The sequence below is a fragment of the Heterocephalus glaber genome, unplaced genomic scaffold, assembly GCF_053883595.1.
Source record: "Heterocephalus glaber isolate CG9 unplaced genomic scaffold, H.glaber_assembly_v1.0 deba00001554, whole genome shotgun sequence".
Taxonomy (NCBI): domain Eukaryota; kingdom Metazoa; phylum Chordata; class Mammalia; order Rodentia; family Bathyergidae; genus Heterocephalus; species Heterocephalus glaber.
Genome location: NW_028258345.1, coordinates 38077 through 110165, shown reverse-complemented (window position 1 = coordinate 110165; position 72089 = coordinate 38077). Strand labels below are relative to the sequence as shown.

The 72089-nt window shown below is 41.1% G+C and overlaps 1 long non-coding RNA gene and 1 pseudogene across 1 annotated transcript; one reads left to right on the top strand and one right to left on the bottom strand.

Annotated features, from left to right (window-relative positions):
* Positions 1-22419: 22419 nt before the first annotated feature.
* On the top strand, positions 22420-28103 carry LOC147824107 (uncharacterized). Its single transcript, XR_015442793.1, has 3 exons — positions 22420-22681; positions 23226-23333; positions 25332-28103. It is a non-coding gene; the product is annotated as an uncharacterized LOC147824107 (long non-coding RNA).
* Positions 28104-31863: 3760 nt separating this feature from the next.
* LOC147824106 (uncharacterized) lies at positions 31864-33964 on the bottom strand (annotated as a pseudogene).
* Between the last annotated feature and the right edge of the window lie 38125 nt (positions 33965-72089).

Sequence of the window (72089 nt, the reverse complement as noted above, 5' to 3'; positions counted from 1 at the left end):
TTTCAAGCCCACCTGGACTACTTAGCAACTTAGTGAGAACTTGCCTCAGAATTACACAAACACACACACACACACACACACTCACAAAGGCAAAGGCTGGGGATGTAGCTCAGTGCAAAGGCCCCAGTTCAATTCCCAATACCCCCCAAAAAGAAAAAAAATCCCATATACATCAACTAGAACCTCTCTGACCAAATCACTATTCGAAACCCAGTCTTGGTTTTACTCTCTATACACAAGCTTTATTCTTATTAAAGTTCTCTTGATCCCTCATAATTTTTTGCACTAGTTTAGCACACACTAGACATTTGTTGAATGAATGAAAGATCCCCCCACAGAATATGTTTTTTAAAGGTAGTGTAAATCCAGTAGGAAAAAGTATGTATTTAGGTTGACAGTGATTTTTAGTTTTTGTTCTTTCAAAATCAAAATATACCTGGTAGGAAAATAAGAAAATAGTATTTGAAAAAGATTAATTGAGGATGTGCCCTAATCATCTTCCAGAACATTAAGCTGACCTAAACAGAAAGGTAGTTTCAGCTTTAAAGAGTTGTTCTTGTGCATGCAGAATTATAAATGGCCTAATTTTCCTATATCTCCATAATTAACAGAATAATTATTGATCAGCACAAAGCACACAGTCTCTGGAGACATGATTTGTGTGAGTGCTTAGCTTTTTGAATGCTTAAATAACTGAAGTCAGTATTAAAAACTGAATTGATAGTAAATGTGGTATAATTAATCCACCTATTCTATTTGCACTGAATATCTTTTCATGCTAAATATCTCACTCATTTAAGAGAGAATACAAATTTATTACAATGACAGAATAAAAAATAAAGCGGAACTTTATTTTCCCTGAAATGCTCTTTGTTTTTAATTTATCCAGACTTTACTTTTTTTTTTTTTTTTTTGAGACTGGATCTCATTATGTAGTTCAGGCTGGCCTTGAGCTCACTTGGTCCTCCTGCCTCAGCCTCCTGAGTGCTGGGATTACAGGTGTGCACCACTACACTGGGATCCCAGACTTATTACAGATAGTGCAAGTTTAAAATACTTCTCAACTTTTATCTGCAAATAACAGGTGAAAAAAAATACACTGGGAAGAGAATTTGGGAGTTGCTTTGAATCCCTTAGGATGAACAGGTGCCGTTGCTGGATGGTGCACCCCCTTGTTTCTTCACCCCGTGCCAGAGTAGACCCTCACCTGCAGGCTACATGTTCCAGACCCCATGCCAGGGTTTCATCCTGGGCATAGCCAGTGGGAGGTACTGATGGGAGGGAGAAGAAGGAAGCCAGGATATGCCCCTATCCCTCTGTGCCCGGCTGGCTCCAAGATTTCCAAAGCTCTTGCCCCTCTTGTACCTCCAGCCACCTACAGGTAGTCTTACTTGGGCATGGTGGTGCGTGCCTGTAATCCCAGAACTAAGGAAGCAGCAGCAAAAAGATCACTGCAAACTTGAGGCCAGCTTGGGCTACATAAAGAGTTCAAGGCCACTCTGAACTACATAATGAGATCCTGTCCCCAAGCAAACAAACAGACAGAAAATACAGGAAGTCTTGCCAGGTGACTTTGGTCCTTGCACGCTGCTAACACCATCTCCCTTTGCCCTTAAACCCAGGAATAAGAGTGACTTTTTGCTATGCGCTCCTCACTGTCTTCTATTGTCTTCACCTTACTATGTCGTATGTAATCAATTCCTGTATTAATTTCCCGTTATGGATTTTTTTTCAACTAGGGCTTGGACACAGGCCCTTCATACTCAGCTACATCCCCAGCCCTTTTTCACTTTTTTATTTTGAGACTGGATCTCTCTCAGTCACTAAGTTCCCCAGGCTGAAATCAAACCTCAGATCCTTCTGCCTCCCTCAGCCTCCCAGGGGACCAGGATCACAGGCATGCACCACCCCACCCAGCCTGTTCTGGATATTTAAATCAGTCTGTGTTTCCCTGATTATAGCCAAGGGATATTATACATTTACTCCTTGAAGAGAGGGACCTAGCTTGCCTTGCATACTGCTGTATCCTTGTGCTTAAAAGAGTGCCAAGCACATATTAAGTAATCAATGAAAATGTGCTGCGTGAATGAGCGGAATATACATCCTTCAGTCCAGTGGTTCTCAAACTTTACCAACCATCAGAATAACCTAGACTTGTCATGCCACAGGTTGCTACTCCTTTCTATCTCCTTTTCCAAGTTTCTACTTAGTAAATCTGAGATAAACCTCCACATTTTACATTTCTAACAAGTTGCCAGACAATACTGATGCTACTAGTATAGCAAACAATGCCTTGGCCACGAATGGGTCTGCATATAATCCAATCCAGGTGTCCACATAGAAATAAACATCTGCATCAACGAGCTCCCACATTTATATTCAAACTATGTAAAGTGACCTGGAATCCACCTTCAGTTATTGTAACCACACTAAATATTTTCCGTGGAAGCAGTGTTACTGCGTTTTGGGATGCTGGAGTCTCCTTCTAGAGGTGGTTTCCAGGCTCTTTCTGTTCTGAGCAAAGAACTGGTCAAGACAAGCACAAATGGTAGCAAAGTTTTACTAATGGTAGGAAGAGAAACAGGATCTGCAGAGTAAGTTTGGGCCATGTAAAAGTAGAAAAATAAGTATGCTGTACAGGAGGGAGCAGGCTACCATAAGAGAATACAGTAGTGGAGATTTCAATGTGTACCGTCCTTTTTGTATCACCCACTCCTCAGGCCAACCTACCCCAAACTGCTGAAGTTTCATGGGAAGCCCACGTGCAGGGCTTTAGGAACTGTTCTGCTCATGTGTCCTGAGATCTTGTAATTAACAGTCACACCTACTTCCCCAGCCAGTTTTGCTGTGCCTCTGCAGGGTTAATTCTGATGTCTTTCAGAGTTTACCAGGAATGATTATAACTAATCAACAAAGTCATTTTTAATATATATATATATTATTGCTTTAATTTGGGTTTTCTTGGCCAAATTTTGAAGAAGGAATGGAAATAAAACATACTATGCAGTGGGGAACTTGTATTCTTTTATTCTCTACAAAGACACCAAAAAAAAGGGAGGTTATACAAAATAATACCTACTTAGTAATTCATAAGTTCTCATCTAAAGTAAATATCACCAACAAAAAAGGGTTGTCTCTCACACATTAGTATAAAATAATTGATTTTTTTTACTATGATACCTGATTTTTTGCCATGAGAAAAATAATCTCAAATTAATAAAGATGGCACATGGTGTCTGTCTACCTTTGGGCATATCCTCCATCAGGCTGGTTTGATTTGGTGAATATTGGTCTTCACACTGAACTGTAAGTTCTGTAGGAACAGAACTCACATCTGTGTTCTACAGGATATCTGCTCACACTCAGCACAGTGCCTGATAGATATAAAGATGCAAACCAGACTCATTGGCTGGATGGAAAAAAGGAAGAGTTCATTTGGTTTTCATCATAGCTCATTTTCAAGAAAATTTTGTTCTCATCCATTTCTCTTACTTCACATATTTCTCTCTGCCCACAATACTCCCACTTGTTTTCATGAAAATCATTATATCTAGCAAGGATAAAGTAATTTGGCAAGGCTCTAATTAAAAGGATGGTGATGACATAAAGCTATTAAACTGGGCTGTATCTTGGAGGACTTGTAAAAGAGCGCAATTGTATCATTCCCCAGACTAAAATAAGATACAATCTAGGAGTTATTTTTGATTTCTCTCCACTATCCTCCATTAGCAAGTCCTATGATCTTGTTTTTTTACAGATGTGTCTTAAATTAGCTTCACCGTGCCCTCCCACGAGGGCTCAGCTACCATCTTCTGTGACGTAAACTTCAGCCTGTAATCCCTGCTTCCATTATTGCCACCTTGAAGGGTTTTTTCCTCCCATATAATATAGGCAAGATGATCTTTTTTTAAAAGAAATAAAGGGGGCTGGGGATGTAGCTCAGTGGTTCCACCACCTGCCTCATAAGTGCAAGGTTCTGAGTTCAATCCCTGGTACCACACACACACAAAAAAAGGAGTAAAGGAAGGAAGGAATTTTTACAATACGAAAAACATCAGGTCATGTTATTTAGAATCTGACCAATAATTTTAGAAAAAGCTCCAAATTCCTCACCCTCCTCCACCACATTCACCATCTCCTGCCCTCAGTCCCCTCCTCTTTCACTGGGTTCAAGTTCCCAGAATGCACACAAAGCATTCCCAGCCCAGTTCCTTCGCTCTCATATTCTTTTCCTGGAATAATACTTCTCAAAATCCATTTATTTATTTCTCTTTTTTTAGCTTACATATTTTTTACATCATTCAGGTCTTTGATCAAAATTTAATTCTGCAAAACATTATCTAAAATAATGCTCCCAGTCTGGGGATGTAGCTTGGTGGCAGAGCACTTGCTTAGCATGCACTAGGCCCTGGGTTCAATCCCCAATACCACAAACACGACAGAAAGCAAAGAACAACAACAAAAAAGAATATATTCGCCATGCAGGATACTGCTGACTTCTTCAAACAATATGTATGTTTAAATAAAATATTTTTAAATAAATAAAATAATGTTCCCTTGCCAGGGATTTAGCTCAGTGGTTTTACCACCTGCTGCACAAGCGCAAGGACCTGAGTTCGATCCTCTGTACCAAAAAAAAAAAAAATGTTCCCTTCACTGTGCTATGCCTTTTTCTATAAATATACTTACTCTATCTGAAATTACATATTTATTTATTGGTACTTTTTGTGATTTCTTTCCCACAGTAGCGTGCAAACTCCTCAGGGGCAGGACATGACGTGGGGTGTTGAGGTTGATATCGAAAATGTCCCCACAAAGCCTCATGTGCTTGGAAGGGGATTGGATCAAGGTGGTGCTGTACTCATCAGTGATTACACCACCCTGAGTTCACAGCTAAATGTGCAGTCAGGAGGTGGGGCCTGGTCAGAAGGGCCACTTCCCTTGGGCTTCACCTGGAGGTGTCTATCTCCATCCTGGGTTCGTCCCTTCTCTTTCTGCTTCCTAACTGCCCAGGATTGAGCATATCCCTCCAGCAGGCCCTTCCACCACACTGTGCCTTTTTGCCTTGGAGCCAACAAGCTATGGACTAAACTGTGACTAAAATAAACCTCTTCTCCTTCAAGTTGTGGGTGTCTACTATTTTTTCTCAGAGACCAGGACAGACGAGAATACAAAGTCCTTGAGGACAGGCCTTTGTGTGTCTGGCTCGCTCCCAAGTCCCAGAGTCTGCCTGGCAGAAGGCAAGTGTTGTGTAAGCATCTGTTGAATGAATGAAATACTGTATCCAGCAGAAAATATGCTTTAATCTAATTGAAAATAAAAGAAATTTACTTTTCCAGCTTCCCTTTTCTTGCCTCCTGAGTAGACAGCTGCCCATACCCACATATATACCATTTTATTGACTCAATAAATTAGCGTGCTGCTGTCTCTTGTGCCTCCATGAATAAAAAGACTATTGTTCTAGAATTCATTCCCAGTGTATGATATAAACGACTGGAAATCACATCGAAGTGTTATAGTTTCTAGCCAAGAGGGGTGGCGAACGATTGTACCCAGCACATGGGATGTTACCAGGTTTTCGGGTGCTGGAGTCTCCTTCTAGAGTTGGTTTTTAGGTTCTTTGTGTCCTGAGCAAAGAATTGGTCAAGACAAGCACAAAAGATAGCAATGTTTTATATTTACTAAAGGTAGGAAAAGAAACATGTTTTGGGCCAACTAAAAGTAAGAAAATAAGTACATTCTACAGGGTGAGATGGAACCACTGTGCAAGAGAACACATTGTTGGGGAGCTCAATAGACACTGTCTTTTTGTAGCTCCTGCTCCTTGGGCTGATATCAGGTCTAGGCCATCAAAAACCTGCTGGAGTTCTTGCGAGAGAAATTGAAGACTGCGCTCTCCGATTGGGTCCACGAGCAGGATTTTGGAACTGTTCCTGGGATTAACAAGCCTGGCCTACTTCCCCAGACAGTCCGCCATGACTTTATCTCCTGCCTCAGGGAGACTGAGGTAGGAGGATCCTAAATTCAAGTCTGATCTGGCCTACATAGTGAGTTCCAGGCCAACCTGAGCTTCCTAGGAGATCCTGTCTCAAAACAAAACAAAACACAGAGTAATAGTTTCCGGGCTTATTCACATGTTAATAAGGATTGTAAACTAAAACAATTAAACTCTTAAAATTTAGCATTTAGTACCACTTTAATCCCAAAATATTGAAAACAATTTAAACGTTCATAGATAGTAGATTAGCTGAATAAATTATGGTTCATATACTCATACCATGGAGTACTATGCAGTTATTAAAGAAATCTATGTAAGTTAAAGTGATTCTAGAGTATATTTTTAAAAAGCCAAAAAAATGCTGTTTTGTGTATAGAAGCAAGAATAATTTTATAAATGCTCATACATCTGGGTTTTTTTGTGCAAACAAACAGAAAAAAGATGGGTAAATCATAAACTAATGAAACTTTGTTTTTGTTTTTCAGTTTTCTTTTTGAGACATGGTCTTACTGTGTAGTTTAGGTCATTCTTACCCTCGCTATGTAGCCCAGGGTGTCTAGAACTCACAGCAGTCCTCCTGCCTCAGCCTTCTGAGTGCTGGGATTATAGGCGTGCACCACCACACCTGGCAGAGATTAATGAAATTTATTCCTGACAAAGGAAATCCTTTGAGAACTTTACTTCTGGATAGTTTTTTAGTTTTAGAATTATGTTAATATTTTTCATTGTAAAATTTAAATTAAACCAACAAGAATGGGGGAACAATGTCAGGCATATATAAGCAGACACAAAGGATCATAACTATAATTCCAAGAAATAACAAATCCAAAGAGAGAGAAAAAAAGAAATAACAAATCCACTTTGAAGAAGTGAAAAAAGATCATTAAACCAAGTAACATTTGAATACGGAACTTTAATTATAAGTCCTCATTTTAAAAGCAAAAGAAACTTCAAAATTTGAACACTAGACAGTTTTGTTTTATTGACAAGATTAACCATCACAGCCAGTCATAGTGGTGTATGCCTGTAATCCTAGTGTTCAGGAGGCTGACGAAGTTGCCATGAGTTTGAGGCTAGCCTGGGCTAAATAGTGACTTCAAGTCCAGACTAAATCACATAGTGAGACCCAGTCTCAAAAAACAAAAAAAAACCCAAAAGATTAACCATCACAGAAGCCATGAGAGGAGTTTGATCAGGAAAGTGACATAATCTGACTTGTACTTTGACAAGATCCCTGGGCTGCTGTCTCAGAAACCACAGGCCAGGAGGAGTGGAAATCAGGATCAGAAGAACTGTGTCAATAACAGAGGAAGATAATTGCACCTAGGACTACTGTCCTAGTGGTACAGGTAGCATGGAGCCAGGTAAATTAGGACACACTGTACTTTGGAGCTCACAGGATCTTCTGGAGGATGGAATAGGAGTAGGAGATTAAAAAAGAAGTCAAACACAACTGCAATGTTTTTATACTGATTTACCAAAAGGATGGAGTAGGAATAAACATCAACAGAGAAAAGGAACACTGTGGGAGGAATGAGTCTGAGGGAGTTTGCTTATGAATTTGAGATGCAAGCGGAGAGGTCAGCGTGAGAACAGACAGAGGTGCAGTGAGCACGGAATCCAGGGACAGTTCCTCAGCCATGCTCCCCCAGAGCAGAGGCTGGTTCTCTGCTCTCTACCTCTGTGTCCCACGTGGTTCTCTACATTTCAGTACACAGCATTTAAAAATGGAAACTAATGCAACGTGCTCTAAGCACATACAAAAATGGAAAGTTTAAAATGGATGTTCTCCCTGCACAATCTAATTTCCTGAGGAAATCAGAGAGAAAATATTTAAGCTATTTACATTTTCTGCTATCTAAAATTGAGTATAAATGTCAAATAGAAATCAACTACCACCACAACAAAACAATTACTTGGAATAATAGTACTCTAAACATTATCTGGAAAATGTTTATTGTAAACAGCATTGCATTCTCTCTCCCTCTCTCTCTCTCTCTCTCTCTCTCTCATCTCTGAAGTTCTGGTGACCATACAGGTGGCAAAATATCTGCATGTTGGGGTCAAGTGTGCAAACACTTCATAATGAAATTGATACATACATGTTCTAAAGCAGGATATGTTCTTTTTTCACTGTGAGATTTTTTTTCCTAAAAAGGCTCCTGCCTTCCCAGCTCAGTGGCTTGAGAGATGATCAGCCGTGATGAGGGAGCAAAGAGTGCCAGGTTTCTGGTGTGCGCGTGCACGTTGCTTTTGCACATAATTAATAGCCCCCGTGCTTGCGAAGGTTTTGGAAAGCAGCTAGAAGCCTACCCAGGTAATGCCTTCTGACAACGTTTTAAAGATCAGTTATGTCATATGGCTGCCTTTTAGAAAAAAAAAGTCATAATGCATAGCTGTGCCATATGGCATCTCTGAAGAATTTGCCGGATTGGACAGACATTCATTGGATAGGGTCCCACAGCACTTGGAAAAGAATGTAGTCCTGTTGCCAAAATGTGGCCTTTGTTAATCTCCTAACTATTATTGTGCAGAAACCAATTCATCTGTATTAATTATAAACAAATTTTAATTACTTCAGTAAAAGCCCATTATACCGATAACTGATGCCAAACAAGCTGTATTAACTCTTTGTAAGTCTCCAAAGCAAACACGAGGTGTTGGAACGTAGGTGTCTCATACGAGGCAGGAATTTCTCTGGCTGTGTGTGGAAAGGCAGTTCTGACATTTAGTTTTCCAGTTCTTTTAAGAGATCCCATGATGCTTTTGCTTTCTGCAGATGATCTCAAAAGGCAACTGATGCATGTAAATTGTTAAAAGCAGATTATTCCTAACGTCTGAGAGTGTTTAACTGCACTCTGTATTCTGTCGCTAAGATTTCAAAGTTATTTTGTCAAAAAAAAGCATCTGAATTGTAAAGTAATGATTTGTAGTAACACAAAACAACTTGACAAAATGTGACCTGATTTTGCTAAAACGTGTATCCACCAGCCATTTCTGAGGGTGCTCTGGGCCGAGTGGGACAAATGTATCTTGTACATCAAAGTAGAATATCCTTAAAAAACATGAAAATCAAAATCAGTTGTGTACTTTTTGGCAGCAGCTTGGCCAGGAAAGCAGGCCGGGCCTTCCTGCGCAGGGACTCTCTGGTTTGCAGATGACACATGGTGGCTACAGTGTGCCCAGCCGTTGGATTGGACGGAATCCAGCGGGAAGGCTCATCTGTGAGCAGCCACGTTGGAATCATCTTCGAGCTCGGTTTCACTAACGTGTAGTTTTATTTTATTAGGCCAACCATCAAAAGTTTCTGTTCCTCCTGGAAGTCATTCCTTTTGGTATTCATATCACTCCTTGGACCTAGAAAGTTAAACAATTTTAAACAAATAGAACCACATCCTGCCTTCTTCCATGAGTCTTTGAAGTTTCTCGTGTAAACCTCGTTATTTTTTTTCTTGTTTTATACAACAAAATAATTTATTTTTATATTCATAATGGGTGAATTCTAGAAGGCACTGTTCTTTGTACATTTTCATTGATGGACACATAGAAAATAGCTTTAAACTAAGTCATAAACATAATATGGGTCCAGAGCTGGCTGAGGATGTGGAAATGGATGAACATTTAAGTGAAACTGATTATCTCAAAGTCTGGATATTTTATGTGTACCAATTAAATGCATTATGTAATTGAGGATTTGCTAAGTTTTCTCTCCTACTCAAAAGCCATTATTATAAGTATCTGTCATATCCCTATGAAGTTTTTATTTCAAGTACAGTCATAATATTTTTCGCAGGGTGTGATGGTGCAATCCCAGAACTCAGGAGGCTGAGGCAGGAATATCATGGGTTCAAGGCCAGCCTGGGCTGTGTGCTGAGATACTCCTCAAGACAAACAAATAAAGTCACAACATTCTTTTTTTTTGGATACCATACCAGGGATCGAACTTGGGTTCTTCAGCTTGAGAGGCAGGCAGCGGAACCACTGAGCTAAATCACCAGCCCAGTCACAACATTCTTAATTTTGGGGTCTGAAAATCTCCATAGAAATGTTTTAGGATATCTCCCTCACCGCTCACTTTATGGATGAGAAAATTCAGGTACAAAGTAAAATGGCTTATTCACAGACATAGAGTTAGGATTGGAAGCACGGGAACATATTTCTTAACTCCACTGCTAATATTATCTCCATTGTAGTCCATTGTCTCAATTTAGTTATTATTGATCAGCAGAGAATGGATTTACCTTGCATACTAAAAACGTGAAATGATGGCCATAAACTGCAGAGCTTCTGTACCTATAAATTGTTTTTAGCAAAATGTACCTGTAAATTAATTTCATGTTTTGTTCGGGTTTTTTTGTTTAGCTACTGTAGAGGTTTATTTCCTTCATTTGTGTTAGGCGTTAACACAGCAGATCCATGGGTTGGAGAGGATCTTGTGGATGGGATGGATGGAGTTTGGGATGGACGGAGGGCAAGATACTATGTGTCCTCGGGCACAGGACTCACCAGAAACTTACCATTCAGAGGAGCTACTTGGCTTCTCCCTAAATTAGAATTAAAAAGGATAGCTTCAATCTAAATTCACACCTGTAAATTATCAGCCCCATACCATCATTATCATAATTATTAAAATAGGAAACCCTCAGACACAGATGAATAAATAAAGGGCAACTAAGCTCCAGAGAATACATGCAGAGCTTGTCCCTGTCGCAGAGCCCAAGTGTGTCCTGGCTGGAGCAGACCCTGCCGTGTGACTGATCATCACCCGTCATTAACTGTGGTACCTTACAAGTGGGTAAATCTCCTACTCCCCTAACTTCTTAGCTGATATCATCAAAAAGTAAGGCTATCTGTAGAAACAATAAAAAATAATCGTGAAGAAGCTTGTTTCCAAATAGCACCTTTTTATTTGTCCCAGAGGGATTCAAAAACACCATTTCTCCTCATCTTTAGCATTTTTAAGAACTCGGGATGATAACAGAAAAATACTGACAAAGGTATTCTAAATACTAAAGCAATGATATAACTGTAATACTTACCAACACGTAGCCAGTGACCTGTCTGTAGTTGAGATGGCTCTGCCTTAGTCAGAACAGCACAGGGCTGTCTCCTTGAAAGGTTGTCTTCCTTTGCTCCAACCTCTGTCCACTCTGCAGGACACACAATTGAGGAATAGTGGGCAGAGGTGAGGGATGGGGTTAACCAGATGGAGACAGAATGAGGAGACGGAGTACAGGATGGAGCACCAAAGGAATTATAAAATTATGAACCACATATACATTTCTCTTTTCCTTTCTTCACTTTTTGTCTTAGACCATTTTGTGTCACAATAACAAAATATCTAAGACAAGACATTTTACAAAGAAAATAGGTAGCCAGGCATGGTGGCACAAACCTGCAATCCCAGCACTCTGGGAGTCTGGGGGAGGAGGATCACAAATTTGAGACCAGCCTGGGCAATTTAGGGAATTAGTGAAATCCTATCTCAAAATAAAAAATAAAAAAGGGCTGGGGATGTAACTGAATACAAGGCCCTTGGTTCAATCCCAGTACATGCACGCATGCCTGCACAAACACATACACACTTACACACACACAGATTTATTTTGTGCCTGACTCTGGTGGCTGGAAAATCTAAACAGCGCAGAACCAGCACCTAGCAAGATCCCCTTCCCTCTCTTGCTGCAGCACCACATGGTAGAGAAGTGGAAAAGAATGGTCCTGAGAGAACTATATGAATCCTTCTCCAGGGTTGTAAGCCCATGACGATATCACTTTCCAATAGGCCAGTGTTAGTCGGCTCTGCCCGTATAACAAACACCTGAGTTCATCATCTCATAAACACCAACATTTTCTCTTGGCTCAAGGTGGTAGAAGATTCAGTCCATGATTGTTGGCCCCGTTGCCTCACATCTGTGGAGGAAGACGAGGCAGGAGCACGTGGTGAGAAAAGCTCTCACCTCATAGTTCAGACATGAACAGGAATAGACAAGGGCTCCACAGTCCCTTTGATGGCACAAGCCCAGTACCCAAAGACCTCCCCACCTCTTAAAGGCTCTGCCATCTCCAGTAGCATCAGCTGGGGAGGCAAGCTCTCACCACGAGGACCTTCAGGGACACAGAAGATCCAAACTACAGCAAGGCTCCACCTCTCAGAGACCTGCCACTGGTGGTTCTATTGCCCTGGGATCAGGTTTCCAAAACAGGAACTCAAATCACATCCAGACCTCAGTACTTCCCACGTTGGATCTGAGTTAGAGTGCAAGTTGGCTCTGGAAAGCTAAGCGGAGTCATTGCAGGCTCCAGGAAGTAACAGAGAAGAAAGTTGGGAATGTACAGTAATGCCAAGGCACTGCAGGACTCAGGTTTTCCTTTTTAGAATTGATTTGGGTTTGGTGTTCACAGGATGAATGATGAGTGATTTAATTCATGAGATTTACGGAGGGAAAGTCTTCCAAGGAGTTAGCAGGACTGTCTCCTGGTCAAAATCTCTCAAGACCTAACTGTGTCTACCAACAACCAGAGGTAGAGAGATGTCAGTCAACATTGCTATTAATGATGCTTGAGGTTGGATAATTCTGTGTGTTTTTGTTGCTGTTTTGTCTTGATTAGTATATAGTTGCAGTACATAATTATTAACATTAATCATGGGGAGTTGGTACGTGTACATAAAGCATCCTGACAGATAATCTGTTTCAGAGCTCTGCTCTATATACTGAAGGGTGTTGGGGCATTCCTGACCTCTATGCAGTGACATCTCCCTTCCTCGTTGTAGCAAATAGAAACATCTCCAGACATTGCAAGTGACTGTTGAGAGGCAAGATTGTCTCTACTCACAAGTCAGTAGTATGGAGGTGTAATCCAGAAAAGGTGTCTATTGAACAGCATGACATGTAACTGTCATTCTCTGTCTTGCCTGCCCCCATGGCATCCATGATGACCTCCTGTTCTCTGGCTCCACTTTGCTGCCATAAAGATGGGGCAGGTGGTCTCCATCATTTCTCCGAGTTGGCATGGGCAGTTGCCGTGCACTTTTTAAAAATTGCAGACCCTCCTACTGGGCCACACTGCCTTTCATGGAAGAGACAGTTGCCTGGCTGGGTAGGGTATAGAGGAGAGAACATGGATGAGAGCTTATTAAAAGGTGTTACCTGTGCTGTGGTAAGAGTAAAAGGTTCCATATTCTAAGTAGAATCTAGGGGGACGATATAGGAACTACTGGGCACAGCTAGAGGTGATGAGCATGGAGATGGCAGACCAATTCCCAGCTGGAAGGTAAGCTGAGCACATGCAGGAGCAGAGATTTAAGACAGAACTTTGGCCAAGAGCAAGCCCTTCAGATTTCATTCCTTAAAAGGGCAGTCTCCACCGCCGAACATCCTTCCCATCCCACCTAAGATGCGCTCCCTGTAAGCAATGACACTGAAGTGTATGAAAACCAAGTTGATAGGAAAATGTTGCTTGTGCCTTTACAATCAATTCAGTCTCATTTTGCATCCTCTACGCAATTTCCCCTTCCCCCACCTGCTGCACCCCTCCCCTCAGGTCTGTCCCACATGGTGTCTTACAATTGGGCCTTGGAAAGTGGAGAGTTACAGCCAAAAGCAGCAAGAAAATGCCACAAACCTGGCGATGTTTGCTGTAGAAGCAGCCAGGGCATCTGCTTTCAAGCAGAGCTATGAAGTAGAGCCACAGGGGGAAGAAAGGCTATTAGGCCACCAGCAGCCAAGGGAGGAAAGCCACAGGAAGGCAGATTAAAAGTCTGAGGAGACTTGGAAATGGGTGTAATGGATCAGCAGAAAGAGGAGGAAAGCCAGGGCCAGCATATGGAACTACTTGAAGGACACTGGTTGGCAATCCAGCCAAATCTTTCACAGAGCCTGGGGTAAGGACAGCTGGAAATGGGTGACACGAGGGTCCTGAAGCACCTGCCCAGGGCCCATGGCAAGAGTCCTCAGAGGGGTCAGAGGCAGCAAAGGAGGCAGCACAAACTGCCATCGATGTCGGTTCATGGAGCTTGCTTTCCTGCCAAGCCACTTCCTAAAATACTCTCTGGGTCATTCAGCAGGTCGTTTTCAGAGGTATGCTCTGCCTCTCTTTCTTCTGGATTACTTGGGGATTGAAGCCAAGGGTGCTCTTAGCCCTTTTCATAATTTCTGATTTTGAGATAGGTTCTTGTTAAGTTGTCCAGGCAACACTCATGCTCACAATCCAGTCCTCCTGCCTCAGCCTCCCAGAGTGCTGGAAGGCATGTAAAGGCATGCACCACTACACCCAGCTTCTGTCTTATTTTTAAGAGGTCTCATTCACATTTCTCTGCCCTTACACACACTGAATGGAGAGCTTCCCAGACCCAGTAAATGCTAAACAAACAAAGCAATTATTGGTCCACTTGCCTTCTATTGGGAGTTGGTCAAGTCCCCTTTATTGATCCTTAGTTAGTGTACAGACTGGCTAATGTTCTCTAAATCCTGGTTTCTAGCGTCTCTTTTTTTCTTCTGTCCCCATTGGTGGAGTCTCTGATGCTATAAATTGACTAAAAGACAATCAGTAATTTCTAATTTGTAGAGCTTCAAGTATTCTTTCTGAGCCTTCCCCCACTTACAACACCTTGTTTATGGGAACTAATTTTCCAGTGCAACAAAATGAAGCAAATTTTCCAGAAGCTTCTTTGAAGGACTTCTTCCTTCTAAACGAACACAGTAACATAGGGGTGGGAATCAGTGCTGTGTGTAAGCTTCTCAGAGACAGAGCTAATGCAGAAGAGAGACCAAGGTCTTGCCTTCTCCAAACCCGGATCTTTGGGTGTGGGGCAAATACTGGGCATGATCAGCCATGCCTGTTTAGCTGCGCTGAGGTGGTTTCTGATTCATGCAACAAAATTTAGCTATGCTTTGAGTTCAAGCAAAATGAAATCTTTTTCCCCCTCTCTGGGTAGTGTGTTTTCATTTATTTCTACAGGTTGGAAGAGAACTAATTGGGGCTCCTATCTAGCTACTATTTTAAACTGAACATCTTTGTAATATATATATATTTTTTTCTTACTTTTGGTTTTTTGAGACAGGGTCTTGGTATGTAACTCAAGCTGGCCTTGAACTTGCAATAAAGCCCAGGGTGAACTCAAACTCAAGAAGATCCTCCTGTCTCAGCCACCCAGGTGCTAGGATTACAGTTGTGTATGTGTACCACCATACCCCCCAGCTCATGTAAAATGTATTTTAGACATGTTGTTTCCTTTATCCTTAACAACCCGAGAACACAGTTATGGATATCTTTGTAAACGTCTGGGGCCTCCTGAGCTCATATCCTCTTCTTTTGTCAAAAGAATTGTGATTTCCTTTAACTGTAGTCTCAGAGGTGGGCATATGCCTCAATCAAAGTGCTCTGTTTTACCACTGAGTCCAGAGATGGTACATGCAGCCTGTGCTAGCCCAGCCATTCCTCTTTGGATCCCTAAGTGGAGGATAGGAAAGTCCCTGGAGTTTGTTTGTTGCTCGGCCATGCCCAGCTGAGACTCAAAGCTGTTTCATACTCTGCATCTTTAGTGCTGACCTATTTTTGTCATTTTTTTGAGAGAGAATTTTTCATGCCTTCCCTTTCATTCTTTGAGACCTATGGCTACTTTTCTCTAAACCCATTTCTCAAGATGGAGCCAGGATCCAGACCCAGCGTGTCTTTTTGTAATGTACCATATTGGTACTCCCACTCCAGTAAAATAGAAATCGGTGGGCAAAACTGTTTAGTAGATTTACAGGTCACAGGGATCCTCTTGCCACAGCCTCCCCAGGGCTGGGTGTACAGGCGCGCACCACCATGAGAGGTTTAGGAGGAGCGTCAGGATGCAGCGCTGAGAATGGCACCCTCGTTCAGCACAGTGGCGCTCCGGGTTTCCGAGAGAACTGCCATTGTGCCTGGGCTGGAATGAAAGTCTTCTGCATAAACCAGTGGCTCTTAAACATTTTGGGGCGCAGAGTCCTGAGAGAATCTAGTGACAATCACAGCCAGCCACTCTCCCAAGACACATTTGCTGAAACTTACATGCCCTCTACACTCCACACAAATTCCAGAGCTCATGAACTGCAGCATATTCAAACATAGACTCTAGGTCATGAGACCATGGTATGAGTTTGGAGTTAAACACTGAAGTGTTTGCTATTGTTTTGTGTTGTTGCTGTGAAGTTGTGATCACACACCAATAACTAGTTCTCATGAAAAAAAATTCAATACAAATCTATTTGGATCAACTATTCCCAGCATACAAGGAATGGGTGGTAGTTGCAGTTAATTTCTGATTTTAAATGTGCAGACTTGGGCCGGGGATTTAGCTCAGCGGTTTTGCCGTCTGATGCGCAAGCGCGAGGACCCAAGTTCGATCCCCAGTACCAAAAAAAAAAAGAAAATGGAGTAAAATGTGCAGACTAGCCAGGGGCAGTGGCACACACCTGTAATCCCAGCACTCAGGAGGCTGAGGCAGGAGGGATTGCCAAGAGTTCAAGGCCAGCCTGAGCTACATAGCAAGGCCCTGTCTCACAAAAAGAAAATTTTAAAAACAAACAAAACAGGGCCAGAGATTTAGCTCAGTAGTGCCGCAACCTGCCTCACAAGCTCAAGGTCCCAAGTTAGATCCCCGGTACAAAAAACAAAAAACAAGCGCAAGCTATAGATCTTGATAACTTTTTATCTAAAGTTACTCGTACTAATAGTGATTTTTTTCCTTTTTTTAATTGTGACTAAAATATTTATTCTTTGTGTCCCTCTGCATACATCCCACATTCTATATCTGCCAAGGATTTCCTTTGGCTTGTTGCTGAGACGATGGATAATAACGAGACTGACAGTGATGAAGTTGTTAACTGCAAGGACTCTAGAGTCAAGCTAAGTTCAAATCTTATTTTCCATTTACCATCTGTGTGAATCTGAGCAAGTCAGGGAAATATTTTGTGCTTTAGTTTGTTCATCTAAGTGAGGACAATAGTTGTCATCTTGTATTTATTGCTGGTACCAGGCACCAGATTCTGTTTCAGTACTTTCGTTTTCTCTGGTGTAATCATCACAACCCGGTAGGACTATTCCAATTGTCAGATGAGGAAACTAAGGCAGACAGCAAGCATTTTGTTACCACCGACAGTCACGTAACTACCACTGGGTACAGTCAGGCTTTGGATCGTGTGGCCCAGATACAGTCCCTGCCTTTAATCACTCTGCTCCCATAACTCTCAAAGTATGCTTTATTGTAAAGACTGACCAGCTAATCCATATAAAAAGATGCATCACAGGACTGGATACGGATGACCCCTAGAAATACATGTAACTAGGCTGCATGATCTGAAGACTAAAATAGTCAGTGACAGTTTTAGCACAAAAGCACAATTTCAAAGGATCAAAAATAACAACAAGGAGCACACATGACAACTGCAGGAGATTCCAAGGGAGAATCCCTGTTCTGCTCACTGGAGTGGTGCCTTGTGTTGGGTAGAAGAGTGTACTTTCTGCAGTACGCTCATTTCCAGAAAGCATCCATTCCTGTCATGAGAAGAGGGCAGAAGAGGCATTATAACAGTCCTAGGTTAACTGGGAAGCCCATTCATTACCTTCCCAGCCAGTAATTCTGTTCCAGTATTAAGGTGGTCAGAAATTACCTTGATGTGATGATGCATACTTGTGACCCCAAAACTCAAGAGGCTGAGGCAGGAGGATTGCCATGAGTTTGAGGCTAGGCTGGGCTACATGATGAGTTCAAAGTCAGCCTGGTCTATATAGCAAGACCCTGTCTCTGAAAGAAAAAAAAAGCAGTAGAAGAAGAAGGAATCCCATAGAATAACATTGACACAATAGGGATTGAGATAAATGAACCTATTTCCCACTGATTATTGCCAGTTTTACTACTTTGGTCTGTCTTACCATTGTGACTCATATCTAGATGTCCTCAAGAGCCTCGTGCACTCATATGCAGGGCTTTTGGGAAATGATTGGATTATGGGGCTTATAGATGATGCCCTGATAGAAGGTACGGTCTGGCTCACAGAGCCAGGTCACTGGGTATGACCTGGAAGAGTTTATCTCCTTCCTTGATCTCTCTCCCTGCTTCCTGCCTACCTTGCCATGGACTGTTTCTCTTCTGTGGTGCTCCTCTGCCATGCCACCCTGCCTGTGAGCCAGCTATGGACTGAAACCTCTACGAACCGTGAGCCAAAATATACTTCTCCTTTTGAAAATTATGCATGTTACGTGTCGTGTCTCCACAATGAGAAAGTGACTAAGACACAGCAATTTTCGATTTCAAATGTTAGCTATTGTTCATACCTACTAAATGACACCCCCCGCCAAAAAAAAACCAAGAATTGTGGGTTGTGGTAATGTATTGCTGTAATCTCAGCAAGCACTCTGGAAGGCTGAAGCAGGAAGACTGCAAGCTCAAACCCAGCCTGGGCAATTTAGCAAGACCCTGTCTCTAAATAAATAAATAAATAAATAAAATAGAAAAGGGTTGTGGATGTAGCTCAGAGTGAAGGTCTTGGGTTTAATCCCTGGTGCTGAACCAGAAAAAGCAAAGAAAAATAAGGTTTAAAATATTAATAAAGCCAAAAAAACAAGCTAGTGCTCCAAATGTAGGAGGAAATGTTCAGATTGATCTTTTTTAATATTTCACTAGGGTATAAATACCCATCCAGCCTCATTATTTGTAGCCATCAAACTGCAATGCAAATCTGAAGCACTGTGATAACTGCCCTTGCTGAAGTCCTAACTCTGATTGGACTTCTCACACAGGGATGATGTTTTCTAGCAATGAAAACAACATGAAAAAAGAGGCAAATTCTGTGAAGCAGAGACAAGGGCCAAGAGTTAGAGTGGATTGTAGTGGATCAGAAAATCAGAAAAATTTAGATTGTCGAAGAGTTTATTTGAGGGTGCTTCCAAGGCACTGAGAGCTGAAAAAGAGAAAATAATTTCCACTAATCGTTCAGGTCTCAGTTTAGATGCCAGTTTAATCTCTCCTCCTTCCCAATCCAGATGAGGACCTTGATGTACAAGGACGTCACTACCCTTTACTTATTCTTTACTGTGATTATCAGTTCACCACCAGGTAAAGTTTATTGGAATGAATCTTTGTTAATATCTGTCTTTTCTTTTAGATCAGAAGTTGGTAAAATAGGGCCCATGGGTAAAACCAGGCCCTACACCTGTTTTTGTGTGGTCTGCAAATTAAGAACATCTTTACATAAAGAAGTGGTAAGAACTAGGTGTGGTGGCACATGCCTGCAATCCCAGCACTCTGAGATTGCTCCAGTATCAGTGGTTCCCAACAAATGCTATGCTTGTGCCACAAAATGTTCCCTGCCCTGATCTTGTCCTTCTTATTTGATTGATTGATGATTGACTGATTGATTTTTTAAATAGCAAAACATTTTTGGTCCATTTTAGGCATACATAATGCCAACACGCACCATAGGGAATTTGCGCTTGTACGTGCTCTTACTTGATTCAGCCGCCTTTCTACCCAACCCTGATCTTGGTTATCTTTAAGGACTCCAGCCTTAGACCAGTGCCCCTCTTCCAGTGGGCTAGCAAAGCCAGCTGGGTCTACAACCTGGGGTCATCTCCTTATACCCCATTATGGCTGGACGGGAAAGAACCCTGATGCTAGTGAAAATAAGTGGCCCCAGCACACAAGCCTGTGCGCACACACACACGTATGGAGCTGGTTTGTAAGTGGAGTGCGTGCTTCTCCTATTCTTGGCCAAGAACAAGTCTCCTTCATTGCTCACCAGTGCTCACTCTTGCTACTCGCTCTGCAGTTCTGAGAGAAAAAGGGGCACAGTTTGGGGTCAGAAAGTGGTAGCAGAGTCACTGGGAATGGTGTTAAAAGTTCAAAACGTCAGGATCCAATTCTTGAATTCTTGAAGATTTTAATTGAATAAATCTGAAAGGAAGTCAATAAATCTGGGGGTTCTGTTGTGTGTGTGAGTTGTTTGTTTATTTTGAGACAGGGTCTTGCATTCTTGCTTTGGCTGCACAGGTACTAAAAATGAGGCAGGGTCTTGCTGTAGCCCAGGCTGACCTTGAACTCTTGACCCACCTGCCTTATCAGGTGCCAGAGTCACAGGTATGCGTCACCACACCTGGCTCAAAATCTGTTTTGTTTTTATGCAGTCTTGCAGATTGAATCAGCCTCTTTGTAGTGAGCCAGATCACCAATCCTTTTTTATTTTTTATTTTGAGACGAGGCATCACTAAATCACTAAGTTGACCAGGGTAGGTTCTCCTGCCTCAGCCTCTCAGAATGCCAGGAGTACAAGTGTGTGGTACCACACCTTAAATCTATATTTTTAAGTACATCAATTGCCAACATAACTTACTTTAGTGTCTAAAAAGGAAGTTGAGTTGCAGGTTATTTTAGCTGCTCTGAAAAGTGAGACTATGGACATTACTCTTAATTTTCTTCCCTTCTGAAGACAGTGCCTTGTACTTCTGGGAGAAGCAGCAGGCCAAGCCTTCTACCCATCTTTCACTGAACAGCTTAATGACAGTCAGTACATATTTAGCCAATTGACAGATTATGTGTGAAATCTGTAATTAGACAGTTAATTTTTTTTTAAAAAACGCTATATTTTGAAGTACTAATATGTACATTTTCAAGAGACTAAATGGTAGGTAATATCTCTGAACACATTTTTGTCTCTTATCTTTTTCCCTAGAAAAGGCCCTTTAGCTAGAATAGTATTATAGAAGAAAATGAAAATGACTGTTTTTTTTTTATTTTTAAAACAGTCTCACTATGTGGTCCAGTCTGGCCTTGAACTCTTGGCAACCCTCCTGCCTCAGTCTCCCAAGTGCTAATATTTGATACTTTAGGGAAAATAAATAACACTGTAGAGATGAGGAATTATAAAAATACAAAAAGAAAATTGTGTTTAAAAATGTGTGTATAGCCAAGCATGGTGGCTAATGCCTGTAATCCTAGCACTTGGGAGGCTGAGGCAGGAGGATTGCCTCAATCAAGTTCTAGGCCAGCCTGGGCTACATAGTAAATTCAGAGTCAGCCTGAACTACAAAGGGAGACCCTGTCTCCAAAAAAAAAAAAAAAAGCAGCAAAACAAAAAATAATAAATAAAATATATGTATATAGCCTGGTGTGGTGAAACATGCTTGTGACCATAGAACTCTGAGAGGCTGGGGCAGGAGGATCCCAACTTCAAGTCCAACTTGAGCAGTTTAGCAAAACTTGATCTCAAAAGCCTGTAATGTAGCTCAGTGCAAAGACCTTGGGTGCCATCCTCACTTCCACCAATAATAATAATAATGACGATGATAATAAATACAAAAACAAAATAAAATGCCTGTAAATGTGGTACACATCCCATGTGCTTCTCGCTCTGCCTAACTCCCACACTGAGTAACTGCGTCACTTCCAAGGCGCCAGCCCTGACTTACCCTCAGCCCTGGGGAATGAGTGAGGCTGCCCTAGGGGAAGATCCTGAGGTCCCCACCCTGAAGCCCCACCCTGAAGCCCAGCTCAGGGTCTTGAACGAGAACAAAAGGAGCCGATGACAGAAGTCATCAGACTTCCTAGGGGAAGTGTTGTGCAGGGCAGGTCAGCTTCTGTCCAGAAACAAGCTCCAGAGTGGAAGCATCTTCGCCTCTGGCAAAGTGAGACTTGGTCACCTCGGAGCGCTGTTGTGACCAGGTAGATACAATGCCTGCATCTGCATTAAACTCAGCCCAGTTCTTCCTGAAAACCTAAGCAGAGACAATTGCACTTTTTTTTTTTAAAGTGAAAGTAACTTTTTTGTTGTTTTTTTGAGCCAGGGTCTTGCTATATAGTTGAGGCTGGTCATGATGGTCTTTTTTTTTTTTTTTTTTTTTTTTTTTTTGAGGCAGGGTCTCCCTTTGTAGTTCAGCCTGGCCCTGAACTTACTATGTAGCCCAAGCTGGCCTCGAACTTGAAGCGATCCTCCTGCCTCAGCCTCCTGAGTGCTGGGATTACAGGCATGCACCACCACTCCTGGCAAAAGTAACTGAAAACTCCTAAAGCAGGGATCCTTTTCCTTACAAATCCCTGAGAAAGGGGAGACACTGCCTCTGCTATTGGAAGACCCCAAGTGTTTCTCTCTTCTGGTGAGCAGCCATCAGTGAACAGTTGTTTCCAAGCATTCTGCCAACGCCTTTTTAAGGAACTGAGACAGTTTCTAGCTGGGCACGGTGGCACATTCCCATAACTCCAGGGCCCTGGGAGGCTGGGGCAGGAGGATGGAAAGTTCGAGCCCATCTTGGGCAATTTAGGGACTCAGCAAGACCCTGTTTTAAAACATTAAAAAAGCCTGGGGATGTAGGTCAGTTTAAAGGCCCTGGGCTCATTTCCTGGTACCAAAAGGAAACAAACAAAGAGGAGGAAGAAGGGGGGCGGGGTGAGAAGGGCTTTAAAAGTCCATTGTTCAGTTTCTTGCCTTCACCGAGAGAGCTCCGACACACTGCCACGATCCTTTGCCATTTGATTCAAGAATGGCTTGCTCTTAGAATTAGATCTCAGGGGAACAGAGCTTGGAGACCTTCAAGTCTTCCGTTTTGCACTCACCCTACGGAATTGAGGGAGAGACAAGATTTCCAGGGGTGTTTACCTGCAACTCCGACCCCAGAGAGGAGCTCCAAATCGGGGCAGAGCGGCCAAGAGGGCCCCAGACTCAGGTGCGCTTTGACTTCCAGCTGGCAGGCCCTGCTTGTGGCATTTATAACCTCAGCCTTAGGCGATCACTCCAGCCAGGCTGGGGCCCTGGCACACGACAGTCCCCTCTCTCCAACTGGGGTTTAGACAGGCGACACTCGGGAAGCGCTGCTTAGAACAGGGCCTGGCACCAGGCAGCAGTCCCGATGAGGGAGCATTCCCCCGGGTCCACAAGTACTGGAATCTCACGGCCAGCGGGGACAGGTGCGGTTTCCTGAGGCCAGTAAGATTCCCGTAAGAGGCGCTTCAGTGTGAATGAAAGCATGAACTGCCTTCTTCACCCCTTTTCTCAGTAAGTCTCGCAGGAGTCCTTTGAGTGAGACTGCAGAACCCGTAAGTGAGAAGGAAGACTGTCCTCTCCTTTGAGTTTCCGGACAAACCGGATGGGATAGACACTAGCATCAGTATAATGTGTTTTCCAGCACTGTGGATTTAACCTAGAGCCTTCACACTGAGCTGCATCCCCAGCCCTTTTAAGGTTTGTTTGTTTGTTTGTTTTTGAGACAGGGTCTCAATATGTCGATGAAGCTGGTCTTAAACTCACTGTGTGGCCCAGGCTGGTCTTGAACTTCAAGGGATCCTGCTACCTCAATCTCCTGAGTGCTGGAATTACAGGTGGGTACCACCATGCTAGGTTCATTTAAATTTTTATTTTGTGCCAGGTGTGATGGTGTACGCCTGTAATCCCAGCATGCAGGAGGCTGAGGTAGGAGGATCACTGAGTGCCAGTCCATCCTGCGTTACTTAGTGAGTTCAAGGCCAGCCTGAGCCAGGTAGTGAGACCCTGTCTCAAAAAACAAACAAACAACAACAACAAAACAGGTAAAAAATATTTTTGAGACAGGGTCTTGCTAAGTCACTAAACTGTCCAGGCTGGGATTAAACTTGTGATCCTTCTACCTCAGCCTCCCAGAGTGCTGAGGTTGTAGGCATGTGCCACCAGGCCCAGCTCAAATATAATTTTATTTAAAAACTATGAACACATGAAAGAAAATTTATATATAATGTACAAATATAAGCATGCATTAGGTGAACCACGTGAAATCGCCTGGGGGTATTTCTGTTCTTTGCACTTTGACCAAGCTTAATACATTGGCTTGCGATTTTATACAAAATGCTTAAATGATACAATCGACAATTTATTGTCACTCATGGGGTCCGTCTAAAGACACTGTTCAAGCTGCTTCTATCTTCAAATAATTCTCTGACAAAACTAGGTTTCCAAATCTAAAAATATAAAACTACATTAATATAGACAAAAAGGGGTTTAATTGGGTAACTATCAGATTGCATTATCTAAATGAATTTTCCACTCTATTAAAATAACAATGATTTAAACTTCAAAGTAAACTCTGCCTTGTTGTTTACCCTACCACTCTAAGTATGCCTGTAAAATAGCTAGATCTTTTGTTAGACGTATGTTACTGGGCTTAATTTGCCTTTGTTCCTCTTAAAAGTCTTGATTCACAAAAAGGACAGAATCATTTTGAATCTGCTTTCCAACAGAATCTTCATTTATACCTGTGTGCAGAAATGTCTAATTCTGACTGGGTACAAATAGATGGAACATACAGTGAATGTGGAGATGTTAAGAAGAGGTTGGAGGGGATTGGAATACCAAAAAGCTCTAAGGGAATTACAGAATATTTATGAAAATATGTGGCACATTTTGAAATGCAGATGTCTCTGGAACTGGAAATGTAATCATAGGAATGAAAACTGTCTTTAATAAATCTTCTTAATTAAAATCTATTGTTCGGGAAAAAAATATAAATCCTCCTCCAGTATTAGAAACAGTAGCAAGAGGTGGGAAAGGTGTGGATTCGATCAGATTGCAGCAGCAAAGAATTGCTATTAATATTAAGATTCCCTGGTTATGGCCCTTTTTTTGTTTTAAGGCAAAGAAATGGCATTTTGGTAGACTGAACATAAATTGTTTGCCATTATGGTACTCAATGAGGTGAAAACAATGGAGATTTGTAGCACAAAAATATAGCCAATTATTAATGGAAATAGAGAGTGTGTTAGAGTCACTGTCAAATCACATGAACTTCTTTCCCAGTCACAAGGGCTTTGAATGGGTGTTGCTTCTGTTCAAAAGACTGAAAATCAATTACAAGAAGTAAACTTGGTCTGGCCTTCTTCTCAATATTCAAATACCCTCAATCTGTTCAATCAAACAGATTACTTAAAAATAAATATTTTTGAGACAAGGTCTCATTGTACAGTCCAGGTTGGCCTTGAACTCACTATGTAGCCCAGGCTGGTCTTCAACTCATGGTGATCCTCCTGGCTCAGCCTCGAGTACTAAGATTGCAGGCATGTGCCATCAAGCCTGGCAAAAATAATCTTTTTTTTTTTTTTTGAAATAGGGTCTTGCTATGTAGTTCAGGCTGGCCTTGAACTCACTGTGAATTTCTGGCTTTGTATTTGTGGTGATCCTCCTGCTTCAGCCTCCCAAGTGTTGGGATCACAGGCATGCTCCATCACGATGGGCTTAAAAATCAAAATGTTTACATGACATTTATGAAAAAATATGCATAAATATTTCTCTTCTTCTTAGTCTTCAATTATCATTAAACTTTTTTTTTTTTTTTTCTTTTTTGGTACCAGGGATCAAACTCAGGACCTGTGCTTTCCGGGCAAGTGGCGGAACCACTAAGCTAAATCCCCAGCCCCTATCATTAAACTTTTAAATCACTGGATCTTTCAGTTAAGCCAATGTGGCCTAATTGTCATAACATATCAATAAGTTGAAATAAGCTAATTCTAATTTGGGGGGTGGGGTAGGGTCCATGTAGTGTAGGCTGGCCTTGAACTCAGTATATAGCCCTGGCTGGCCTCGAACTCACAGCAATCCTCCTGCTTCAGCTTCTTGAGTCCTAGGATTACAGGCATGTGCCATCATGCCCAGCTAAAATAAACTAATTTCATAAGTAGGTGAGCTGAGGCAACCAGAGGTTGAGCCCCATAAGAGACGGGGCATAGTCAATCTCTGAAGACCCTCTCCTCAGTACTTTGGTGCATTCTGGAGCATAGGGTGGCCCCTGGTCATGAACGGCACACCTTGAAATCATTAGTATGCAGGGCCTTTTCCTGCTTACTTAATACAGGTGAGAGATGTTCCTACACACAAGGCAGATATAGGCTTGGACTAAGGACAGCAACCCCTGACTTTTGGGGAAAAGTCACAAGGGAATGAACTATTCTACAGTAACCACCCACTCGGGGCTTGGTTTCAGAGGCGCTTCCAGTCTCCTTCCAGAGAGCTTCTTAGCTCTCCTTCTTTAGCTTCCAGATAAACAGTTCTGTGGGTGTTTATTTTATGTCTGTCAGGGAGGGGCCTCCATTGCTGGTTGCAGGTGCCTGGACAACAGGTGGGGACGTTAGTTAGCAACCTCACTCCTGTGTGAGCAATGCTTCTCTCCTGTCGCCAGGACAGGGTCTGGGAGGGCGTTCTGCACATTTTGTGAGCACAAGGCTGGGAGTCTGTGTGCAAAAGACAGGTGTGGAGTTCTGTGTATAGAAGGAGGCTGTCACGTTCTCAATTCGCCCAGCAGCCTCTGCAGCCTCACTCCTGCCCGTGCAGAACAAGCACACTGGTGTTCTCTGGATGCTTCTTAGAAATGTAGATCCTCAGCCCCTAGCCCAAACCCCCTGACCCAGAGTTTGAAATTTAACACAATCCCCAGGCAGAGTATCTATGTGAAAGCTTGAGATGCACAGCTCTTAGGTCATATATTTGTGCTTCTCTATTAAAAAGAAGATCTTGTTTCTTTGAGATGGATCAAGAGTACAAACAACCCGTTTGCCATATACTGTATATCTTGTGATAATATTATATAGGGAACATGCTATCAAAAATAAAACATAAATGTGAAGACATGAGAAACATTTTAGTCTAGAAATGACTTTTTTCCAGAAAACATGAATAATTAAAATTCAGTGTCTTGTAAAAATTGTGGAAATTTTTTTCCTTTTAAGGAAGTTGGTTCGAATTGTTTAAGGCATGTAGAGCACATTGGGTGGTTGGCATCATCGGTCCCTAAAGGGCACACTGGACAGAAGACTCCCTCAAAGGCCCAGCGAGAGGCTGGGGAGAAGCTTGGGAAGGAGGCCTGAGCTGTACCCGGGGGTGGACATGCCTTCCTTTCCATGTTGCCCTCCAGAGGGACAATCAGACCACTCACCTGGTGGCTAGCCTACTGAGGAGAGCTACAGAAGAAAGAAAGAACTGCAAAAACCTTCCTACTGAGCATGATTAACAGCAGACTATATTTGCTACAGACTTGTTGGCCAGAAATTTCTTCTCTTGCTACTGCTGTGCCATGAGCCAGTTGGCTGCTGTCTTTCTTCCCAGAGGTGCTGCGGTGACAGGCGATCCTCCCATGAACACGCTGTGCAGAGGTGACGTGGGATTCCAAAGACTGCAGTGCTCTATGGAGTACATTGACATTTATGAAGAATTAGGACAAATGAGATGATTAAAATAGTGAAGCATATGCATCTTTTAAAGAGTAGATTTAATGTGACCACAGATACACGAGTCCTGCATAGTAACTAAGGCAAACATTTCTAAATAAAAATGACTCTTTAAGTATAAACACTATTTAGAAGATCTAGATTACATAAACTATTGATATAATAATGAAATGGAAGTACGAGAGCATACCCCAAATTAAGCAGCTTGTGACTTTTTCCTGTGTATGGTGTGTGCACTGAAGAATACATGTTTCAACTACTATACCGACGAGGAGAGGAGGAAGAAAGAGTTATCTCTGAGAGTTCCCGGGACTGAAGTTCCTTTCCACACTTTTTTTTACATGCCTACCTTACTGTAGAAAGTAAACTAAATTTTCAGGTAAAGTGTGGTTTATTGTAGAATAGAAAACAATTTTATACACATTTAAAAACAATCAGAATGTGTTTTTCACATTAAATTCATCACATATCAGGAAATATAAACATACCCGTATAAACAACACAGAACACTGTTCTCTCCACATTTTCATCATTTAAAATCTTGGTGGTGTCAAAATCTTTGGTTTCTTAACACTTCAGTCAAAAAGAAGTCCATTGGGTGGTACTTTTACTCATGTAGACAATGCATCTAAGTGTAAACATTTTAGCCTTTTATTCATTCATCATTCAACAAATATTTATTGAGCATGTAATATGTACCAAACACTGGGCAAAGATGCTTATCTTTCCACAGTTACAACCCAGTAATACACACCTGAAAACTGCATAGACAGAATGCTCCCCAATTAAAAAAAATAGCACAAGATAAACAGCTTCTTCAGTGGGCACATTCAATCAAAAAATATGGAATGTGGAACTGTAGTGTGGTGTCATATAATTTTATTCATGTTTTTGTACCTTAAAATCAACTCACCAAAATAGTGTAAGAAATACCTGATTTAAGTGAGAAGCATGAATAAGATATGGTATTTGGTACCACTTTTTCATGAATTAATTACATCAGGTCAGATGAGATAATTCCCAGATTACACACACACACACACACATATATATATATTATATAATATATATATGCACACTTATAGATGTTTGGCAAATACGCAAGTGCTTTATTTTGCACAATGATTCCTGCTGAACTTAATGTGTTAAATGCTGCCAAATACAAATATTTAAATGTTTAAAGAACAACTCACATTTTTTTAAAGAAACATCAACATGAATTATTTTCTAAAACTTTCCAGAATTACTTTTTTTTGTAAATTAACAGAAATTTTTCAACTTTGCCTTTTTGGATGCAAACTGGTTTTGAAGTAGTACAGAAAAACATACGTGAGTGTGAGTACACGGGGTCATACGTATAAAACACTGTCTGCAGACTCGCAGCTAAACCAAACTGCCCTGATCATCTTATTTGCGGTGATGAAGAGAGCCACTTTTAGTTTAATTTATACATGTTTTATTTTTCAAAAGTTGTCTAGGGTAAAAGTCTCCAAACGGTATATGCCGAACCTATACTAAGAATATGTGGCTCAACTATTACGGAATAAATGATCTCTTAAAGTTATTCTTTTCTTTTTGGTTCACATTCATTGTTAATATGAAACATTAAACAAGTCAAATAAACAAAATTGGAAAGATTTGGAATAAAACGTGTTCATGCAATGCTCCAAACATTACATAAAATTATACAGGAACAAGAAGAGAAACTGCAAATAATGGGTAAGTTTAAATTTATGAAAACTTAATTATGGCTTGCCATTCTTTATGTTTATCATATTCTATTTTTCTCAAATACAATAATGATTTTTGTTAGAAGTAAGTAATGTGGTAATTAGGGATTTTCCTCAACCTAGGCAAACAGGAGGACTATTTCAAGGGATAGAAAATCACAGCTTGGGAGTCATTTAAACTTTAAGATCTATAAGAAGGAATTTTAAATGTGCTAATTAAATACTTGTTACCATTTTGTGTAGGAATTCCTTTTTGTGAGAGGTGAATCACACATCTCTAAAGGAGGTAATAAGCACCCATCTGAAATTTGTATTGAAAGCTTTGCTAATTTTTTTTTTAAGAGTTGGTTTAAGGGAAAAAAAAAAAAAACATCCTTGGGCAGCACTGCTGAAAAATTAAACCTGTAAATTGAAAGAACTCGGTACCTTACAATAATGAAAATTTAATGATGTGAGGAAAAAAATCTAGAGTGTGCGAAGAAAATTGCCAGTAAAGGGTTTATACAGTTTAACACCTTATTGTGTATTTTTTTAAATTTAATGGTTTCCTTAGAGTGAATAAGTGCCTACATTTCTAACCATCTTCTAAGTATTTTTTTTCCTAATACTTAGGAAACTAGTCTTGAAGGGACAGAAACCTGACCTCTCCTGTGTGTACAGACAGGAAATTTATTCAGCCTATCTCCTTAGATTGGCTAAAAACAATGTATCAATTAATAATGTATTGTGTGTTGACCGTTATGTCATATGTGTGCCCACACCAATGTTAAGGTAACCAAATAGCTCACGGACTTTTACTGTTTTCAGGTAATTCACACTCTCTCGCCACACAGCATGAATGAGTACCTCTCTGTTTATTTAATGTTTTATTTTCCTAGGTTTTGCAATTCAAGAATTATCTCATGCTTGAGTTGACCCCTATATAGTTATGTTTCCTCCAAATAAAGCAAGTTAGGATATCATATGAGGATAAACCCTACAAAAAAATATGTTCTATGTTTTCTAGAATGCAGGCCTTTCAAAAGAGTGGCAAATGGGATTTTGGAATGTATGCTCTTTGGTTGCTATCATTACAAATTTTAAAAATTTTCTTTGATTTAATGATATATTCTGATATAAAGCCGAATAAAAAACTTTCTAACCAGAAGTATAAGTAAACAATAACCTATCATTTTTCCAGAAGTATGACTGGCAAAAGGGAAGATCTCGTAAGATTTGTAGAATCTTGTAAAATATGCATTAGTGTGAGTATAGACTGAATGTGTAAAACTCTATTTTGATTTCCTGCAATTTACTTACCATTGGTTTAGAAGTTTAAAATTTCCATTATAATTTCACACTTACATTGGCACAATTTCCAGAAAGAAGAAAAATATGGCACAATATGTATGTTTTCTCCTCCTTCCACTTTTATATACCATACATCCTATTGTTGATTTACTTTAATTCTAAATTTTAAAATATGATTTCAGAATTAATACTATTTCACAAGAATCACTCCTAATCACATGTAATTTTATTAATTTTCAAATAAAGACCCCAGAATCCAAATTATCCATTTTCAATTTGGGGGACAGAAGAGACAATACAGGTAACAGAATAATAAAATATCAACATATTTTGGATTCTTTAAAGAACCATGCTTCGACAGTTTCCTACACAAAGGAGTTACAGTAGTAGAATTTACAAAAAACTTTATGTTTTAAGATTATTAATGGTGGTAAGATTAGCAAAAAAAAACTAGTGTAGAAATTACTATAGAATGAACACCTTGATAAAATCGAAGACTCAAATTAAGAGCATCATAATATCTAATACCAAGACTTAACATTACAGTTCATTAATCCATTATAATTCATTAGACAAATGTCCCAAGGAGAGGGCAGAATGTACAATGAGTGTTTTCTGGAAATGAATTGCTAAAAATTAGTAGAGTCTGAAAAGACTTGAGAATTGGAAGCTCCAGCTGGGTTTAAAAGAAGGGGGGAAGGGATTTTATTCACTGTTAAATATTTGAAACACCACTTCAAAACATAAAACCATGACTGTCTCATCAGTTCTTAGTGCATCAGGCAGACTCTGACTCTCTCTTTAGGTATCTTTTTCCTTTCTAAAGATGTGCTTTAAAAACATGCACACAGGACATTTTACGTTGATTTAGGTAGACTGGAGAGGACTTGGTTCAGAGTAGGATTTCAAATTGTTCCACTAAATACAATAACATTTGCACCCATGGCAGCGGTCCATAATAATTTAAAAGATTTCATTTTACTTATCATTGCAAGCCATTATCTGATCATATTTGACCTACATATTAATATTTTCATTACCATTCAAGACCCTTGCCCCCCCTCCTTTTGCTCTGTATAAACTGTCAGCCCTCTTCACAGATACTATTTATTTATTCTGGAAATATCTGGAATTCTTTCACCCTGTCTTTTCTTTGGGACTCCCTCTCTTCCTCCAAAGTATTGATATTAATGTTTGGGGGAGGAGGACACATCCAACCAAAGCCATAAGACAGGGAAAGAGGTCCCTCTTGATGGCATAGTATGCGAGAAGTAGAAAAGCAGAGGGGAAAAAAAAGAAAATGATAATTGTTTTCTCTAAGGCTATTATCTAATGCGAAAGCAAATAGTCAGTCTGGAAATCAGCTAACAGAAGGGGATTAGAGAGGAGATCTGAGAGTGGCTTGATTCCTAGCAGAGCTGTCTCTCCAGCCAGTGATGAGACGCAGGCAGGGCAGCTAGGAGCGCTCCAGATGGCCTGGGAAAGTGGTCGTCTTGGGTTACTGCAGGGCACTGGGGCCACCGGAGCACAGGCGACCGGGGAAGGCATCATTAGGGAGTCGGCCCCGGGTCCAGTCTGCGAGAAGGCGAGGCCAGGAAGGAGGCCGCCCGCCCGTGCACCCCGCTAGCCGGGCCTGCCCATTGTTAACATATACTTGACCTCCGTGACCCCCGCGCGACACAGATGTCTCCCACCTCCGCCGCCCCTCGCCCGGCCGCGCGCCCTCCCCCCTGCACCTGGTAGCGGGCGCGCGCGGAGCCAGCCTGGCGCGGGCGCTCTCGGCGCACAGCGCGCGGCGCTCCTGCTCCCCGGCGGACGCCCGGCCGCCCTGCAGATAAATGCGTCGCCTTCCTCGAGAGTGAGCGAGGGCGGGCGAGGCAGACGCAGACGCCGCCTGTGACAGTGGCAATTCCCTGCGCCCCACATCACATTTGTCTGCTACCGCAGCTACAACAGAAAAGCGGAGGGAGGGAGGGAGGGAGGGCGTAAGGAGGAGGGAGGAGGGGAGAGCAGCTCCGCACGGCTCGGGCTCTGCGCGCAGGCTGCGTGCGGCTGGCGTCCCCGACCCGGGCTTCCTGCGCCGCGGCTCGCTGTGCGCGGCGCCCGGGCAGCCGCAGGCGCTGGGCTGCGCGACTCCGCGGCCTCCTGCGAGCGCGCGTGGCGGACACTCTGGCCTCGCGAGGGGAGCCGCGCCGCGCCCTCGCCCCCTGGCCAGCACGGGAGACAGGAAGTTTTATTTGCAGCTCGGAGCCCGTGGCGGATGGTGGGACTCTCCAACCCTGTGCAGTGTAAGTGCCCGCGGGCGGGCGGCGGGGACGGGCTGGGGCTGTTACTGTTAATTACTGTGCCGATGACCGTCATCTTCGCGTGGACCGTTCGACCAAGAGGCTCCAGGCCGTGCTTGTCGCTCGCTAGAGCAGACCGCGCGCCTGGGCAAAGCAGCGGCGCGGTGACTCCGTTCTGCGGTGACACTCAACTTCGCGGGTCGGCCGAGGATGCGATTTTTACTATTACATCTCTCCCACTGCCTTTGAAAAATATTTTTTCTTTCCTCTCCATGATCGCCACATGTGAGCAGGAAAAGAAGTATGTTGCCCCACACCCCGACAAAACAGCTGGTCAAGGTGCCCACGGTGTGTTTGGCAGGTGGCCCTAGACCAGCGTCGTGGTGCTTTTTAACTGGAAGCGAAAAAGTTGCTTTTGACGGTGGAAAACTTAGCCCTAGGAGCGAGCGAGGCGGAATCCTAACTTGGCCCGAGCCTGCTGCCACTAGGGTGAGAGTGCTCAGCGAGCTGCCCGCGAACTTTTCCGTCACTCCTGGGCATTTGGAGTGCCCGAGTGCGAAGCCCCTGGACAAACGGTGGGCAGCTGCTCTCGGAGTGCCGGCCGGCCGCGCCCGCCTGGGACAAGTCTCGGGCTCCGCAGCCCGGGACCCCGGGGTAGCTTCGCCCCTGCGGGAGCTCCGTGAGCCCCGGGCTCCGCCGCCTTGGCCCCCTCACTGTCTGCGTCGCCGCCCCGGCCGTCGGCCTCTCCTGGGCGGAGAGCAGAAGCCCAGACGGAAGCCGCGTCCGAGAATTCCTTTCGTTTTGCAGAAATCCCTCTGGTGAAGCCCCGCACCCGGCCGCTCTGCGACCCCCGGGTACCCGAAAGGGACGGGATGATGGGCACATCCGGACCCCTCTGGGGCGGACCGGCGCTGAGCCCGGTGCTTTCAGCCAAGACGTTTATGTCAGAAGAAGGCGTTTAAATCCGTTTTTTTGGAAACTTTTTTGTTTTGTTATTTGGTAAGAGCGGTCGACCCTTGGAAAAGTTTGAGGATTATGATTCCGGGAAGTAGGATGTGAACCACGACTGTTACTAAAAATAGCCGTTTTCTCTCCTCCTCTTCCCCCAAAGGGCCTTTCAGTTGGGAGGATTTGGCTGAAATGTCCTGCAGCCTTGGTCTCCCTTATTCCTTGCACAGCGTAGAGGAGAAATCTTTTTCGAGTTTAGTTTTTCTTCAAGATTGAACAACACAGATCCGAACGCGTGCCCGCCCGGCTGCTGCTTCACGGGGAAATCTGCAGCAGGTCGCTCGGAGGGGGAGCTGGTACTCCCTGGGAGGAAGGAGATCCTGCAGCACCGGCGGGGAGGGCAGGGCCCAGGGAGTGAGGACCCGCAGAGCCAGAGAGGCCACTCCAGACCAACTTCATGTGCTTAATGTAACTCTGAGCCCTCTTGAATTTTTAACTTCGCTTCCCTTAATTAATCTGCCCAGGGCCTGTGTATAAATGGCTGTCTACAGCTGCTGCAAATTGATTTATTTCCTGATAAAGGTTGGGTTGCTGACCAAAGCATTCTTTCTACCTTCTGTGTGAACTGAAATGTGTTTTACAGGATTTTTTACCCCTCCTAGTCTCCTTTTAAACATCTGGACCATTTTTAAGTGCACTCAGTGGCTTTTATTATCATTCCCCTCGTTTGCATAGACCGGGAGTGGAACTGGGTCTGTGCCCAGTGAGTCCACACTCCCTAGAATACAAATTGACCAGCTTCTCTGTGATAAACGGTTTGTTAGTGTTGGGGCCTCCTTTAGAGTTTATTGCAGCGTTTTGCCATCACCATGTGAGGCTTCTGTTGTGTCCAGTTTCTCCTGTCACACAGTTCCTTAGAAAAAATCAACAAATACCATCATTGTTTCTTAAAACAGCATGGTCCCAATTTAGCTTTGATATGTACAAACAGAAGCAAATTCATAATTCTGTGCATTTCCTCCTTGTTTATCCTTATAGTCTACTTTCAACATTATGGTGGCTGTCAGATAATAGAAATAGGGTGCTATGATTTAATTTTGTTTTATTCTTTAGAATAATAAAATACCCAGTATTTATCAGAGAATCTTTGAGCCAGGCTGGTTTTTTTTTTTTTTTTTTTTTTTTACAGCAAGGATGGATGTAGAAGAAGTTGAAATTTATCCTTTTCTGTGTTAGATGTAGCATTTGACATCCATTAGTTTATTTTTTCAAAAGACAGAATTCCAACAAAATAACCACAGAATCAGTCTTGCACACAAAAATTGACTTTGAGATTATTCTGAGAATTACTTTATATTAAATATCTTTGTTTAAACATTGATAATTTAATTACAAACCATTTATACAGCAGTCACCTTATTTGCAAAGCTAAATATTGTGTGGGAGAATTTCAGAATGTAGCATCTCCAGTGTCCAGATCTCCATAGTAAAAGCAGTGGAGAAAACTATTTTTTCTGTAATGCTTGAACAACTCAAAGCAGACCAGAAGTCTTTGAAATGATATTCTTCTTTGTAGCCTAAGTCTCTTTGACCCACTAATACCTGGTAATAATTTGACTTTAAAATGATCTTTTAAAGGACATTCTTAATAAGTCTTGGACCTGCAGAACAATACAAACCTCACTATTAAATTGCAAGTTTCTGGAAACAGTAGGACAGTTAATGTTTCAGTTACAGGGCTGCAGTTTTTTTTAATACTTTCACAATTTTTCTTTTCTGAGAGAAGCAAAGTATTGCTCTTGCTGTTAGTATTTGATATGATGAGCTCTCCCATTGAAGTGTTAGTCTAAATATTTTCAGATGAAAGAACACTTCATAAATTGCAAAGAAATACACAAAGATAAGGTGCTATTATAATTTATGTTATTGTAAAATTGAAGCTTAGCTAATCTTTTCTCCCCCCTATTTTTTAAACATTGAAAAGGGATCACCAGAAAGAAATGCTTCCAATAGGAATGCTGGTCAGTGGTTGTCAGTTTAGGACATTCTTCACTGTCAAATCCTGTTTCTCACTTCTTTGATATGAACATCAGCTGACAGGCACTGAATGCAAAGCCTTCTTCATTGAGGTTTTATACAGGCAACATAGCCCTTCATAGCAAAGGAGTCTGAAAAATTGGCACCTGCAGGATTTGCATGTGAAAAAAACCAAGTCAGTTGCATTTTGCTGGAGTCTATTACTGTAAGTTATGTAAGTTCAGTGAGAAAAAGGGTATTTATTTGTTGCAGTTTGGACATTTAGAGGTTCTTTGTTTTATGGACATCTTATTCATCATATAGTGATGCACAGACTGTTGATAGCAGAAGCAGTGAGAACTGAGCTCTGACTTTATAGAAGTTATTTATTATGGAATGGAGTTGTTTTTAACCATATGTTTGTAGAGTGCACTTAGATTCATAGTTAATTTTTAAAATGTGACTGAAAAAATGAACTCATTGAACTTTGAGAATAATCAGAAGTTAAATACATAAAATTAGGTTAACACAAACATCCTTTGAAAACAATCTGGGATTTTAAGACTTACATACTTCAGTAACAACTCAGTGTATAAGAAAAACATTTAAACCTCTTGTATTTATAAACTCGAGAAAAATGTTAAGTTTCCCCCAGTTTTACTTGTTAAATTATGTTTGTCACCTAAATACCCTTTGAAAAATTATGGTTGACCCTATTTATGCAAGCTAACCAACAAATGTTAAACCAACTAAAAACCTTTGTGACCCATTAGTGGGGACATTTACCCAGGGTAAGCTACTTACTATTATCTAACGAGACACCTTCCAACTTCACTCTTTTACAGCCATTAATATAAGAGTTCCTAAATAATGTTTAAAGAACAGTGAACATTTTATTAAAGCAAACATTAGTTCAGTTTAATGGAGGTAATTGTAAGTGATAAGACAGAGCAGGTTATCTCCGTGTTGTTTAAACAGAAGGAGCTACTTTGCACCATTTCCAGTAGCCATCTGTAGAAGAGAAGGGTTTGCACCTGTCTGTCCACACTAATTATAGATTAGGGCCAAAGAAATGAAATTCGAGGAGGTTTTCAGCTAATGAAATCCATACTGATTTTATTGTAAATGTGTTTTATGTAAAGAGGATGATGGTTGAGTTATGAGTGAATAAATCACTATGTAGCTGCTAGGTACTTGGTTTTGAAGCACAATACTGCTGCATTAACCTTTGATATTAAAGAAAAATGACAAACAACTTAGACATGGATGCTAGCCTTTGTTTGGCATCCATGCTACAATTTAGTGAGCAGCAGTGAAGTTCAGTGTGCGATTTAGAAATGTGCTAGAAAGCAGCTTAAACAGTAAGAATATTTTGATACTCAAATTCAGATGAAGTAGAAGGTAGGCGCTGTTTTAACTTATGCATGTAAAACATCAGAAAATTAGAAAGCTGTTTCCTTTTTTCTGCATTTCAGCTTCATATACATGAGAAATTAAAGCAAAATGAGTGAGGAATGCATTCTGCAATAAAAGGTCACATGAATGTCTACCACATCTGTTTATAGTAATTATGAACATAATTAACATAAGAATTACAAATGAAATAATGACAAGCTGAGCAATGAGGTATTATGCCATAATGGTCATATGTTGGAATTCTCACATTATAGCACACTAGAATTCACATACTCAAAGAAAGAAAGAAAATGCTAGATTTATATCTGAATTAATGCTTCAAAACTTATCTGCCTGGGGCAGATGGACTTCTTGCTTTTGTTGGATGGTAACCTATTATTAAGAAAAGAAATAGTTCAAATTAAGATTTCTCATCTCTAGCCTGGACTTTTAAGACAGCTGTGATTCTAGACACCAGTTTCTATTATACACTTATTCTGTGATTGTACCTCTTGCTTATTGTATTGCTTTTTTGTTTTTAATCGAAAGCTTTGAAGCAAAATGTTTGCTTTGGAAGAGTGTCATGGATTTGTCCCATTTGAGAATTGGTTAATCTTTTCTATAACTGTGAGCCAAAAGTCAATGAACAAACAAGGTAGTGGAAATACTATACTTTACACAGTAAGCGCATTGGCAGATTAGCTTTTGCTCTTTTCTTTATGTCTAGTGTTTGGATGCCTTATAAAGGAAAAATTGTTCTGGGTTTGAAAGCAGTGCGGTACTATGGATTTTTTTTTAAAGTAGCATTTCTGAAAAGAACATGTAATGGAAAAATCAGTGGGCATTTGTGAGTTGCATTTTTCCCCCTACAGTTCCATTGGATTTTGGGGTGTTCGTATGTAGTCTGTGCCCAAAGTGATCTAACTACAATGCAGTAAAGGGGGATGGTAGTTGTGTCTGCTTCTGGTTACAGAGTGCAGCTTTCTATAACAGCGAGAGAAAAGGTGAAAGGGGACATTTTATGAGAACCAAAATGATACTCTAGAAATGTTATTAAATTTAAAACACGTAGGAATGACAGATTTTCGTCCATTTAGAGCTCACTTGATTTTGTAATGCAGCCTGACAAGTGGTTTACTTTCTACGCTTGCACCCTTCTCTAACCATTGAACCTGGTCACTTTTTGAAGATTTATGGAGAAATATTACCTTGTTCTCGTCTCAGGGATACCACGAGGTTTTCCACATTATTGGATTACTGAAGGATTGTAGCAGACCCCTTTTTATCTGACATTCATTGCATGACAAGATTTTCACACGTGCCCTTCCCCCACCACGCCCAGCTTTCTTCACTTGTTACCTATCCAGTTTCCCTTGCTTCTTTGCTTGGGGTGGGAGCATGAGGGATGGAGGAGGGGGCTGCACTGCACGTAAAACTGATTTTTGGCTAAGTGATTTGGAGGAGGACTGTTTGATTAAACAATGGCCCTCCTTATTTTCTAAAGGGCCTCTTAAAAATGTCTCCCCTAAAAGGCAACTGCTGGTTTTCTTGCACATCTAGGGGCTCATTAGCCCTATTCCCCTCTCCCTGTATTTTTTTCCCTTTCTTCTGAGATCCCATATTTTATGACCCCAAGTTTCACAGCAGCTGGGGCTCCAGTGTGCGCCATGAAAAATTAGGTAGTTTATTGGCTCCTCCATTCTGAACTCACTTTTTCCTGCTGCACTCAGAGCTCCTTAACCAAGCTTCAATGCCTCAAAACCCTACATAACCAGATACCCCCCTCCCCCCAGTAAAAAAAAAAAGCAACAACAAACCCCTCTTTGCTGCATTATCTGCACTCCATTAAGGATCTGATCAGATGTTCAGATTGTCTGATGGGTGCATTTAAAAGTGAAAAGGGGCCCCCGAGGGACTACTCAGGTGTATCTCCCTTTGGACCCCACGGAGGAGGAGGATGAACTCTGGTCTGACGGTGGAGCCTTAGCCCCTGCTTGTTCTCTGATTGATTCCTGGGCCCTGGGTGGGTGAAGAGCTGTGAGGCAGCTCAAGCCCAGATTGATTGCCTCAATTTCAAATTCCCACTTTCAAAATAGACTCTCAGACGTACACAGGAGGAGCCCCCTCCCACAACAGTTTCTGGAGGTGGAGCAGGTGTCTCAGTCACCTGTAGCTACCAATCACAAGTGGTCCTCCTTATCGCAGTGATGCGGGCTTCCCGGGTCTTCAGCTGGGACACATTAAAGCCCCCGGGAAGGTGCGGGTTTCGATCTGCCTGTGTCCGTGTCCATATGTATGGGTGGGGGTTGGAGTGGAGGAGTCTCCGGTGAGCAGGGAAAGGGGCAAGGATTCCCACTGAGGAGGTTGGTCTGGAGGGCTGCAGGAGCTTGTGCGCCCACTAGGTTTGTTTTGCAAATTGTGGCTGTTTGGGTGGAGGTGAGGTGCTGAAGGTATCCTAGTCACGCTCTGCCCAAAGCCAGCTCTAGATCCCTCTCTGACCTTGACAGAACCTCTAAAATGTTCCCGCAGCCTGGCCCGGGAGCAGAGAGCGCATTGTGCTGGTGCGGTGGCCCGGCTCTGGCTCGGAGGGACAGGCGACCCCCAGCCCTGGCTCTCACCCCCAGCCGGCCTTAGGGTGGCTCTAGCCCACTTTGCAGCCCCTGAGCCCCCCGCTCCTCCATCCCTTTTGAGTCCTTCCCTCCTGCCCGCTTCTCTTCCCTCTCCCCCCGTCTCTCCCACTCTTCCTCCCTCTCCCGCTCCGTCTCACACGCACCCTCTGTTTATTTTCCTGCCTCCATCTGGGCCCTGCTGATATTGTAATCACCCTGATGCACGTTGGCTTCTCTCCTCTCCCTCCTGTGCTCACACACTCACTCACACACAATGTGCCATCCTGACAAGCCTTTTACTTCTGATAAGCTCCGATGTGTGTTTAATGAATACAAAGCCGTGGTCTGGGTGCCGCCTCGGCCGGGGCCGCCTGCGCTGGGCTCCTTTGCCAGAAGGTAATCTCCGCGCGCGGGGGAGGGCGCGGGGGAGGGGAGGGGGAGGAGAGGGGAGGGGGCGTCGGGGGAGGGGAGGGGGCGCGGGGTGGGGGGCGGCTCTGCTCGCTCCCGCTCCCGCGCTCCCTCTCCCAGCGATTCAGAAGTCGATAAGACCCGGAGAAGTGAAGATGTAACATGTTATCTGTCGCTCCTCTTAGCTGGCGGAGAGAATTTACATCTAAAGATTAGCAGAGGGAGAAAGAGAAATCTGCCTTTGTTGTGCGGGGTTAGCAGGAGGCATCAGCCCTGGCCTTGACGCTATCTCCCATCACCTCTGCTATCCAGACAGGACTCAGCGAGGTGAGATTACCCGAGGGCCTTATCTTTAATTGGGTTTAGTTTTGCCAGTCTGAATAGGTTTAAAGAGTCTCTATAAAGGGGGAACAATAGATTATTTATTGAGTGGACGTGGAAGCCTTTAGATGAAGAAGAGAGAGAAAATGCTGCTTAACAACTTGATTAGTTCTTTTTTTTAAACATTTATTTTAAGGTGAGGCTGTGGCCCTTCTGATGGAGGAAGAAAAAGGGCAGGGAACTTAGGTGCAGTCTGAATGACTTCAAGTGTCTTGTTTGGGCTTCATTTCCACCCTGTCTTTCTGGGAGCCAGGCACCTGTGCTATTTGAAAGGCGTTTCATTGGCCCCTCCTATTCAGGATTGACAAACTGAGGGCAGAGGGCAGAGGCTCCGGGCATTGGTCATGAATATTTGGTTTTGTGTGGTGTTTGGGGGTGATGTAGTGATGCTGCTAGCCGTCCTTGGATGAGTGAGATAGGCGAATGAAGCCTACTTTTAATATGGAATGAGCTGATGCTACAGTGTGTTTCAACTCTTGCTCGAGAGAGAAAAACCCACTCCAACTCTCTTAGGCAGATTTGTATTTAGGGTGGGAACCATGGGGGGGTGGTGTTGGGTCAGTTTAAAAAAAGAAAAATCGTTTTCTTGACTCATGAATGTATTTAAAAAATTCTAATATCAACTTCAGAAGGTTCTTAAAATGAATAAAAGTAGGATGATTACTGTTACCTCCTACACATTGTCAAGAAAGGTGTTTTCATAGATAGATAGATATCCAGTAACTAAAAGGCTAATTAAAATTTGTTTAAAGCCGGAGGGGCATGTTTCCTTGTTGACAGCAGCAGATCGATTGGATAAGACAATAGAGTCCCATTATTTTACTTCCATTGACTGAGCATATTGACATTTCAGGTCTGCTGTTGCCTCAGTGAGCAGGATGAAACATTGAGATTCACAGTCCAACTGGTCAGTGTGGCACATATATTACTGTGGATGATTTCTGCCTTGGGTTACTGCATCACCCAGGCAGAACTGGAAAGGACAGCCTGGAATCCTTTAGAAGAGTGGGTAGCGCTTTCCTGGCTAAGAATCTGACAGTGTATCGTAGGAGCAGCATTAATTTTACCCAGAATTGGATGTTACATAGAAATACGAAGAGTACTTTTTACTGCTTTATTTAAAAATTGGAGACATGACCTAGCTAACAATCTTGGTTGTTTTACGTAAGAGAAGACCCATTTCCAAGATTTACCTTTACCCCTCCCTGGAGGTGTCCAGTGAATCATCAGGTCACGCTTTATTTAGGTGACCAGCTGGTGCTTAAGTGATATCCATTCTCCCCCAGTTCAGGATATTCAAACAGACTAGCACCAGTTAAATCTATATCTGCTAAAGGAATATGTATATAGGGTCCCTTAAAAAATAGGACCTGATCTGACTTGTGGTTTCCAGTTTTCTTTTGGTGGGTGGACTCTGCAATGAATAGGATGTATATATTTTATACTCCTGTGCATGCATAGACAGTGATATGTATAAATATGTGTGTTCCAAACAAGTAGAAAAAACACTATTTAGCATTTTAGTATCTTTGAAGTGCAATCTACTGTTTTACACATTTTGTATAGTCTTTACATAATAAAATTAAATATTAGGCAAACATTGAGTCAAACATGAACCATATAAAAAGTTAATATGGAAAAAAGCCAGAAAGGACCTAACATATTTTTTGAAGTTTAATGAACGTATGGAACTGTTATGGATATGACTTGTACACAGCATTGTTGCCATCATGCAGGCAGTCGATGCTCTTTACAGTGTTTAGAACAAAACTAGTCCTTTATACCATTTTCATGAAAATGTTAGGTTTCTGTTTGATCAGCAGGTGCTGTTGAGATGAAAGCCACGTGTAAATTTTCAGAAGGCCAGAAGTGTCAATTCAGAAAAGGAGAGTGATAAGAGAAAATGCAATCAGTTTTCCTGTTTTCAATTTGTGCAGGATTTGAAGAGCTGTTTTGTTAAACTGCTACATCTGCTCCAATATGAATATTGAACTACTCCACTAAAAATAACAACCTATAATTTGGAAGCTACTGCAGTCTTTTGTTAATGTGAGTGGGTTAAAAACAAAAAAACAACAAAAAAATAAAAAAAAATTCTATTCTGACAGTCTCTTGCCTAATATGCATTTTCATTTGTTGGCACTTTTATCCTGAGCAGATAAATGGTATTATGCAATTAGGACCTCATATTGTTTGACTATAAAAGAGGTTTCCATAGGTGAAAATCCTGGTAATATAAAAAGAGTTTGCACAAAACAAAATTTATTTTAAAGTAACCTTTTTAAAATCATTTACTTAAAATGAGATAGTTATTCCTTACATTCTCTAATACTACAATTTTTAACATACTGCTGACTATTGTAACAAAGTTAACACTGTTCCATTGCATACTGAGCATTCTGTGATTTATTTCACCTTTAATATACCTGCAAATGTAAGTTTAAACTAATCAGGGATATTTTACCTAACAGGGCTTTCAGAATAATTTTTTTCATGCTAAAATAAAATGATTAAATTATGCTTGAGTGGCTGCATACAAAAGCTTTAGCTTCTATAGTACTGCTAATCAAATAAATTTTATGGACAGGGAAAGCACCACATTAGAGAAAAATTGGATGCATTTTTCTAGTGACATTTCTAGGAAAGACATGTTCTTTTAAAAATCACCTAGTGTTAAAAAGAAAACTCTAACATGTCTTAAATAATCATAATAAATAATACTTTATCCCTTTAATAAGAAAATGAGTAGCAGTGCTATCCATGTGAAGCAAGGGCGTAGAGAATTAGGTAGAAGGGAGACTGATGAAATCTGGATAAGGTTCAATATTGATTCAATCCTTGATTGCACTTGGGTTGACTTGTGGCTGAAGTAATTTGTCCAGGGTGAGACCTGATCACTGCTTAGGATCAATTAGCTATGTAGCTTGTGGCTTCACACTTGAATTGCTAGACACGCTCTTCACAGATAAACCTAGAATATTCCAAGAATGAGTAAAGGGGAAGACGGACGCGCTGACACGTTAACATTTGACAAATTTAATGTTAACAAATGCAAAGTTTTTTCTGAAACACTGACTCAAAAATAAGAGGTAGTTTAAAGAATGGCGTTGAATGGTATCTAATGTACTACTTGTATGTAGCCAGCAAAAGAATAATGCTCTTAAGGGATGAAATTTCCAGTTTGAAGCCAAGCAACATTCTGACGTGACGTATGCTGGCACAGTCTAAAGAGAGCTGGGTGTCATGTGGGTGTGTCCTTGATAGAGGACCATGTACTCTGGCACTCCCAAGAAACAAGGCTGAATCACAGAGCAGGGTTAGAAAGTTTGTGCACAGACATAATCTCATCACTTGGGATGTTTTGTCTGGAAGCTACAATACCTTCCATGGCTCCAATAGGAGAGGGCTTCCTGAGACTTTTCAAAATGCTTCAACTTTATGATGTGATGTCCAGGCTCTTAACATCAGAGCCTCTGATAAAGTAGTAGAGCATGATTGGTGTTTGACGCATGGGACCCTCTTGTTTGAAAAAGTTTAAAACACCAACGCTGCTCACAGCCACTAATATTTTCAGTGACCAAGAGAGACCAGCATGTGAATGTGCAGCTTTGGTAGCTCCCACTGTGATTTGTTACATTGTGTAACTTATTAAGGCATAACGCAGTTATTTGTGTTTGTAGGTTTTGTATTGATCAAGGTCTCTAAGACATCAGTATTTGAGTAAATACAGCCTTTAGAATATAGATCTTGTGGAAGAGGAATGCAGAAGGCACAAATACAAAGTTTTTTTCATTGTGTCTCCAAGGATGTAAGCACCTCTAAGTGCCTCAGGGAGTGTGATCGACCTGGCTCTGTTAATCTTTTTAACACCTGGGGCACAGACTACTTCTAAGTGTGTCCTGGGCTTTCATGGCTGCCACACAGCTGTGTGGTCTTGGGAACAGAAGAGGACTTGAGAAATTGTAGAGACCTACTAGCAGTCTCAACCTTAGCCTTCCCCATTTTTATCACAGATTTTTTTTTTTTGTACCAGGGATCGAACTTGGGACCTTGCGTTCACGCGGCAGGCGGTGGAACCACTGAGCTAAATCCTGGGCCCCTGTCACAGATTTTAAGCAAAAGAACTGTAGCTCTAGCACTGGCCATAGTTACTTTTCTGACTTGACCTTTTGGCCCAATTTAGAAAATTGAGGTTTCTTTGTGTCCTCAATATTAATGACCTACTTTGTGCCTGAGTTCTAAGAGTTAGGACCCGATTCTCTTAACTTGTGGCTTTTCTTTAGTTTCTTTAGCATCCATCAGCTGTGCATCCACTGTTTTCTTTTACTTAGCCCCTTTTTTCCTCCCACCTAGGAGTCAGAGCTGAAGATTAGCTGACATTTTCTTGGATGCTCCCAAGTAGGTGTCATATGTATTTTCTCAGTCCGTCTTGCACTGCACCGAGCCCATGCAGACCCACCTGTTCCCTAGGTTGAATCCCTCCAGCACTCTGGAGCAGTCTTACACCCAGTGTCCCTATGCTGGTCCCACCCCAGGTCTTCACGGTGTATCCTGATCTCTCAGCCAGACCTGGCTTCCTGGAAACCTCTTAAGAGGGGAGGGATTCTGAAGGTACTATCATTTACTGTACTCTCTAAGGGATTTGTAACTGGTGGTATGGTCTGAGGCCCCCTCTGTATTATAAAATAAGGACCCATGGGCCAGGGATTTAGCTCAGTGGTTTCAGCGCCTGCCTTGCAAGCGCAAGGTCCCGAGTTCGATCCCTGGTACCAAAAAATAAAAATAAATAAAAATAAAATAAGGACCTGATGTGGGTGTAAAGTCCCCATTAGGCAAAGGAGGATTCCCCCTTTGTTCAGTCACTGACTTCCTGGGTGGCTTGAGGTACATCCAGCACTCACATGAATTCCCAAGGAGGAAGATGAGTCATATATATGAGTCTATATATGATACTGGGATTAGGCTTTTGGGCATTTCTCATATTTAAGAGAGTGAAAATGTATTCCATTTTTTGATGAGGGTTTGCGGGGGCACCGACTCTTCATATAGCTGGAGAGTGGGTCATTGTATGGTATTTCTGTTTTCCCAGTCTGCTCCATGTGAAGAAGAGGGAGCCAGCCGTCCCTCCTAGTTACCCTGGATCTGAGATGATTGAAATTTTAGTAGTTGTTGTACCTTGTTCAGAGGTGAATGGTGGAGGGATAAACCTGTTTACGCTGTGAGGAGGAACTAAAGAGTTTAGATTTTGTTCAAGGAAAGTAGTCTTTATCTTTTTTCTCTCACACGGGATGGGCTGGGTACCTGGAGGTGGAAGGGAGGCAGAAGTGGATGAGGTTGGTTGTGACAACCAGACATTTACTGTCACAGCCTCAGAATTTGGACCTCAGTCACTTGGGACATTTGGAAAATGACCTTGTTAAACCATTTTTGGAAAGAACCTAGTAAATGGCTTATCAAATAAGTCAGGGTACATTGTAATTTGGCTAAGAGTCAGGTCTTAAGGGCCATTGTAATAGTGACCTTTTCCTTTGTCTAAAGAAATGGTCTGCTGTGTTGCTTCTGAAAATATTTAAAACTTCAATTACTAACAATAGTACCTGGAGCCAGGGGTGGTGGCACACGCCTGTAATCGTAGCACTCAGGAAGCTGAGGTAGGAGGATTGCTGCAAGTTCAAGGCCAGCCTGGGTTATATAGTGAGTTCAGGGCCAGCCTGAACTACAAAGTGAGACCCTGTCTCAAAAAACCAACCAAAAAAAAATAGTACCTTGACTTTGTATTTTCTTTAGTTTGTAAAATTTTAAAAAGTGAGTAAAATATAGACATTACTAGAAATTTGACGCTAATTTAGGAAGTCATTATAATGAACCCAGGCTGGGTTTCAGTGGGACTTAGGAGCTATTGCATTCTTCTAGTTTGATCAAGGTGAGCCATTTATTATCATCCAGGAAACTACTCTTTACTCTGGACATCTTTGTTTGGAAGGGCTTGAAAGTAATGTTATTTTCATCTGTTGTTAAAATGGAAGCACAGGAATCATCGTTGTTTAATTGGTTGTAAACATTTTTTTTTTTGCATTGGCGTTCAAAGTTCAGTGGGAAGCCCAATTAAAACTCACAGTGTCTTGAAAGTATGTATGCATTGAATTCTTAGTTGCACTGATTCCACAGGAACAAACTTAAATCAAAGAAATGCTAGAGAAACTATTACTGGAGATGTAATGGAAGTTTGCCTGCAGAAGCTTGAGAGGGCTGGGGGTGTAGCAAGGGATAGCGCACTTGGCTAGCACGTGTGAGGCTCTGGGCTCCATCCCCAGCTCAGAAAGGAAGAAAAGAAGAAAAGGAAAGGCAGCGAGATAGGTGGCCACTAATATCAGAGAAAACAGTGCAAAGCAAGGATGTCGAGCTGCATGTGGCCAGGTGATAAGGTAATCATAGTACCAGGAGGTAGAGCTAGCTGTTAGATTCTATTATAAAAAGCATTTGAGAGAACTCTTCTTCTGGGCTTTAGTAACACTCAGTAGAAGATGAGAGTCTGGTGGTTTTAGAAAAATAAATAATGGGGCCAGGCGTGGTGGTGCATGCCTGTAATCCCAGCACTAAGGAGGCTGAGGCAGGAGGATCGCTGAGAGTCCGAGGCCAGCCTGAACCCATTACATAGTGAGACCCTGTGACAAAAAAGAAAAAAAAGGAAAATAGGTAATAACACCTAAAAGGATCTGCACAGATAATGAGGCCAGAGGCCAGAGAAGTAGCAGAACAGCTTTTCAGAGACCATTTCAAATGCATTTCCATTTGGTTTGGCAAGGGGAATATCAGAAATAGGGGAATCTCCCATGGGTATAAGTACTGGTGGAACACATTGTGATTTAAATAAAAAGTTTTAAGTTGGTTAGTCCTTCTAGTTGAATCTGGAAGTACTGTCATCCTTTCCCTAACCGTAAGATAGAGGAAGGTGAGAGCTGGAAGGCAGGTCACAAAAGACTGCTAGCTGATTTCTGAGTCTGTGCATATGTTATGTACACAGTGATGAGCAAACACAGCTGGGAAGAACAGCAGATGATATTGGGACTGGAACCGTGGTGTTTATCAGACTGACATAGTAATCCTTCTTGCCTGTGAAAGTGTTCTTTTTAAGTGATGGTTAGAATTTTATAACTTTTATTGTGTGTCAGGCAAGTATTGTCCTTTACTGTCACGTTTTCATTCTCACCTCCAGCGAGATTTATTTGGAAATGGGATTACATTTGACCTCTGATGGGAAGCAAATGTGGACAATGACTTCTCATCCTTTTGTTTAAATAAGGGTAGCCAGGTCAGTGCAGGTCTAAAGGGAACGGAAATGTGATCAGTTTCCATTCTCATGTCCAAGTTAAGCTTTGAGCTGATGAGAAGGAGTAGGCGAAGATATCAGAGGGAAGTAGAAATGAAGAGCAATAAAAATGAGCAACCCATTAAACCTAATTTGACTTTTTCTTTCTTTCTTTTTTTTTTTTTTTTTTTGCACCAGGGATCGAACTCGGGTCCTTGTGCTTGCACAACAGGCACCAAAACCATTGAGCTAAATCCCCGGCCCCCTAATTTGACTTTTTAAAAAGAAAGTCACATGCTACATATTTTAGCCATGGTGGAGACATCTTTTAGAGTATCTGAAAGCAGAGTAAAATGTTTATTCCTGTAAGTGAATCTGAAGTAAACTGATTAGTAAATATATACCTACTGTGTGTAAAGCAGATTGCTAGGTAGAGACACAAGGCAGGTAATAGCTTAATTCCCACTGAATGATGAACCCACTGGGGGCAAATAGCTGCAAAGATGGTGGCCCTTGATTGCTTACCAGTTAAATGGTATAGTAAATGGCGGTCTTAGAGGTGGGAGTGAATTAGAATTTAAGCTTGTCTGGAGACAGGATTTCTCACGATTGTAGTAATAAGATAGGGGTCAGGAGTTAGAGAGAGGCTATGTTCATAAATGTGGCTGCAGCAAGAAAGACCTTTCGGGTAATTGGTAGGAAATTAGAGCAGAAAGATACATGTCTCGACTATCAGGCATTTGATTTAAGTTTCATCTTTTAAATTACTCAGAAACTTTACAAACTATGCCCTGTGAGACACCGCAGGGTTGGGAAGTGGCATGGAGGTGGCCCGATTGGTTATGGGGCCTTTCATCTGTCCCATTACTACTGGGAAACCAGAATGGTTCTGCTTTTATAATAAATTGATTTTTTAAAATTAGATTTCTAGTTGGACTTATTTTCTTTGTAAAACCAAAGCAAAAAAAAAAAAAATTGTTTCTAGGGTAGGGAAAACCATAGACTTGATCAAGGTTTTGGTTTGGGAGCCTTGGACCACTTGCTAGGGGTCATATGGGCCACAGGGTGGGAAGGGCCTAGGGGCTGAGGTGAGGCAGGAAGCTTGTTGCAGCAGTTTAGATTTTGGGTATTGAAAGATGACCAGGATTGTGTCTGTGGGATGAGAAAGAAGAGGCAGATATAAGAGGCATTGCAACGGAAAAATAATTAAAACTTGCATAGAGAGGGAAGGTCAACCAGATTGAAGTATCAGGTCCATTTAGCTTCAGACCTTGGGAATCACTGTGGGTGTTTAAGAGGTGGCTTCCCTACGGAGCCAGTCGCAATCCCACGCCCCAGAGAGAAGCTGCCCACCCCTTTCTCCTAGAACCCCCTGTAGTGTCTTTTCACACTGGCCATTCCTTCATTGAGCAGTTACTCAGTGGATAGGCTGGCCCTAGTTGTTTTCTTACTTTTATTTTTATTAGTGCATATTTGCAGAACAAAATGATTACATACATCATGGGGAGTTGGTGCATATACCGAACATATCTTAATTCTTTTCACTTCCCCTTGCCCTGACCTCTCCCACCTCGGTCTCCTTCCATTTGCAAAAGAGCCATTTCCTTGTTTCCTATTATTTTTTATTTTGCTCTTTAATATATTTATACTTTGAGTTTCTCACATAAGAGAAACCGTATGATATTTAAACTTGTGTGTCTGATTTATTTCACTTAACATTGGTCTCAAGATGCATCCATTTTCTTACAAATGACTCAAATTTATCCTTCGTTGCAGAGTAGTACTCCATATAAATGCCACATTTTCTTTATCTATTATTAAATTAATGGACCCGAAAGGAGTTGGCACTATTTGACCCCCAGGAATGCAGAACTGTTCAAGACAAATGAAACTCCTGTTTTGTCTTGGCCTTTTCAAGGCCTCTCTCTCTCACCCTTTTCCAAAGCCCTGTGTTGTTTCTGGCCTTCATGCCTGGGCTCCTGAGCTCTTTCTGCAGCAAGCAAAACCTGACTCACTTCATCTTCTCCTCAGCCTCTGCTGAAACTTTCCTCTCCAAAGTCTTCACGACCTCTCTTTCTGGAAGTTTGTCACATCCAGATTTGCTGCTGTCTGTGAGATTGACTCTCTACGTTTGTAAGCTCCTTGCATGTGGGAGTCAGAAACAGTTGGGCCCCTTTTTGTTGAAAGCTCATACCTTGAACTCAAGTGATTTACCTAAAACTGTGCCGATAAATTTTGCTGCTAAGACCAAAATACAGTCTTTGGTTCCAACAGCATATTGTTCCTTTCCCACTCTCTTTCCATCTTGGTCCCCTTTCTCTGTGTTCTCTTATCAAAGAACGCACAATTTAGTGCAGTATTTTGGCTTGTACATTTTAGCACCCCTCCCCACCAAAAAGCTCAAGTACACCCCCCCCCCCAATACCTTGTGTACAGGGTCAACCTTAGGCAAACTGAAGTGGTCAAACTGCTTAGATATTCATAGGTATACATCATAGCCTGTTTTTATTTCCTTTTTTAAATGCAGAATTTCACAAATAGGACTTATAAAATATGAGCTTTCTGAAATTTTCAGCAAAATTTGGAGTGTATGATCACAGGGACCCAATAAGGCTAAAAACCATTTTAGTGGTTTCCAGATGTGTCCTGCTTATTCTCGGGTTGGTTGCCTGGGCTCTCTTCCTTTCTGGATGCCTGTATCTGCTTTCTGGGCAGATCCCCAGACGGAGCACTTCCCCTGCGGTCCCCGCCCCACTGCGTCCTCTCCTCTTCTCTCTAACACCATGTGGGGTTTGGGCAGCTCTGCTGTCTGCTGGAGCAGCGTCACCTCTAGAGATGACAGTGGAACAGTAAGACCTGCATCTCAGCCGAAGATTCTGTGGCCCCAGGGGGCGAGCGTTGGTGCAGTCTCCCTGTTTTTCCTCCAGGGAACATTTCCATTTGAAGAGATGCTTCCAAATTTTTCTTAATTGAAGTGATTAAGCAATTTTAGATGATACGTAGAGGGAGGAGGACACTGGAGGCCTTTGGCTTGAGGTTCACATGTGGTCTTATTTACTAGTCTCTTGGGTGTGAGCTCATTTTGGAAGTCACTCCTTGAGGTCTGCCTAGTTGGCCAAGATGACACAGCATGTGTGATGGGCAAGGTCTCCACCCAGATCTCCTTACTTTAAGGCTTCACTGCTTTGAAGGGGGCTTATTACCACCCTCCTGGAGATCTTCAAGTCCTGCCACCTAGGTTTTTCCCATGAACAGGGCCGGCCACACAGACTGCAGATAGGAATTATACTTAAAGTGAAAATGGAGTAAAGTAAAAACTATCAGGACTGTTAACTGCATTTAGAGAAGATGCTGTATAGGGTACAAAAATACAACAAGTTTGCACATTTCTGAGAGAGAAAGACAGGGAAGGAAGTGAGGAAAAAAGGGTGAAGAGAGGGAGGGAGGGAGAGAGATCAGCTGATAAGGAGCAGCAGCCACCAGAGCGTGTTTGCAGCTGGACACTTGTAGTGGCCCCTGGAGATACGTGACCATCAACCATGAATGAAGATCCTTCCAAAGGCTTGTTTTTCTTTTATGTGAAAGTTGCTAGAATGGAACAGATGCCTTATTTGGAGAGATCAGTCTTTGGAAATAATTGGTTCTCTCTTCTTTTATCCCCCTAGAAATGGTCTTTCACAGATGAAATTAGATGAGGGATAAAAAAATTACAATACATTTGTTCATAGTATTTTTTTTCTTTATTACTCCAAAATGTTTTAGGGATTGTGGCTTAATTACTCCTATTTTGGCTTTGTGAACTGATCATAGATACTTTGTTTCTAACAGTATAGTAATGCCTTTCAGAAAGGGAAAAGTTACATTGTAGTGGGTAGTTTCTGAGCCATGTCCTTTGCTTTTCTTTGAATGCTGAGAACCATAATGCAATAATGATAGGCACCAAGCACAGTGGATAAAATAATACTTGCACTAGGAGTACTAAGATAGGCATTTTGCAAGCATTATCTCTTATCTTTGTATCATCCTGGCACATTAGGTGTTATTATCCTATGTTAGAGATTACATCTGAAGCTCACGAAGGTTAAGTGACTTGTCCAAGGTCAAATAGCTGATAAGTGTAGGAGCTGAGATTCTAGTCCAGCCCGAGCAGGCATGCAGTGGGCTTCTAAATGCTCAGTGGATTCAGGGCACAGTCAGTTTACATTTTATTTCTCGAAAGTTGTTACTTCTGCAATAGAGGAAATATTTAAGAGCTTTCTGCATTTGAAATTGCCTGGTTTGTTAACTTGTTATCATACCGTATTGTTGGTTTGACTAAACAGACCCCAGGTTGGCCACTTGCCTTCCGGTTAATTTGTTCTTTCAAAATAATAGTTGTAGGATTTTGAAAGAATGCCTTATCCTAATGAGAAGGAAGGGCTTGAATAAAGTCCAGATAGTATTCCATGACCATTTATCCCTTGTTCAGTCAGCCAGTATTAAGTGAATGCCTATGTGCCAGGCACTGTGCTAGGCAGTGGGTGTGAGCATTGCTGAATACACTCGGTATCTCCTGGGGCCCTGGCAACAGGGTGGGTGTCCTGGTAGTACATCAGGGTAGGTAGGGTCTGGGGGGTGTGGAAATGTAAGATGGGCTCTCTTTCCTACAACAGGCAGCAAACTCAGTTGAGAGAAAAGTCTGTGCATAAAACCTGCTAGTGTGTGTTACATACAGCTTACAGGTGCAGTTCTCAATCCCAGTATGCTGTTGTTCAGTGTGGAGGAAGGGCTGGCCTCATGACCCTGAGTGGTTCCCACAAGCTTGTGCCTGTCCAGGATCGGAGGGAATAGACTCCTGAATAAGACTGGCAGGCGAAGTGTTCCCAAGCCTGTGTAGACCAGCAAAGCTATGATAATTTAAAGTAGAGAAGAGAATCATGGGCCTACAAGTAGTCAGGGAAAGGTTTTTGAAAATCATAGGTGTTGAATTGGACCATTGTGGCGTTTTATTAGGTCAGATTCATGTGTTTGATTCTGTTTATTTGAACTATTACTATGTGCCAAGGATGGAGGGTAGGGTAGATTAACGAGCAGAACAGACAAGAATGTCTGTAATCATGGAGATTACAGTTTGGAGATGTGGAGGGAGACAGATATAAAGGAACCAATAGGATTCGTCCATGTAGTATTATGTGCAATGAAGACGAGAAACTGTTAGAATGATGAGGGCAGCCATGGTGAGACTTTTTGGGTAGTTGGGAAAATCATCTCTGATATGTGTGTGCCCCCCCTCTGTCTTTCTATTTTTGATTTTTGAAAACTATGTAATTCAGACTGTCCTTGATCTCACTATTTAGCCCAGGCTGGCCTCGCACTCACGACAATCCTCCTAGTGCTGGGATATAGGTGTGTGCCATCAGCCCAGCTTACTGAGAGGTGATTCTTGACTCTTCTCACCTGAGTGGTGAGATGGAGCTGGCCGTGCACCAGTCTGTGGGCAGAGTCCTGGTGACAGAGAACAAAGCCAAGAGGGTGAGATGGGGCATTGATCTCCCAGGAAGAGCTATACTCCATGAGGGCATAGTTAGGAGTGGAGGCCCAAAACTAGGTTAGTGGCATGTTAGGAAGGTTCTTGAAAATCAGAACAGGGCAAGGAGAGGACTGTGTTTATATGTGCCTATCCAGGAGATGAGTAGTTAAATATGAGGAGGGAAATCTGTATGAGTGTGTGTCATGGACGGTTGGAAAAGCTTGTGAAACTAGGGTATTGAGGATCAGTCCCCGTGACACGTGAGGGACTTAACCCAAAACACAATGTCCTAGCTACTTCCTGTTGGAAGTTGGATATGGTCTGTAGTCCTGAAGTGAGGCACATGGCATGTTCTGTCAACTACTGCTTCAAATGGTGGGGGAGGTGTGAGAATTGCTTACAATGAGCTCATGAAGCTTTGACAAAGGTAGGTCATGCCCAGTGCCATGGATGTACCTACAAGGTCGTGTTTTCTAAGTCTGATAGGATGTGATGTTCCTTTGGTGGTAATACTAATTATGTTTTTGTTAACTGAAACAAATGGCCTTGAAAATATGAAGTGTTTTATGAAAGGAAAGAAAAAAGTGAAACTTTGATTCAATCCAGGATAATAAATAAAAAGTATGTTTAAATGCTCACTTTTGGAGTAACTATATATTGTTTACTAAGGGAAAAACTGCCCCAAAGGTTCGTAGGATTTTCTAGGAAGGATTCCTGGCAGTGATAGAGAAACACAGGAATGGGGAACTGCACTTGATCTCTTTTGAGGTCTGTTCTGATGTGTAGTCATTACATCGTATTAAATTTGTGCAAGATAAACTGATACAAGAGCGATTTGCCAAGACCAGCAACTCTTCCTTTTAAAACCTTAACTTGGTGCACACATTGAAGGGATGAGGGAGTAAGATAAAAGCATTATAAATATGAGGTTAACTGAATTCAAATAGAAGGTTCTCTCAAGTTATTGCATTCCTTAGAAAATAAATACATTGCGCATATGGTTAAGATTGATCAAAAAAGTATTCTGTATGCCAGTGATTACATTCCCATCTGTGATTAAGGTTTTCTGTTGGCATCTGGTTTTCACATTGTATTTCTGTAACAAGAATCCTTTATATAGCAGAGTTCACTTTCTGTATTTTCTATTAGCTGCAGCTTGAACTACTGCACGGATCGCAGATCTACACATGTGGTTTTCATTACTTCATACCATTGAGAAAAAGTAATATTTGTTTGGGGATGTGTGTTTTCCACAATTTCCATGGTAATACAACATGTTGAGCCTTTTTAATAACACTCGTGTAGAACTACAAATTGAGGCATTCTATTCTTGCTGGAACGTAGCTTTTAAACTTTTCTCAGTGTATGTTCTTCTCATGATGGGGTCTTATAAATTTGAGGGCTGAGGATCCAAACAAAACAATTAATAAAGATAAATTTTACTGTCATTTGCATGTGATGCAAACTTTAGTGTGGAATAGGTATCCCAAATACCTGAACATATATTTCATAGTGCTCATCACCCTGGGTCATTATTATTTCATACTGGAGGTGTATTTAATGTGTTGGATGTATGAAGCACAAGCATGATACTCCAAGGTCCACAGATTAGCTTTTTAAAAAATTCTGTTGATTGTGATATACAGTAATGTTTCATATATAAAATGGTTACATGGTGGGGATCCTCCTGGGTAACTGTAGGTTTGCCTCGTGCTTTATTCCCATGTGTATTTGCCTGTTAACATTTAAGAATTTATAAATGTGTACACTTAAAATATTTTGTAACATTATCTTCCTGCCCAAGTTTCTCTATTCACTTCAGAATACTTTGGTTAAAATGGGACCCTCAGTGAAGTTAAGAAATGAAACAGTATACAGTATTCTATAACAAGGGATCACTTCTAGTTGTGAAATTTGTCTTTTAAAGCAAGTTTATCCACATGGTAATTTTATATGCCTCAAAACCTGAGATTTACCACACTATTTTTGTTAATCAGCTGACCTGAGTCTGCTATTAGTAGTCAGGAGTAGGAAGAAATAGAGTTAGACCCTAGAGAATTCCTGTTTTGCTTGCCTCGTTTGTTCAGTGGAGATTATTAACTATGGTCCATACAGGACCATGATCCACTTTTATCAGCCTCTCCCATGTCTTTTGTTGATGCTTGCTGAACCACAAAATACTACCTATTGTAGATTATGGCCGAATCTAAAAACATATCCATTTTCTTCTTTTCCCAGTATTTAGCCTCTATTTATAAATTATTTTTATCTTGGTACAAAGCATTGGATGTAACAGAATTGTGTAGAAAAATGACACATATTTCTGTCTTCCAGAAATCTGTTTCATAGCTAGATGTATTTACTTCCAATCTCTCCCTTTGTGTGGCCCTCCCCCTCAATATTTGAGTGTTTACAGACTCTATGTGTGTTATGTATTTATATATCTTGGATATTTTCTAATTGGGATATTCCCTTTATCAGTTGTTTATATAGAGGTTTTGTGGTAAATTAAATGCTTCCAAGTTCTGGCTGATTGTCTTCGATGGTCTTTGCTGAGACTTAAGGCACTTTCCAACTAAGAAATATCTAGTGCCATATTTTTCTTAATGCTTATTAATTATTTTAGCATAAAGAACAAAAAAAGATTGTATCACAGATTCATACAGTACATTGATATTTTTAATAGAATCTGTTTTCTATACATTAGCATCTGTTCATCAATGTAAATTTATAGAAAATAACTTGGTCTCAAAAACTAATATTGTTGGGCTGGGGATTTAGCTCAGTGGTTCCGCCGCTTGCCTCACAAGCATAAGGACCCGAGTTTGATCCCCGGTACCAAAAACAAACAAAAAACAACAGAAAAACTAATATTGTTGGGCCGGGGATTTAGCTCAGTGGTGCTGCCACCTGCCCCACAGGTGCAAGGTCCTGAGTTTGATCCCTGGTACCACAAAAAAATGAACAAAAAACTAATACTGTCATCCTTAGTAATATTTTTGAGATGGATTTTATAAATATTCCTCTGCAATTTCTGAGCTCTAGGGCCTCACATTTCATAGATGACAAATTAAATAGTATCACTTGTTTTGGTTCATAGTGGCAGTAAAGTACCATGGTAGTAGTAATAATTGAATAATAAGCACTCAAATGTTTTGTGAATGGATGAATGAATTCAAAACTGCCCAATCTAACAGGAAAAATGAGAAAATTTGAATTGCTGTACAGGAAGAAAAGAAAGTAGTAGAAATTTATTAATGGAGTAAAATAATTCACCAATAATTGTTTCAACTAAGATTTTTAAAGTAATCAATTACATGATTATTCACTATTATCAGTTGTCTTAAACTATTTTAGCTGGCAATGGCAATATTGAAATTTCAGAGCAGTGAAATACTATGGATACCACTTTGTTTTGAAATGGGTTAACTTGTAAAATTCCACAAAATAAGGCAAACAGCGTACAATGTCAAAGAATTTTCTAGAGGAACTGAAATACCTGACAGATTATTTAATTTTTTTATTGAAACAAGTAAAATCTAATGTATTCTCTTAAAGTACTGATGTATATAAAAGAGTTTTCAAGTTTGGAATGTATCCAGCTTTGAGTCAGATGATTAGAAAATTGAGAGTCCATTAGAGCACATCTTTACAGGAACTGAGAAAAAAGGGATTGTTTTGAATTCTAAAATTTAGAAGAGCTAATACTTGTTGCTTAAAACAAACAAAACAAAGCTGCCCTACTATTATCATGTAAGTAGATGGGTATAATACTTCAGACTGGTTGTGATATATGCATTTTTTTTCCCTTTGTTGTTGTCAATAGAAAAGATTGATCTCTGGGCTGGTGAACATAATCTCTGTCCCAGTCAGAAAAGGAGAGAGGAAATTAGCAGAGCGATTGGTGGAGAATGATATCTGTCAAAAGAAACACTTGGAGAGCACTGAGTTTAGTAATAGGTGACTGCCGGAAAAAAGGGAACTTTGAATATTGTCAAGGTAAGGAACAGACAAATATTTTGCTTTTGCAATTTCCAGACAAATCAACCTATTATTTTTTCTCCATTAAATTATAATTGTGAAGATTCTTTTTCCTTTATGCAATAGTGCCTGTTGATAGAGTTTATATTGTTATGTTCTAACTCACTGTGTTTGAAATCTTTGGATGTGGGGATTGATGGGGATCAGTCTGGTGATGGGAACCCTGTTTGATACTTTGGGGCCTAAAGATATCAAATGCTAAAGTAATAATTTTTTTCACTCTTTTCCTGTTGCTGTGCTTGCCGTGTTTCATAATACACCTGTTATAAACTGAGCAATACTTGGAGTATTGCTATGCCATGGTTTCTGTATTTATTGTAATGATGAGAAGGTGTTTGCTGAAACAGTTTGTTGACTAAACAGGCCAAAAAGTGCTTTTCAATTTATTATTTCTTCTGATCTCTTTGGATTGTTTTTTTAAACTTTCAGGTGAATGTCACATCCTAAGCAGAATTCATAGCACATTTTAAAAAGTGATTTCTAACTTTAGGAAAGTGGAAATATAAATGAAGCGTTTGCCATTTGCCAAGAGACTTCTGAAAGTCTGCAGTGTGTAAAAAATGCAGGGATGCCCTGAATTCTGGGTTCAGGGAGGTACTCTCGTCGCCAGCTCTCTTCTAGGGTTAGCAGTAATGGACTCGTCCTGAAGGATGAGTGAATAAGGAGAATCTGGTAAAGACGAGGTTGATAGTCAATACCAATGTTGTGTGATACTGGTTGGCATTCTAGTGATTGGAAAACGATTTGAAATTCTGTGATAACTGCTGGACTTTGTGTAAAGAGGGGTAGCAAGATGTTTATCCTCTGGCTCATTGCTTTGGAAATACTGCTGCTGGCCCTCATCCTACAACCCCTATTGCAATTTCTATAAATAATTATTGGATCATTCTTGAAACTCCTGGGAAGATGTTAACAAATAAGTTCTTTTTTTTTTTTTTAAGACTACAGAAAAGGAAATAATTTCCTGTAGAATTATACACTCTTTGGGAGGCCTTGATCCTGATTTGGTTTCTGTTGTCTGTTATTCCTTTCCTTTCATCTCTCCTTCATGCAGCGATGACCTTCTGTTCTTCACACTAATGTGTGCAATGTCGATTCAAAAGAGAAATAAGGAATGCAGTTGTAGTAGTAGTTGAGACATCTCCCACCTTTGTTTCTATGTTCTTACCTTATGTATTGTTGTTACTAAAAATTAGTATTTTGAGAATTCAAGTCTTGGTTGGCTAGATTTCTGAAATTTTGCATAAGGAAAAAAATAGATGTTAATATCATATCTGAAAGAAAACAAACCAGTAACAGTGACCACCCCTATTTTTACAGTTGTAGAATTGTTTTCTTATCTTGCAGCAAGAGAAAAATAGCCTTTTCAAAACAGAATATGAGTAGGTGTGGTGGTATACACTTGTAATCCCAGCTACTTGGGGGCTGAGGCAAGTTTGATGCCAGCCTGTGCAACACAGCTCAAAAAGAACCAACAAAAATTCCCAGTCAAAACAAAATGTAACTCTCCTTTCTGCCTTATCTATCTGTATGGGGGTTCGTATTATATAATAAAAATATCTTAAAAGGCAGGTTAAAAATTGAAAAGGATATTGGATTTTAAAGTTGTACATGTATTGTAGGTATGTAAGTGTCTATATATCCAGTGCCATCCCATTGCAACCATATTTTTTTCTGGTCATGTGGAACGTAGTATCTATGGCCTGACTGTAGTGAAATCCTGCAGGGTGGAGATCCATATTGTGACAAAAAAAATTCATGGTAACACACACATCTTTATTTTTGGGTACTGGGGATTGAACTCGGGTCCTTTCACTTGTGAGGCAGGCAGCGGAACCACTGAGCTAAATCCCCAGCCCAAAGACACACATCTTAATGCAGCTCAGTGTGTGTTAATTAGAATTTACAAATGCTGAACCCTTAGCATTATATATCACAAATACCGTGTTGGTTTTCTTCTTCTGTCCTTCTCTCTCTATATATGGGTATGCATATATACTTAAAACATGATGTATATATAAATAATATATGTACTGGCTTGTTTTATAACGTTGGGTTTTCCTTTCATGTTGCATTATACATCATCTCTAGTTATTTTTCCCTCTTTTAATAGTAGTAAGTTTTAGAAGTATGGGATTCAGGAGCAAGTTGACTCAAGAGTAGAAAAGAACAAAAACATCACTTGAAATTCATTGGGTTCCTGGAGTTGTAATTCGGAAGCAGAAAAAGCATAGAACTAGCAGCTGGAAAGTCGGTGCTGTGAGTGAGAACTGCCTGAGGGGGCGCCAGAGAGTCGGGTGCATGTGGCTGTTTGAAGCGGGGAATGGTCACCTGTAGGCAAGCCTGCTTCTGTCCGGGCAATACCAGGAAGCATGTACCCAGCTTGAGTGGAAGCTGGTAAGGGCAGAATGCTGCTGTTTCACCTGGTGTTTTTGTTTTGGTGTTGTCTTGTTCTGCTCAGCTCCTACTCTACCTCTGAGCCAGCTCCCTAGCCCCTTCCTGGTGTTTTAAAACTGATCCACATACACAGAGTGCTGGGTCCTCTAGGAGGAGTTTGGAGTTACTCCTTTATAATGTGTGCCCTTGTGAGGACTGGGTGGATTTGGGACTACTAGAAGTGATGTCTGGTCTGGGGACCTTGGTCTTAAAAGCCATTCAGGGAAATTAAGCAAGGCCCAATACTTGGCATATTAAGAGGAAATCTATTGGCTTTCTGAAAGATGCAGGAGGAAAGACCATGGGAGAATGGCAGGAAACTTGTTGCTAAGTTGCATGTATTTATGTTCTTGTGTATCATGGGACAGGATACTTAGGTGGTACCAGTTTTTACCTATTCATAGGTTTCAAAGGCCACGTTTGTATTATTAAAAGAATGATTTTTAGAATGATCATAGATGATGGTGTACACCTTCAGATGTTGGTATCTTTATCAGCAAAGAGGAGTGTTCTTTTCTTAGGTAAAATTTCTGTTTGTAGAAAGTGTCTGCATTTATTTTTAGGCTTCCTTGGTCATGTTCGAGGGGTCTGATAGCATTAATGGGCTCTATCCCACATGGAGCTGCGAGCTGATTGTAGCACTGCACACTGAACCCAGGTCAGTGTGATGCGTGAAATCAATTTATTTGAATCTCTTTGCCTCTATAGGAATTTGGCAGCATGCCAGTTGTTTTCATTTAATGTTCTTTGTGTTGAACACAGACAAGCAGGCAAGCTTTTGTATTCTTCTCCCTTTTGGTCTCTGTCTCTTTCAGCTAATATTTTACTCTATAGATTTTGAAATGAAGAATATATTATGAATATGATTCTAATCATTGCTTAATATGTATACATATATAAATGTACCACTTTCTTATTTGGGGGGGGGATATTTTTGATATTCCTAAGTTTCAATAGTGACTTTATACACAAGAAATATTTTAGAATTTTGTTTAAATAAGATTTTTGATGAAACGCAGTCGACCAAATCATAAGTGGTATTTGCTTACATTAATGACCATCATTAAAGCTTGAAATAACCATATTATATAGCACAACACATGTTTAATCTGCGAACTGGACTATCAGTCATTTTTAGGAGTTTTTTTAATTTGAAGATTCACACTTTAGTCAAGCACATGTTAAAAATTATTATTTGGCTGGGTTTTTTTTCTTTTTACTAACTCATCTTGATTAAGACAGTAGTGTTTTACTTAGGTTTGTTGTATATCATTTTTGTAAAGTTCCTGCTGTTAGAGTAGCTTTTCAGGTTTTTAAAATTTGGAAGGTACTGTCAGGAAGTAGCACAGCGATTTTTATTCTCAATCAGTTCAGACCTGGCATGGATGTTTTTGTAGGCAGCAGGATTTGTTTCTGGGTCAGCTTTAGGAAGAGGTGGAGAAGGAAACACTAGAGAGAGAGAAAGGAGCTTGTTCTGTTGATGCTCCGGGCAATTCTTTCGGAAGTTGATATGCAGAACCCTGGAGCCCAGGCTTTCAGGGTCAGGCTCATACCCAGCAGCCTTGCTTGCTTCCTTGTTTAATTACTTGAAGAGCAAAACAGTCAGGCTGGGAGTGTGTGAAACCCTAGTATCTCTGGTGGCCGCCTGGCGCTCTGACATCCTGCAAGGCCGGCCCTGTCTGTCTGCCAGCGTCAGGCTGGCTCATGCCCTGGGTTCCTTTCTTTCTGGAGGCATTGTGTAGAGAAGGGTTTGGTCAGGAATCAGGGTTCCTGCCAACCCTGTCCCTGCTCTTGCTTTCTAGACTACACTGACAGATATGCTTCATGTTTTTTCTGTAAAGTATCTAACATTTTGGCTCTTTCTTCTAATACTTCTGGCCTTGGTATGAAACAGTCTCTTTCAGTAGCACTGGAGGACTGGTCCCGGTTGACTGGGATCTCATTTTTCTTTTTCCTGGGATATAGTGTCCTATGCGTGCTGCTCTGTGGGGTCAGCCTCGCTGGTAGTAGTTCATTGTGGAACTAGTAGTTCTGAAGTTATTTTTAGGGGGCAGTTTTGGAATCTGTATCTGTCCACAAAAATAGAATAGTCCATTTTTAAAGAAAGGTGATAGAAGTTTTAAGGTGGGCTGTTTTTTCCCCTATTCTCCTTTGCTTGGAATTTGAATATGATCTTTGCTATTTACTGTGGGAAGGGCCACACTCTGATGGAGCTGGGGGGGTGAGAAATAATATTTCGATAGCATTATGTCCAAATTTTGCAGGTGGCATAGGAGAAATATTCTAGAAATGCCCAGAGATGGAGCCATTTGGGAGATCCCCTGAATATAACAAAATGTTATCTTACCAAGAGGAAACCCAGCAGGTTACCTGCACTGTGGGCTGATGAAATGGCCTTGCTGTTGGCGAGCGCGAAGGTGCTGCTGGTGGAGCTTCCTGTGAAGGCAGGGAAAGTGTGACTACATGTGCAGTGATTTGGTTTTTCCAGCTACTTCATTAGGGTTCTGCCATGCAGTCTGAAGGGCATTTACCCTTTAGATGCACATATGCGCCTCCCATCAATGTTAGTAGAAGTTAGGGGCATGTGAAGAGAGCAGTGCATACTTTTGCCTAGTGCAGAAGCACAGCTCCCGGGAACTGATGCCCTTTTTGTTTTGGTTTTGCAAAGAATAAAGGAGACTGGACTTTGCAGGGAAGGGTTTGGTGGGAATTATTCTAAAAACTTCTTTTTTATATGCTATTTTTTTTTTTAATTAAAAAAAATTTTTTTTATTTTTTGGTACCAGGGATTGAACTCGGGTCCTTGCGTTTTTGGGGCAGGCGGTAGAAACACTGAGCTAAATCCCCGGCCCTATATTCTGTTTATACAAGCAAAGTCAATATTTTATATATTGGCATACCACTCCAGTGAAAAGTATGTAATCATTTAAATAATTGGATTAGCCTGGTGTACCTCGTGATGGAGCTGCCATCCCCGTGATCTGTTAGGCACAAGCGTCCATAGCTCTAGCATAAGTGTTATGGTATCCTCAGGCGTGTGCATGTTTATTTATGTATCAGCCTGCTGCATTTCTTTCTGAGTATTTCTTTCGTCAGCATCAGGACACATAGGAAAAAAGAAAGCATAAGAATCTATTTTAAGCCGCAGTCGACATTCCTAACTTGTGCTCTTCTCCACCGACACACTCAGGGCACCCCTTCCCCCACAGGCTCCCAGGCTGTAGGTGTTCAGTCCAGCTGGAGCGTTCAAAAAGGCAGGTAACATTAGATCCATTTGTAGCATTTGGCAGGAGAGAGCATATAATAGGAGAGAAGCCCGGAGGGTTTTGAAAAGTGAATGAGGAGAGTTGTGGCTTACAGGTAGTGTCAGGAATTAAAGAACAAAATGTGGACAAGAAAATGAGGTTGATGCCTTGTGCTGAGTACACACAGAAAGTGTGGAGTAAAATGGCAAGAAAAAAAATAGATCTGCAGGAGAAGAAGAGAGGGAGAAAATCACTTCAGAAGAGAGAAGGGGGAAAAAAAATCATGACCTGTGCACTTGTGTCATTTAACAGCAGGAATGGGACAAAGCACATTTTGACCTACCAGGGAAAAAAGGCACAGAGCTCCAAAATTTTGATAAGATTTTGGTATATATAATTAAGAATAGTTTTGATAAGTCTAAGTGAGAATTGAAATAAATGGAAATAAAGAGTAAGGGAAAGAGCTGAGGTTTGTTATTAACCACGTTCCCATGTATTCAGGATACAGAGCATTAAATTATATTTGCTTGGTCTCATGTAGGGGAGGGACATGCACAATGAAGCCCTGTAGGGCCATTATAAAACATTAATTTTTATAAATCTATATTGATAAGAGCAAATATGTTTTGCTGGGAATTTGAACACAGCAGTTTTGGAATAAAATTTGTAATAGCATGCATTGTAGCAAAAAATTTTTTTTTAGTAAGTTTGAATTTGTTTATAAACTTGGCAAATTAGTATGTGTGCATGGATTTTAATGATTTGCAACGTGGAGAGAGAGAGTTGGTTGAAAAGAGTGATCAATTCTGGGATTTTTTTAATTGCTGTGTATTTGCTCCACCTGGTGGATTTTGTTGAAAGTGTTTTGATCCGTGTTAGTGAAAAGAATACACTTTTGAGAATTTCTCTTAACTATAAGATGAATCTTTTATTTTTGTTGCTGTGTAAAATAGTTTAAATTACTGTGGCGATAACATTTGTGTTCAACTCTTCCATTGCATTTAAAATCATATATGTGTGTAGAGATAAACATATAGGTTCAAAGTGTGCATGCTCATTTTAGAAGATTTAGAAAACACAGAAACATTTTTAAAGGAGAATAACCTTTCCTTTACTGACTATCCTCAATCATGTATGATTTCACTGTCCAGAACCATTGCATTAAGGATAGACATTATCAGAAAAGAGCCAGTTTGCTTTTGAGTTTATTTAAAGCGTAATTTGCCAATGTATGATGATTGATGAGGAAGATGATGTTGATTATACTTATTTTTGGACAAAGGCTTCCTTTCTAATTCCTAGGCTCAAAAATAATCAGTGTTTAGCAAGAATTGCTTTTATTAAGCTACATGTGTACAGAAGGTAAAGATAGTAGAGATTAAAGGTACCTTACTCATTCATAGGGCTGTTGTTAGGGATGGTAAGATCTGTTGTTTGCTGGGCTTACATGGATTGCTTTTTCTGGAACTCTTAAGGATTCAGTTGTGCTTTGATCATCTTATTGTTTTCCTTAGGTTATTCTTTTCTTCTCCTTTAGGCTCCAACAGCTCTGTAACAGAAGGTGAAGTTTTGAAAACAGTGTCTCCATATGCAAGGGATTTGGAGACCTTTTTATTGTCTTTAAAATTGTCATTCATAGTCCTCATTAGCATTTATTGTTGCAAGCATACAAGCAGAAAATGTGAAATTGGTATGTCATGAATAGCCCCACAGAGCTCTGGAGCCCTCCAATTTTGCCTGCACTGTGGTGTGGGCTGGGCTTTGAGGGAAAGCTGTCCAGATGGCTGCCTGCGCAGAGCAGAGCTGCGGGTTTTTGTCTCTGGTGCTGAGAGGAGGGAAAGTTCATTGGAGCATACACCATCACCCTTGCGTTTTAACAAAACTAACTCGCCATTAGTCAAGATGGGGAGGTGGTGACATTGAAACAAAGGTTTTCCATATAGTGTTACAGTCCCTGTCAAATGAATAAGGGTTGAGTAGTTAGGTGTCTTCTATGTTATCTGAATGACTTTTCTGGTTATACAAAAAATGAAGGAACTATAAATGGTAACTCATTTACAGATTTACATACAAGTGTGTACTTTTAAGACTGATTGTTTTTATGGGAAAATGCTTTCATTTGAAGAGATGAGAGTTAATGTAGCTAGTGTTCAGCCTTGCGGTTTAATAAAGGAGCATTTACTTTAAAAAAATTTTAACCCCTTGTTAGTGCCTATGGAGGAATCTACATTTAACTGTATTAGTAGGTTTCAAGTTTGCATTTAGGTAATGACATTCAATCATCAAAGGGCCTGATGACCCCCCAAAACCACAATATATTGTAATATTTTAAAGGCTTTGTCAGAAACAATGCATAGTAATTAGGAATGTAGAACTTATTTTTTCCAGCAAGTGATATTTTATCTTAAACAGATTTCACTCTGCACAAATACATATACATGCAATATACATACTTAATATTTGAATTCATGTCTTTTTATTCATATGTAGAGAAAATTAAATTTCCACTAGAGCTGAAAATCGTATATTGCTTGAAAGCCCATCAGGATGATACAAGTACCATTTTGTTCCATAGCCATCTATAGACATTGAGGATGAAAAAAGTCAGAGACTTGTTTACCAGTTTAGGAAATCATTATTTTTTGAAACATTTCAAGGTTGGAATTTTCAAATTACAGTTTTAGAGCCCGTTAACTCACTTTAACTGGTGGAGATTCAAAAATGGAAGTGACCCAAGTCCACGTTTTAACACGGAGTCCTAAGTGAAGGGTAGGTAGGGTGTGTGACTTCTCCCTCTCTGCCTGCCACTTGCCCTGGTAGATCAGGGCAAGTGACTGCCCCGGCAGCTTCTCCATGGGCCACTGTGTTGGAGGGGGCACTGTCACTCCAGTTGCAAGTGAGCCAAGCAGTGAGGCCTTTCTGCCCCTGTAATGTCTGTATAATCCCCTACTAAGGCGGGCTTCCTCTGTCCAGCCTGTTTCCTTTCATTCCATTTCATCTTATTGCTAGCACTTAGGCCGTCCTGGAAAGCCCTAAATAACCTTTGACCCCATGATGTTTATACACCCTTCAGATTCTTAAGGTGGCAATCAGGTCTCCTGTTCTTTTGTCACTTAAGCAGAGTTCTTGTGCTTGCTGTCTGTGGGCCTGGCTGAAAGTTGAGGAGGTGCAAATGCTTGCCAATCATTTTTCCCAAAGGAAATATTTGAGGGAAATAGCGTGAATGTATCTAGTTGTTTGCAACAGACATTTATAGAAAGCAGTTAAAATAACAGATAACCTCTTACCTTGATGGAATGCTTCAATGAACTTTTTAACTTCATTCCTTTTTTCCTCTACCCTATTCATTTCTTTGTGGTTGGCTATTTCTTGTAGCCTAAAACATAAACCATTTGTTTTTCTTGCAGACAAAGTATAATTGGATTTATCTTTGTCAGGAGACAATCTATTACAGCCTTTATTTAATGTAGTTTCAGATGTCTTTTAGTAGCAGAAACAGATTAATGTACATTTTTATTAGGTGTTGTATCCATTTAATTGACTGTCAAAGTGATGAGAAGTTAGGAAATCATCCAGAGAGGTCCATCTCCCTTAGCCCAACAGCTCACACATTAGGTAGGTTTGCCCTGTCAGTGGGATGCCTTTAGAAAACACTAATAGCTTCCAGCTGGGTGGAAAATCAAAACCTTTGGGGTCTGACAAAACTAGCAGATTTGAATTTGAAAGCAGAGCTAATGCCTCCATTTTATTTTTTACCACTCGCCCATAAAACATTATTTTCCAATATGTCAGCCTCATTTGGTGGCCAGTGGTCTGAAAGTGAAAGTGGAACAAGCAAGCAGAGAAATCTGGACATTAGTGAGTCCGCCCTTGCAAGCTGGTGTGCCACTTTGTGGAAGAGTCTCCCTAAGAGCAGGGGGTCTTAATGACCATTCATCAACGCTCGTTGGCTGGTCATTGAGTGCCTTCTCATTCAGTTTATCAAGTCTTGCACATAAAAAGTCAGAATAAGCCTTATTCAGCTTTGTTAAAGCCAACTAGAGTAAAATGCTCCATTTGAACCCATTTTGCCCTTGCTTTTTCACTTTGTTAATGCAGCCCTGCTTAAATGAGTGCCTTTATTGGGTCTGTTAGAATATCTGAAACTATTAATTCTCTTGTATTGAATAGCTGGTGGCAGGCCAGAGCAGATGGGGTAGGAAAGTATTTGGTTGGGAGTATTGCTTTCAATTAGGATCAATGAGGTTTCAGCTCCTTTGAATTAACTCACTTAATACCCACTGTGTGCAATCACAATGTATCACAACAGCCTGCTAGGAGCAGAGGGAGAAGTAGAGAGGACCTGTGGAAAAGCTTTCACTCAAATTCCCCCTTCAGGAGGATGGAGATCTTTCATTAACTCAGACAATGTCAGTGGATGGCTAGTCCCTTTTGCTAAGTCAGGTTTGAACAAAGGAAAACTTGGTGCTGCGGAGCTGTTCTGTTTTGGAAGTGAGAAATACCTTGGAGTGATACAGTACAGTAATACCTTTCTAACGAATGACCAGAAGTCATTGTCAGAAACCTGTTTATGGATTTATTTTTATAGGAGCCTCTCATTTTGTTGTCTGCTACATTTCCTGATTTGGAGAATGATGATTTAGATAACTCTTTTTTTAAAAAATGGTCTTAAAAATGGTCTGTGCTCTTAATTAAAAGATGTGCATTAGCTGACATGGCTCATGTTAGGAAGTACTTAGTCATTTATTCGTTATTGTTATTATTTGTTATTGTCTTGAATATATATCCATTCTATAAAATGTTTCAGTGGTGATACATTAATGTATTCTTTGTTATTGTTTTGGCTATATTTTAATTTTATAAAGAATGTTTGGATGGTGAAGCTGGACAGTGTTTTTGTACTGGGGAAAACTTTCGCAAAGTGTATTTTTTCCCCCATTCACCTACAAAAATACATTCATCATGTTATTGATTGTCTATTTTTATTATACAGTTTGGATGTTAGAGACCTTGGCTTCTTGTGCTTTTTTTTTTTTTTATTAAAGGGAAAGTTATTTAAGTAACTACAGAATTGTGTATCCAGGTTTCCCAGTGCAGGGAGAAATGCCAAGTAGAGTTGCCACTTTGCTTGCCTCTGTGGATTAAAGAATGAGAGGAGGGAACTAGTCCCTTGAAGAAATGCTGAACTAGTCTCAGATGCACACACATTCAGTTAGGCGCTTTCTGCAATCAGACTTCTAGGTGAGAATCTCCAGGGATCCAGGTTTTGTTGACGTGGATCAATTTAAAGTGGCAATTACTGTAGTCAGATAACAGCTTAAAAAGCCTTTTTACACATAGAAAAGATACATAATCACACAGCATATGGAAGTTCAATTTTCTGAGCTGTGGTTTGGGGATTTGCAGTGTACCGATATTAAGACCCAGTTTTAAAACCAGATATCATCCAGTTTTCGTAAAGTGTATTGCATTTTTGTCATATGATTTTCTATTTCAGAAGTGATTCACCGTGCATATTGATGAAAGTTTGGGTTTCCTACTGTGAAAATGTTTCCTTTCTAACATAGGTAGAGTATTAAACAAAAATCAGTGGTCTGTAGCATGGAGTGGCTTTTTAAAAAATAGACTCTTTAAAAATGAAAATCCATGGATTTAAGGTGTTGGGTTCCATAAAGGCCCTTATAGCAGGACTTAATTGATTATCACACTCATGCCCACTATAAAGCTTCCGTCATAAAAATGTTTGAGCTTGGTGCTTAACTGAACTGAAATCCATTACACAGAACCTCATTACAAGTGACATCTAACTAAGATGAACAAAAAGATTGGCCTCATAAATAGGGTGCAGTATACTATTAGTGACAGAACAGAGTAATCATTATGAATTGTAGTCTTTTTACAAGTTGGCTCTGACAGTGATGGATTTTTGAGGGGTTCACCAGCTGAAGCAGTGCTCCTTGGGTGCAGTGTTGAGGGACTGTAGAAGTTCTTATTGATTGACGCTTATTTATCAAAGCTGAAATATTTTTGGTCTGTGCAGAGCGTGTGGGATGTACGTGCATGTGCTGTGAAGCACTTTCCTGGGGAGAGGAGTAGGATGAGTGAGTAGGTAGAAGTCAGAATCATTGCCTCTGTTCCAGATGAGTTTTGAGAATTTCTTAAAGGCAGCAAGTAGGGGAAAAATCAATCCAGCGAGAGCTAAGAGCATATGGAAAGTGTAGAATAAGCAAAGGACATGTCGATGACTGCAGGACAGCAAGAGTTAAAGGTGATGCTCCCATCTGTCATGTTCGTGGAGCTTGCAGCCTAGTCAGAATCCTGAGTAGAATTGCTTCTGTGTTCATAGTTCATTGAATATGTACCAGGAAGGTAAAGCCCGAGAGATCTACCTGGTCATGTGCCCTGTTGTTAAAACAAACAAACACAGACCCCAGGAAAGATTTGCAAGTGTTACACTGAGGAAGAATTTTAGAAGAGAACAGCATTTTCCTTCTGCCTGGCATTTTTGTGTGTTTAGAAAAAGGCAAGCAAGACAGGCAAGCAGGCGTATGTTTCTCCTATGAGGCAAGGATGTTTTACAAAGGACTAAAGAGGGACTGCTGAGAAGAAAATAGCCAGCTTTAGATAAAGCACCATAACAAAGGCTCGTAGTTTTATATATCATGGTGTCCATTAAAGCTTAATAGGGAAGAGTCCATTGAACCTGGCTGGGTGTGTGTGATTCATGGGCAGGATAAACATTTAAGGGTGTGCAAAAAATCAGAAATCAGGAGGGCATGATTGTTCAGCTATTGAAAAGGCTTTACAATGAAGATTTTGTTTTTATCTCCCATAGATCTCTATGCAAGGTAGAGGAGAGTAAGCTGAAAATGTTTGGAGCATATCAACGGGAGGATCCCAGGGGGTTAAAAGCACTCTAGTAAAATAAAAGTGGTTGGATTCTGCTTCTAAAAAGTGTTCTATTTTACACATACTACTGAGAGGCAGACAAAAGGAATGGTTCTGATACTTTGTTCAGGATGATAAACTGACATAATCTGCAGCGTCTCCTGAAATGCTTGTAGACTGTTCGGGATATCTAGTTCAATAAACAAGCTTTGAGGTTGGTGGCTGTGTTTGTTTTTAAAACGTTGTTCTTAGTTATGTCTGTTCAAATAGAAAGATGAAGCCTTTCGCTGTGAGGAGTGGTGGGGGCCAGGTCTGCATTTCCATCCTTTGGCAAGATAAGGGTTAACTTTTCTGGGGATAGGGGTGGTGGTAAATGAATTATTCAGCATTTAGCTTATCTTTCCTCATTTCACTTTCTGCTTTTTGGTGTCCTGGAACTTGCTGAGAGAGTGGGAGAGGCCGGGTGAGGGGAAGCAGGGGTTGTGATACTTCGCACACACATCCCTGTCATTGTTCTGCCTGAATAGACAGGGCTGGGTTCAAGGCCACATGTGCGCCTGTCATCCTCCACATTTCTGCTCCAAGTGCAATCCGGAGTGTCAGCTCTCCATCTGTCTTTGCCTGGCAGGCGCACGCGCCCAGCATCCCGCCTCGGGCCATACCGCCCCAGCCCCTCTGACGGCCTCCTCTCCTCTGCTCCGCTCCGCTCCGCTCCCCTCTGCCTGCTCTGCTCCCCTCTGCCTGCTCTGCTCTCGTTTCCAGCCGCCCTGCGCATTCCAGAACAGGAGATATGAGCCCGCGACGCGCGGGCTGCTAGGACAGAGCCGCTCTCGCGGGTACGCTGGACCCTAGGATGCCTGGTGAGTGAGCCCAGCCGCTTCCCTGTGTTTTTGCGCTGAAGGAAGCTTTTTATTATGCACAGATAATACCGGCTGCTGGGCAGCTGCTGTATTTGATGAAAGCAGGAGAGGCTGGGGGTGACAGAGGTGTGATTGAAAGGTGACATAAAGAGAACCATCAAGATCTAGGATACAGGGGTGCTGGGTGTGGAGCTCTGGCTTTTACAGTTGCAGAGGTGTGTTTTAGGGAGAGTACAGCCGCGAATGTTTTCCAGGCAATTTACTTGATGGATGTTAGTCCCAGTGAGAAGTATTGTTTCTGTTCTGGATTTCGGGATTGTCATCTTTACCTTGTATCCTGGACATTTCATGTATGGAGAGTTTTCAGATTATGGCGAAATCCTGGGATAAGGACTCTTTAAAAAGCTGTTTCTGTCACAAAAAGTGAAGGAAGCACTGGAACTAGAGGAATTGCATTCTTGCCCTAAATCATAGTCCTTCCATGTCATCAGGGAAAGAATCGAAATCTGTTAATTTGAAATTAAAAAAAAATGTCTGCTGAATTTGTAAAGCTGTTGTGGTCCTGGAAATTTAGTGTATAACAATTTCCTCTGAAAAATATTATTTTTGGAACTTAGAGTGTTTCTGTGATCCTTGCCAGCGAAGGCTCTGCTTATGGAGGAGCTGGAGGGGGAAAGGCTTGTTTTTGCTGTTCTCAAGAACGGGCTGCACTTCGCTGAATGAGAGCAGCCCATCTCCAGATAAAAAAGGGCACATAGAGATTTCCAGCTGCCTGTTTGTGGAGATCATTTGGGTAGGACAGGCAGGAGAGGCTGTGCTTGGCCACAAAGTTTGTACACCTCACAGATGGTGTTTTGAAACATTATCTGCCAGTTTTCTGCAACCACAGTTGTGTGTAGGTATTGACAGTTGTTGGAAGAATGTTTTCCCCTTAGGATGTGTCTTGTAGTTCATCCTTATTGATAAAGGTGCAGAAAAGATGCATTTGTGATAGAATTGCACTTTTTATTCAGTAGGATAGGATTGTATGTAGCTGAGCTGTGGAGGAAATCAGTTTACAAAAAAGACAATGACTGAGGTCTTTGAGAGGTCATTTTAACTGTTTAAGCTCTCATCTTGGTTTATATGCACCATGCAAGTAATGAGGTAATGTGTACTGGGTATATAATATAGAATTGGTGTCAAAGTTTTATGTTTTTTATTTCCCTGGAATATTGGAGCACAGTTTTATGTGATTTTAATATCATAGTTCAAATGTTCATTGTCTTTATGCTTTTAATGCGTTAAATTATCTATCAGCATCTTGAAGAATGTGTTATTTTAGTAAACCACACACAGTAAACCAAAGCTACTTGTGGATGATAATAGGTGAAACAGATTAGTTAAGACCCTTTCTACTCCTTACTAATTACATGATTTTAAAGTAAGTTTCAAAGCATCTTATTTAAAATGCTTTCAAGTGTATTTAAGGCTTTAGAGTCATTGTAACTTTGTTTTAGTGTTCAGTCCTTAATATCTGATTGGTTCTACAGCAGTAGC